Genomic DNA, 72,089 nt, shown 5'->3' with positions numbered 1-72,089 from the left:
CCCAAACTTTTCGATCAACCTTTTCATTTTAATAAAGACCAAAAAAATGGTCATTTTTGAAATTATAAGCATTAGCAGGTTGTTAGAAACTGAAATCAAACAGTTTTCAACTCAAAACTTTATTCTAGGTGATGTTACATTTTCACATAGGACCCCTTGTTCGAAAGGAGCTTCTGAACTCTCTCGTCCATTGAATTTGTCAGGTTTTGGATGGTTTCTGCTTCAATTGTTTTGCATGAGGACAGAATACCCTCCCAGAGCTGTTGCTTAGATGTGAACTGCCTCCCGCCATCATAGACACTCCTTTTAATGATGCTCCAAAGGTTCTGAATGGGGTAGAGGTCAGGGGAGCATGGGGGTCACACCATAAGTTTGTCCCCTTTTATGCCCATATCAGCCAGAGATGCAGATGTTTTATGTGCAGCATGAGATGGTGCATTATCATGCAGAAAAATGATCTTGCTGTGAAATACACGGTTCTTCTTCTTGAACCATGGCAGGAAGTGCTGTTTGAGAAAATCCACATACATTATGGAGTTCATCTTTAGCGTCTTCAGGGATCCTAAAGGGGCCGACAATCTCTCTCCCCATGATTCCAGCCCAAAACATTACTCCACCTCCTCCTTGTTGGCGCTGTAGCCGTGTTTGCGTGGGGTGTCCATCAACCAGCCATCCTCCACTCCATTCATCTGGACCATCGAGCGCTGCACGGCACTCATCCGTGAACAAAACAGTTTTGAAATCAGTCTTCATGTAATGTTTGGCCCACTGGAGCCGTTTCTGCTTGTGTGAAGTGGATAGAGGAGGTCGACAGGATGGCGTATGCACAGCTGCAAACCTCTGAAGGACCCTGCATCTTGTTGTTCGGGGGACGTTGGAGGCACAAGCAGCTTCAAAAACTTGTCTGCTGCTATGACAAGGCTTTTTTGCCGCTGCTCTTTCAACCTGACGTAATTGCCTGTAGGAAAGAGTCCTCAATTTGCCCTTATCAGCACGCACACGTGTGTACTGTGAATCAGCTACATACTTCTTGATTGCCAAGACACTTCATCCTGATCATCGCACAATGTTGATTGTAGTCATGCCTTGACCTAAACACTCCACAATTTGTTGCTTCTCAGCAGCCGACACATCCTTTTTCTTTGCCATTTTGGCAGAAAATGTAGGCTGCTTAATAATGTGAGAGAGCCTTCTTAAGTAGTCTTGCCTTTCATTGGACACACCTGCCAAACTAATTAGCACAGGTGTCTGCAATTGCTTACAGTGATATAAAGAGCCCTGACACACATCACCATCAATGAGTTTAACTGACAAACAAACAAATTCTTCCCTTATCACTCCTAAACACTTTTTGCATAATAATTTGGAACGCGGTGTACATGTGCTTTTCCACAAAACACCAGTGGTTCACGTAGTGAATCTTACAGTTCTAACTTGCCAACCGTGGTCTGTATGGAATTGTTCAATAAAGGGCCCAAAATTAAGATAACATAGATGGGAGAGGTCTCTATGAATAGGAATTCCTAAGTATTTGATACCCTGTGAGGGCCAGGCAAAGGGAAAGTTGGACTGGATGGAATCCTATATGGATTTAGGGAGGGAGACATCGAGGGCCTCAGACTTCGCTGCATTGATTTTAAAATTTTACCATGTAACAAAGTGATCTATTTCAGCCATAACAGCAGGGATGGATATATGTGATTGAGTGATATATACTAGGACATCATCAGCAAATAGAGAGCACTTGTACTCGGTGCCTCCCACCTCAATCCACCTAATATTGGGGTTATGGCGAATTGATGAGAGCAGGTGCTCCGTCACTAGGATGTATAAGAGAGGGGACAGAGGACATCCCTGCCTTGTCCCATTGGTGATTGTGAAAGGTGATGAAATTGTTCTGACGCACCCCCTGGGCCTTGGGACACCCGGAGCCGGACCCTTTTTGGTGGATGCTGGTGGTTGTAGTCTTCGTGGCGGCGATCCGGTTCCGTGGCTCAGGGCGGTCAAACCAGTGGCGGAACTATTTATGTGGTTTTGATGTTTAAATGTCCGACTACGCCACCCGTGGATTGCGGTCAGAGTGAACTGCCGCTACAGGGCAGACCGCTAAGGCTGGTGTTGTGGGTGCAGCAGAGCGTAGCATAACTCCCCACGGGAGGAGTATAGCCTCAGGGCAGTGTATGCGGAGGATGGGGGTGATGGTGCAGGGCAGCAGCAGTAACGACACGGAGTCAGTGATGCAGTTCAGGGCCTTTACTCACAGTTCTTATTATCCAGACCACGTCTGCAGGTAACGGCTGCCCACGTCGTACTGTGCTCACCAGGTGAGGGGCTCAGACAACTCCCAGATAACTTTGGAGCGCTTCACAGGACCCCCTTTGTGTGTCCTTTGTCTGGCCTTTCTTACCAACACTTCTGTCCGGCTGCCTCGGGCCTCCTCTTGGTAAACTTGGCGCCAGTTTCCCTGACCCTATGTGGTGCCTTCCTAGCGGGTGGAGCAAGGGGCTGCGCCACATAAAATGTCAGAGCCTCCGGTTTCTAGCTGAGGGTCGTTTCCTGCCTCCACTAGTTCGGGGACCGGTCTCCCCCTTTGGCCTGACCCCTCCACGCAGGTGGATTCGGGCGTGCGGTGGCGACTCGCCCGTCTGCACCCCTGGGATCCCTTCATTCCTCGTTCCTGGAGCCTTCTCCGCTCCTCTTCCTTCCTTCTCCCTCTTGCAGGCCTGGGCCTCTGTTACTAGGCCCGCCTCCGGAGCAGAGCTCATGCAGAGCCCCTGCTCCCTGCCACTTCTGCTCAGACTTCTCTGCACTGAACTAAGATGGTGCCCACCTTTTATACTCCCTTCTCAATGCACCCAGGAACTGCTTCCTCCCTGCTCCTGCACTGCAGGGTTCCCCTTCCTCAGTGTTCCCTCCCCCCACTCCAGCCAGGGACAGGGACTGTCGTGCCCATCTCAGGGGCATATTGGTCGCCCTGCCCCACGGCAATGTGGTGTAATGCATGCAGGTGTCGGGTCCTGATCCACACTCCATCCTTATCTGAGAGTGAGATATCACACCTCTGGGTGAGGTGCAATACGTCTGTAGCAACCGAGCCCTCGGTGCTACAGTTCCATTTATCTTCAGCCTAGGTGACGTATTGTGATACAGGGCCGTGATTTTGGCTATAAAAGGGTACCCTAGACCCCTACCCCAAGCTTTTTAAGAGAATCATATATGGCGTGCCAGGAGACTCTATGGAATGCTTTCTCAGCATCCAACGAGAGTATCTACTTACAAATTTTTAACTGCATCTAGCCCAGGAAATACTTTGTGCCTAGTAGCAGTGTCTGCTAGTCAGCGGATTATCCCGGCTGTTAAGCAAGCTACACCACCTGTAGTTTGGACACTTAATTTTTTCAAAGGAAATGCTTCGGGACCACGGGATACTTAGTGAAGAGCATCAGGAGGCACCCCAAGGCATAGGGGCTGGGACTGGCACTAGGATGCCTTGCGGTGGACAGCCGAGCTCGATCCTTATAAAAGCTTTTTAACTGCAGCAGCTTTAGTGGACGCTACTGGAGCTGGAATTACGCGGCTGCTGGCATGAGACTTGCCCTCCAATAGATCCTTGTAAATGGATTTAAAGTGTATTCATTCAAATTAGAGGGACAATTTAAATTAAAAAGCTTAGAGCTGCCTCCACCACAGGGGGGCTCTCTCGACCCACCAGCGGACAGGCACCAGTATTGGGAGAGGGGGGCTGGCCGTCAGGGTTCACCGCGGCTCTGGCACAAACCCGGCGACACGGAGGTGGCACGGGCAGGAGCGGACTGGCCGTCTCGGCTTCTCACTTTTTGGATTTTAGAAGGGCATGACATGCCTATATCTGTGTCTCCCCCTCCTTTTACTCCTCCACCTCTTTTCTTTTCGCATGACTATATGTACTTGTCACTTTTCCATGTGTTAGTTGTGTCTTCTGAGCAGTTTGTCAGCTTTTGGACACCTTTGAAGGTGTTTTCTATGTGTTTCTATGTGTTTTTGTTTGCCTGCCATTGGTTTTAACGGTGTTCGAAGGTGTTCGACGAACCGAACCGCACTCGATAGGTAGCAGGGCCGTATCATTCATAACGGAAGCCCATGCGGCCGCTATGGTGCCCATGACTCAGCACCGAGCACACTCTCCTTACCCATCATCACAATTTCAGTGATATCCACGTTCCTATGACTGTGATACCAGTGAATAGAATAGTGAATCTGAGTCGAAAGCTCACTGATCCCCCATTCAGCCTTCACCTGTGAGTCTGAGACTCCGTGCACTGCAGGCACAATGGCGTCACTACATCACACCTGTAGTATGGAGCCTCAGTACTCACACTGCACAGACCGGAGCAGCGCATCTCAGGAACGGAGTTGGTTGAGTAGTGTGTGTGTTTTTTTTTTTTTTTAGATCAGTAATTGTGGGGGAAATCATACTGTCTGGGAGCCCTCTCTCTGAGCTATATGGGCACACAGGAGAACAATTTCCTAGTTATGAGTCAGAGAGGGATAAGTAAGTGAGAAATACAGACATTCAGTCCATCTGGTTGCAGACTTGAATTGATATGGTGGTGTGTGTAGGAGGGAGACATCAAATAGTACATTCTGAAGGAAAGCAAAGATATAATGGCAGTGTGAATCTGGATTTCAGACAGGAAGCATAGTAGAGACAAAGAGCAGGGCGAGGTCCTTAGCTCAGGCCAGGAGGCTTGCTTAGATGGTACAGAACTTTGCCCTGAGTGGCCAGAGATCTAATTAAAGGAGATTAACACCATTACTTTCAATGACAGGGATAGCCCATCATGGCCAGGTGCTAGTTCGCGCACGAGGATGGGTTATCCCCTCACAGCATGGTCTCAGAAGTATTCTACAAAGGTATAATGTACTGCAATGCTAGTGCATTGCAATATATTATACCTGTGAAAAAAGTGAAAGTACCATATCAGGACTAAGTAAAAAAAATTGTAAAAAAATGTTAAATAATAGTAAAATATATTACACTAATAAATACACATTTTTATGTTAAAAGTAAACATATTTGGTATCGCCGTGTCCAGAATGACCCGTGTCACACTAGTTAACCCCTTCAGTGAATGGCGTAAAAGCCTTTTCATCCTACAGCTGGAAAAAAGTGGAATAAAACGCAATCAAAAAGACATATGTAAATAAAAATGGTATTGCTGAAAACGTCTTCTTGTCCCGTAAAAATCAAGCTGCCATACAGCTCCATCAGCCGAAAAATTAAAAAGTTACAGCTCTCAGCACACAGCGGTGTCAAGATAAAAACTTTTATAGAAAAAATAATTATGTAAAAGCGCAAAAACATAAAAAAAATTACATAAATGTGGTATCGCTATAATCATACTGACCCGAAGAATAAAGCTGCCTTCTCAGTTTTACCACACAAGTAACGACAAAAAAAAAACAATTCCTGAATTGCTGGTTTTAGTTCATTCTGCCTCCCCAAAAATCAGAATAGAAAGCAATCAAAAAATGTAATTTTCCCGAAAATTGTACCAATAAAAACGTCAACTTGTCCCTCAGAAAACAAGCCCCAACACGACTCTGTCGGCAGAAATCTGGAAAAATTTTAGCTCTCAAAATATGGCAATGCAAAGACTAGTTTTTGCAAAAAAAAAAACATTTTTCTAGTGTGTGACAGCAGCCAATCATAAAACCCAATAGAAGTCTGGTATCACTGTAATCGCACCAACCAAAGAATAAAGTCGCCTACTTACAGTGCACAAGGAACAGCGTAAAAAATAAATAAAACCAATTATTCACCTGCTGTTGATTTGTTCATTCTGCCTCCCAAAGATCGCAGTAAGGCTCAGTCACACATTTATCCTGCGCTCTGCGCTGAGCGCTTACACCGGGGTTTCCGTGTAAATCTCTGAAATAAATGATTAAGACTAGCGTTGAGCGAGTATGTTCTATTAACCCTTTCTCCGAGTATGCTCGGGCCGAGCTCCGAGTATTTACAGCTGCTCGGTGATATGGTTGAATCGCTCCCGTGTGCATGATTTGCAACTGTTTGATAGTTTTAGTACATGTAAGGAATGTCTATTTCTTACACATTCCTCACATGTAATAAAGCTGTCAAACAGTTGCAAATCAGGCACACGGGAGCGATTTAACCTTATCACCGAGCAGCTGTAAATACTCGGAGCTCGGCCCGAACATACTTGGACCAGAACATACTCGCTCAACACTAATTAAGACAGAACCCCCAGTGGAAGATTCCCTATAATGAGGCAGATGGCGGCACTGTGGACGGCATCTGACCTATGATTCGGTGGTGTCCTTCTTTTTAGCCGTAGATAAAAGCACGGTCAGCCACAGTTTTGTGCACCTCTGAAAAGAAGGACAATGCTGAATAGAAAAAAAATACAGTAATTCCCCAGACGGAGTCCAGAGTAACTCTGCTGCCTCATCTCATTATAGTAAATGGATCTCTCGGGGATTTCATCTGAATCACATCATTCTGAGATTTAGATGGAAACCCCAAAGTAAGTGCTCAGCGTAGAGCGCTGGATAAATGTGATCCAAAATGTTATGTAAAATATTCCCAATTAAAGCTTCACATAAAAAGCCCCCACTCAGGTATGTCATGTGTTAATGGAATTATAGGGAGCTTCCACGGTACTGGTAGTACAAAGGCTCTGGAGAAGCAAAATGGCTTCTCGCCCCTCTCCCCTCGCCAAAAGAAATTCAGCAAATTCTGCGCTCCCAAATCCCACCTCCCTTCTGAGCACCACAGTGTGTCTTAACCTCATTTAGCGTCCCCATGTTTGGCAGGGGTATGATTTCCAAAATGGGGTCACTTGAGGGGGGATTCTGCCCTTCTAGCACTTAGTTTGCGGACTCCATATACAGAGCCCCTATTTTAGGACAATCTGCCCTCCAGCAGGCAAATAGCTCTCTGTCCCTCCCGAGTCTCACTGTGTGGCTAAGCAGTACTGTACAGCCACATATGAGGTATTGCCACGTTCAGCAGAAATTGTGTGACACATTTTGGTGCCATTTTTTTTTTTCCAATTTCCCCATGCGAAAATGTAAAATCTGGGGCTAAAACAAAATATTTGTGGTAAAAATGTAATTATTTTTTCCTTCACTGCCCACTGGTATAAAATTCTGTGATATACCTGTGGTATCAATATGATAACTGCACCCTTAGATAAATTGAGAGGTGTAGTTTGTAAAATGGGGTCACTTATGGGGGATTCTGCTGTTTTGGCACCTCAGGGGCTCTGCCAATGTGACATGGCATACTCAAACCATTCCAGCAAAATTTGAACTCCAAAATGGCGCTTCTTCCCTTCTGAGTTTTGCACTGTGCCTCAAAGGTAGTTTTCGACCACGCATTGTATATTGGTGAACTCAGGAGAAATTGCACAACAACTTTTGAGGTCCATTTTTTCATGTTACCCTTGTGATAATAAAAAATTTGGGACTAAAAGATAATTTTTGTAGAAAAAAAATAGACATTTCATTTTCACAGCTCTACGTTATAAACTTCTGTGAAGCACCTGGGGGTTCAAGGTGTTCACCACACATCTAAATATTCCTTGAGCGGTCTTGTTTCCAAGATGGTGTCACTTGTGGTATGTTTCCACTGTTTAGGCACCTCTTTTAGAACTTTTGTTTTAACCCCTTAATGAACGCCAATACGCATTAAAACGGCTGTCGTTAAGGGGCTTTATCCCCTCATTGCCTTTTTAAAACTGCAATTGGGAATAAAGGAATATTGCCACCCGGCGGTGGCAATTCGCGTGGGTGTCAGCTGTATGTGACAGCTGGCACCCTGCAGTATCGGCCCAGGACGGTTTTGCAACCGATCAGGGCCGATTAAACCCTTAAATACAGCTGTCAATTGTGACAGCAGTATTTAAGTTGTTACAAGGGGGTCACAAGACCCCCTTTGTAACCATGAGACCCCCGTGATGAAAATTGCCGATCACGATGGTTACAATGGTACCCTGAGGTCATGTGATGACCCCAGAGTACGGTGGCCTTTGAGATCCAGCTATAAGCTGACTACACTACATGAGTACTGCAGTGTATGAGACCAGTGATAAAAATAAATATTATACATGTCCCAGAGTGAAAAAAGAAAAAAACGCACATGTCACAAAAAGCTGTTTCGCCATTCAAAACACAGCGTTTGTGATAAAACAAAAATAAACAAAAAAGTACACATAAAATTGGTATCGGCGCGTCCGGAACGGCCCGCTCTATAAAACTGGCACATTATTTATTCCGTTTGGCAAACACCATAAAAAAAAGCCAAAAACGTTGCTTTTTCATCATACTGACTCACAAAAAAGTGAATTAAAAGCAATCAAAAAGTTATGTAAAAAAAAATGGTAAAAGTGAAAACGCCAAACTGCAAAAAACTAGCCCTAAAATAGCTAATTCGGCAAAAAAGTAAAATTTACAGCTCTCAGAATATAGCTGTAACATCCCTGGCGGCATGCTTGCATGGTACACCACCTCCCACCATGCAAGACCGCAATCTTACCCTTCAGTCCAGCCTGCAAACCATGTTCCAGATCATGCTGTGTGCTTTCCTCTTGACTGTCTGCTTAGGGCAGCAGCCCCCCGGTTACTTCCTGATTCGTATAGCTGCTGTGGGCACACCCCTAATGGGTCTCCAGCCTATTGCTGTCAGTCACTGGATATTTAAACCCCCTCTACCCAGAAGGAGGTGCCTGAGCAACACCTTCACTCAGTTTGTCTTTGCATACTGTATTGCCAGGTCCTGTCCCGTCCCCTCTGTTTTCGCTACTCTGGGAGCTGTACTCCCAGACTCGCTCCTGTATCTCTTGCAGTAGCAGTTCCTGTCTGAACTGTACTCTAGCCTGTTTGTCCGCCATTCTGGGGGCCGTATACCCAGACTCGCTCCTGTATCTCTTGCAGTAGCAGTTCCTGTCTGAACTGTACCCTAGCCTGTTTGTCCGCCATTCTGGGGGCCGTATACCCAGACTCGCTCCTGTATCTCTTGCAGTAGCAGTTCCTGTCTGAACTGTACCTTAGCCTGTTATCTGTTTTTCTCTATGTCCGTACCTTCCCTTTTCCTGCATTGTCTGACCCTACACCTAACTCCTACTCGTTGTCTCTGTACTTCTGTTTGTGAGTTTTGTGTCCACTCGCTACTTCCTAGCAAGTACCTTGTGTGTATCTGGTTCTGCTTGTCCCTTTTCCCTTCCTCCGTATCTTCCTGTATTTTCCAGTCTGTTCCATGTGAACAGAGCCCTGTCCTCTCTGCCTTGTCCACCGCTCCGGCGGTTTCCCTCTGCTCTGACTTGCCCACCGCTCCGGCGGTTTCCCTCTGCTCTGACTTGCCCACCGCTCCGGCGGTTTCCCTCTGCTCTGACTTGCCCACCGCTCCGGCGGTTTCTCTCTGCTCTGACTTGCCCACCGCTCCGGCGGTTTCTCTCTGCTCTGACTTGCCCACCGCTCCGGCGGTTTCTCTCTGCTCTGACTTGCCCACCGCTCTGCCGGTTTCTCTCTGCTCTGACTTGCCCACCGCTCTGCCGGTTTCTCTCTGCTCTGACTTGCCCACCGCTCTGCCGGTTTCTCTCTGCTCTGACTTGCCCACCGCTCTGCCGGTTTCTCTCTGCTCTGACTTGCCCACCGCTCTGCCGGTTTCTCTCTGCTCTGACTTGCCCACCGCTCTGCCGGTTTCTCTCTGCTCTGACTTGCCCACCGCTCTGCCGGTTTCTCTCTGCTCTGACTTGCCCACCGCTCTGGCGGCTTCTCTATGCTCTGACTTGCCCGCCGCTCTGGCGGCTTCTCTCTGCTCTGACTTGCCCGCCGCTCCGGCGGCTTCTCTCTGCTCTGACTTGCCCACCGCTCTGGCGACTTCTCTCTGCTCTGACTTGCCCGCCGCTCCGGAGGCTTCTCTCTGCTCTGATTTACCCACCGCTCCGGCGGTCCCTCTCTGCTCTGCCTTGTTCACCGCACCTGCTGTTTCGCTCTGCTCTGCCTAGCTCACCGCTCCGGCGGTTCCTCTCCGCTCTGCCTAGCCCACCGCTTCGGCAGTTCCTCTCTGCTCTACCTGTCTACCGCAACTGTGGCTCTGCTCAATCTCCCAGTCTGTACTGGCCTCTATCCAGCCTGGGCTCCAACCTGCTAGTGCCCCCCTGTCTGCACTCAAGCCGTGCTCGCCAGTACCCCCCTGTCTGCATACCAGCTGTGCTTGCCAGTATCTTCCAGTCAGCCCTCCAGCCGTGCCTGCCAGTGCCCACCTGTCTGCATGCCAGCCTAACCTGCCCATTCCTGCATTCCCCGGTGTGGGTCAACAGCTGTGATCGGGGTCTGTCCTAGAGTCGCACCTGGTCCCTCTGCTCGGTTCCTCCTTGGTTCACAGAGTCGTTAGTCGCCGTGCGACCTTGGTCGGATCGGGTTGATACTTAGTTACGGCTCTCCAGGCACTCCTCGGTTCATGGTACAGTGGGATCACGCATAACATAGCGACAAAAAAACCTAGTATTTTATAAAAAAAAACAAAACATTTTTACTGTGTGATGGCAGCAAAAGCTTAAACAGTATACAGTATATATACAGTATATATAAATCTGGTATCGCTGTAATTGCACCGACCCGAAGAATAATCTGGCTTATCACTTTTACCACACGGAAAACGGCGAAAAAATAAAAATAAGGACTATTCTTGTACTGCTGTCTATTTGTTCATTCTGCCTTACAAAAATCGGAATAAAGCTTAACTCACATTTATCCTGCGCTCTCCACTGAGAGCTTACGTCTAGGTTTCCGTGTTAATTCCCCAATACCGTGATTCAGACAAAACCCCAGACGGACCCACTTACTTATGAGGCTGATGGAGTCACTTTGGACTGGTCTCTGATCCAGGGTGTCCCATTATTTAGGACGTCTTTTTAGCTCACAAGTGTGGGCAACCCCAGGTCTTTGCACGCCTAAAAAGATGGAGACCACCGGAGCAGATGCCAAACGTAGCCCAAAGTGTCTCCATCTGCGTCGTTATGGTGGGTGGGTCTATTGGGGGTTTCGCCTGTATCGCATTTTTGTGGAATTTACACGGAAAACCTGCGGTAAGTGCTCAGCGTTGAACACAAGAATGTGATCCCAGCCTTATTCTGGAAGCGATCAAAAGATATTATGCGTCCCAAAATGTTACCAATAAAACCCCCTAATTTATCCCCAACAAAACCAGACTCAGGTCCGTCATCTGTCACTGAAACTATATGGGGTTCCCACGTTACTGGTAGAACAAACTGAAAAGCGACATGTCTCTCTTCCCCCTCGAATTAAATCCAGTGAATTCTGCTCTCCCAAATCCAAATGTCCCTCCTTCTGAACCCCACTGTGCCTAAACCACTATAAGCAGCCATATGTTTGGCATTGTTTTAGTGGGAAGAGAGCACTTGACAGTTTACGGGCTGCGTATCGCCAGAAGCACAAGCTGGGAACAATGTATGGGGGCGCTACAATATATGGGGGCACTACACTGTATGTGGGCACAATGTGTGGGCACTAATCTGGCAGTTTTGCAATTCTCCAGAAAAAAAGCCTGGCATGGATGTTACAAAATAGTCACTGCAGCCGTAGATGAATTCATTGAGAGGTGCAATTTCTACAGTGGGGTTACTTTTGGGGTTTTTCTGCTGTTCTAACACCTTCAGAGCTCCAAAAATGTCGCCCGTAAACTATTCTAGCAAAATCTGTGCTCCAAAAGCCAAATAGCGCTCCTTCCTTCTCAGCCCTGGCGTGTGGCCTAAAAGTAATTTCTGACGACATATAGGGCATCACCGCGTTCGGAGGAAAGTGTGCAATAAATTATGGGGTCCAGTTTCACCTATTAACCCTTGTGTACCTGAAAATTTGCAGCAAATACACTAATTATATTTTTACCACTAAAACGTCACATTTCCATGTTTCAGTGTTATAAAATTCTGTGAGGCACCTATGAGTTCAAAATACTCACTACTCCCCTAGATGAATTCCTTAGGCAGTGCTTCAAATATGGGGTCACCTGGGGGGGTGTTTCTGCTGTTTTCGCATGTCAGGTGCTTTCCAAATGCCACATTCACAATTTATTCCAGACAAATAGTTCTCTTTCCTTTCCTAACCCTGTCATGTGCCCAGACAGAAATTTTTGACCACATATGCAGTATCATCGCGTTCGGGAGAAATTGCCTAACAAATTATGGTGTCCATTTTACCTATTATCCATTGTGAAAATTACAAATTTAGGGCTAAAACAATATTTCCGTGAAAAAAAAATTAAAATTTTCCATATGACGACCTAATGTTCCTTCCCTTCCAAGCCCTGCCGTGTGCCTAGACAGTGGTTTTCCCCCACATATGGGATATCGGCATCCTCAGAAGAAATTGCACCACAAATTTTGTGGTCCATTTTCTATTATTACCCTTGTGAAAATAAAAAAATTTGGGTCTGAAGTTTCATTTATGTGAAAAAAGTTAAATGTTTATTTTTTCCTTCCATGTTGCTTCAGTTCCTGTGAAGCATGTGACATAACTCTGATTTAAGGGCATAAGAATTCAAAGTTTGAAAATTGCAAAATTTTCGCCAAATTTCCATTTTTTTTTTCACAAATAAATTTAAGTCATATTGAATAAATTTTACCACTATCGTGAAGTACAATATGTCGCTAAAAACAATCTTTGAATTAGTAGGATCCGTTGAAGCGTTCCAGAGATATTGCCTCATAAAGTGACACTGGTCAGAATTGTAAAATTTGGCTTGATCATTAAGATCAAAATTGGCTCCGTCACTAAGGAGTTTAACAACTCTCCTTTGTGCGATCATACAACATACAAGCCTCTGATTGCTCAGATGATGCACTGTACTTCTGTAGTGCCGTGTATTATCACTGCTTGTCATGTAATACTAACGGCCCCATACACATGAGATAAATGTTGGCTGAACGGTCATTTGGCAGACGGTTATCTTTCCCGACTCCCCCATACACACAAATATTCCAGCTTTCCTGTGGTCTGTATGAGAGAGTCGCCTCCAGACTACTCTAGCGGAGGAATATCTACAGGAAGAACAAATTGATTTAGCCTCTGAAATTCAGGATGCCAAATCCTTTTCTGCCCTGACATCATCTGCCAGGAGGCTCCCAAATACATTATATAGTCAACCAAACCCCCGAAATCAGTGCTTGCATGCAACTTTAGTCTAATGTGCTTATATTTGACCACATACCGGTACATTAAATGGGTACTGCAAATTACAGACATCCAAAAAGACAGAGATGATATAAATCCAATAGAGTAAAACGTAAATGTTTATGAATCGAACTTTACAAAGACAAAAATATATTAAAATTCAAGAGGAGATACAAGAGAGAGTCACTCCTCACCCAGTATAAATTAGAAATTGTACCCCTGAGTATGTCACAATTACAAAAATTAATGTGATATAAAAATAATAAATAATTATAGTGTAGCCACCAAGTGGATAGTATATAACATGTGGTTCTATTACAACATATTCCTAGTGCAATTAAATATCTAAAAATTAATCAGACCAACAATGGTACCAGTTCAATAGATCATGCACTACTAGAGTAGTTTAACAAAAAAACAGAATTAAATCTATAAGGAATATGTATATATTAATAAGTAAATGCTTATAATACAGCATATTATTATTATTTATTATTATAGCGCCATTTATTCCATGGCGCTTTACATGTGATAGGGATATTCATAGCAAAAACATTTACATAATCTTAACAAAACGAGTCAGCGACTGGTACAGGAGGAGCGAGGACCCTGCCCGCGAGGGCTCACAGTCTACAAGGGATGGGTGAGGATACAGTAGGTGGGGGTAGAGGAGGTCATGCAGTAATGTGGTGGAGCGGTGGTTACTGCAGTTTGTAGGCTTGTCGGAAGAGATAGGCATATAAATAAATACATAAAGTGCCTTGCGTGCAATAGACTTACCAGCTAAAAAGTTGAAGGGGTTAAAAAACTACCATATAAATCTATAAGAGCATAGATATATGTATAGGAATAGTACCTAGGATAGTCGCAGCCACTGGGTAGGCGGAAGCCCCGACGCGCGTTTCGCACCTGCTTCTTCCTGGCAGCGTGTGTTTTAGTCCAATGTGTATGGAGGCGTTAAAAAGTAACTTATTGGACGTTGCTTAATAGACTTTCTTACATTCCAGGCCCAGACACCATTATTAGGCATTTAAATATTGTAGTAACTAGGCAGCCCCATACTATTGAGCACTTGGGGAGGAGGGGCATTGAGCCGAACTCTGTCAAACATTCTTAGATGCCATGTTTGCATTTGACAGCAGCAAGTAGTTAAACTGCCTGGGTTCGTGTAGCAGCCGTACCTGTGCCAACCCTGCGGTCTACATCTGTTCTGGTGCTCAAAAGAGTTACTTTTTAACATGTTAAACATTTGTTTTAACCACTTTACCCCCGAGGGTGGTTTGCACGTTAATGACCGGCCCAATTTTTACAATTCTGACCACTGTCACTTTATGAGGTAATTACTCTGCAACGCTTCAATGGATCCCCCTGATTCTGAGGTTTTTTTTTCATGACATATTGTACTTCATGATTGAGGTAAAATTTCTTCGATATCACTTCGATATCTGTAAGAAACAAATAAGAATAGCAAAAGAGGAGACAGAGAGACTAATTGCCAAGGAAAGTAAAACGAATCCCAAACTGTTCTTTAACTATATAAACAGTAAAAGGATTAAAACTGATGGCGTTGGCCCATTGAAAAATAACCTGGGTAAAATCATAGAGGGCGATGAGGGTAAAGCAAACCTACTCAATAGCTTCTTCTCCACTGTTTTCACAAAAGAAAACAATTTATCGGAGGAAATGCAGAGTGATAAAGTAAACCCTCCGCTAAATATCACCCACCTAACCCAGGAGGAAGTTCAGAAACGCCTAAATAATATCAAAATAGACAAGTCACCCGGCCCAGATGACATACACCCCCGGGTACTAAAAGAATTAAGTAATGTGATAGACAGACCGCTGTATCTTATATTCAAGCACTCTTTATGGACAGGGACTGTCCCACTAGACTGGCGCCAAGCAAATGTGGTACCAATATTCAAAAAGGGGTCTAAAAGTGACCCTGGGAACTATAGACCAGTCAGCTTAACGTCTGTTGTGGGTAAATTGTTTGAAGGATTTCTTAGAGATGCTATTGTAGAATATCTTAATGATAATAACTGTCTAACTCCATATCAACATGGATTCATGAGGGATCGCTCCTGCCAAACAAACCTGATCGCCTTCTACGAGGAGATGAGCTCACAGCTGGACCGGGGAGAGTCAGTGGATGTTGTATACCTTGACTTCTCCAAAGCGTTTGATACCGTGCCACACAAAAGGTTGGTATATAAAATGAGAATGTTTGGTCTGGGGGATAATGTGTGCAAGTGGGTAAATAGCTGGCAGAGTGATAGAAAGCAGAGGGTGGTTATCAATGGAGTAAGCTCAGGGTGTGTCAGGGTTACTAGCGGGGTGCCTCAAGGGTCTGTCTTGGGCCCTATATTATTTAATATATTTATTAATGATCTAGTGGAAGGGTTGCATAGTAAAATAGCAATATTTGCAGATGATACTAAACTTTGTAAAGTAGTTAATACAGATGAGGACAGGGCACAGCTACAGGAGGATTTAGATAAATTGGGGAGTTGGGCCAAAAAATGGCAAATGGGGTTCAATGCCGATAAATGTAAGGTCATGCACATGGGAAAGAAAAACAGCAGTCACCCATACATATTAAATGGGAAACCGTTGGGGAAATCTGACATGGAGAAGGACCTGGGCGTCTTGGTTAACAGCAAATTAAATTGGAGTGCCCAGTGTCAGGCAGCAGCTGCGAAGGCAAATAGAGTCATGGCATGCATCAGAAGAGGAATAGGGGCATAGGATGAGAACATTGTTCTTCCTCTGTATAAAGCGCTGGTAAGGCCGCACTTAGAATATTGTGCACAGTTCTGGGCTCCGGTGCTCAGGAAAGACATATTGGAGCTAGAGAGGGTACAAAGGAGGGCGACTAAGGTAATAAAGGGAATGGAGGGACTAGAATACCCAGAGAGGTTGTCAAAATTAGGCCTATTTACATTGGAAAAGAGAAGGCTTAGGGGAGACCTCATAAACATGTATAAATACATCAGGGGGCAGTACAGAGATCTCTCCCATGACCTGTTTATACCAAGGATGGTGACAAAGACGAGAGGGCACACTATGCGTCTGGAGGAAAGGAGGTTCCTGCACCAGCATAGAAGGGGATTCTTTACGGTCAGAGCCTTGAGACTCTGGAACTCTCTGGGAGAGGAAGTGGTGATGTCCAACTCACTTAAAGAGTTCAAGAGAGGCCTGGACGCCTTTCTTGAGAACAATAAAATTACATCTTATGCTTAGTTAATTAATCCAGGGATTTAATCTTACTGCCAGATTGGTGTCGGGAAGTGAATTTTTCCTCAGTGATGTAAATTGGCCTATACCTCATGGTTTTTTGTTGCCTTCCCCTGGATCAACGCTGCGGAATAGCTGCAGTGCACAAGAAATAGGCTGAACTGGATGGACGCTTGTCTTTTTTCGGCCTTATAAACTATGTAACTTGCGTTTATTTGTGAAAAAAATGGAAATTTGGCGAAAATTTTGCAATTTTCAAAATTTTTATTTTTATGGCCTTAAATCAGAGAGATATGTCACACAAAATTGTTAATAAATAACATTTCCCACATGTCTACTTTACATCAGCACAATTTTGGAACCAAATTTTTTTTTTCATTAGGGAGCTATAGGGGTTAAAAGTTGACCAGCGATTTCTCATTTTTCCAGCAAAATTTACAAAACCATTTTTTTAGGGACCACATCACATTTGAAGTCACTTTGAGAGGCCTTTATAACAGAAAATACCCAAAAGTGACACCATTCTAAAAACTGCACCCCTCAAGGTGCTCAAAACATCATTCAAGAACTTTATTAACCCTTCAGGTGCTTCACAGGAATTTTTGGAATGTGGAAGAAAAAAAATGAACATTTAACTTTTTTCACAAAAATGTTACTTTAGACCCAATTTTTTTTATTTTTTGCAGGGGTAATAGGAAAAAATGGACCCCAAAATTTGTCATGCTATTTCCCCTGAGCACGCAGATACCCCATACGTGGGGAAAAAACACTGTTTGGGCGCACGGCAGGGTTCGAAAGGGAAGGAGCGCCATTTGACTTTTTTATTGTAAAATTTGCTTGAATAATTAGCGGACTCCATGTTGCGTTTAGAGAGCACCTGATGCGCCTAAACTGTGGAAACCCTCCACAAGTGACACCATTTCAAAAACTAGACCCCTCAGGGAACTTATCTAGATGTGTGGTGAGCACCTTGAACCCCCAGGTGCTTCACAGAAGTTTAGAACATTGAGCCGTAAAAATAAAATTTTCACATTTTTGCAACAAAAATGTTTTTCAGCCTCCAATTTTGCATTTTCAAGACGGTAACAGAAGAAATTGCAGCATGCAATTTGTTGAGCAATTCTTCCTGAGCACGCCGATACCCCATATGTGGGGGAAAACCACTGTTTGGGCGCACGGCAGGGCTCGGAAGAGAAGGAGCGCCATTTGACTGTTTGAATGTAAAATTTGCTTGAATAATTAGCGGACGCCATGTTGCGTTTGGAGAGCCCCTGATGTGCCTAAACAGTGGAAACCCCCCACAAGTGACACCATTTTGGAAACTAGACCCCTCAGGGAACTTATCTAGATGTGTGGTGAGCACCCTGAACCCCCAATTGCTTTACAGAAGTTTATAACATGGAGCCGTGAAAATAAAAAAAAATCACATTTTTTCCACAAAAATGATGTTTTAGCCCCAATTTTTTTATTTTCACCAATGTAAGAGGAGAAAATGGACCCCAAAAGTTGTTGTGCAATTTCTCCTAAGTACGCCAATACCCCATATGTGGGGAAAATGCAGTGTTTGGGCGCACGGCAGAGTTCAGAAGGGAAGGAGCACTGTGTGACTTTTTGAATGTAAAATTGGCTGGAATTGAGAGTGGACGCCATGTCGTGTTTGGAGAGCCCTTGATGTGCCTAAATAGTGGAAAACCCCCACAACTGACCCCATTTTGGAAACTAAACCCCTCAAGGCTTTTATCAAGAGGTATAGTGAACATTTTGAACCCAGAGGTACGACACAGAATTTGATGACATTAGGTCATCAAATTGAATAAGTTGTCATTAGTCTTGAGTGCAAGTGCTCGCTACTTGAGTTTGCATCGAGTACTCAGGTATTCACCATGTATCACGGGTGCTCGAGTGACATGCTCGAGTCCCCTCGCGCATGTTTCCACGGTTATTAGACACCCCAAAAAAATATGCAGGGATTGCTCGTGCAAGGCAGGCAATCCCCGCAAGTTTTTTTTGGCCACGAAACATATGGGGCGGAGACTCGAGCATGTCACTCGAGCACCCGCGATACTCAGTGCATACCCGAGCACCCGATGCAAACTCAAGTAGCAAGCACTTGCGCTCCACACTAGTCGACATATCGTCATCTTCTTTTTTTTTTTACTTTTGAAGAAAATCCCAAGCCCAACCATAACCCTAGCCTAACCCCAACCTTAATCACAACCCTAACCCTAGAGTTTATTTTTTACGCCGTTTCTCGTGCGGTATAGGCGATTAGACGACTTTTTATTCTTCGGGTCGGTGCGATTACAGCGATACCAGAATCATATCGGGTTTTTATTATTGACAGCTGTCACACACTAAAAGACGCATTTTTTTGTAAAATCCAGTTTTTGCAGCACCATATTTTGAGAGCTATCATTTTTCCATATTTTGGCCCGACAGAGTTATGTGATGGCTTGTTTTTTGCGGCACAAGTTGACGTTTTTATTGGTGCCATTTTCAGGCACTTGACATTTTTTGATCGCTTTCTATTCCGATTCTTGGGAGGCAGAATAAACAAAAACCAGCAATTCCGGAATTATTTTTATGTTTTTTTTTTATGCTGTTCCGCATGTGGTAAAATTGATAAGGTAGCTTTATTCTTCGGGTCAGTACGGTTACAGCGATATCACATTTATATAGTTTTTTTATGTTTTGGCTCTTTTACACAATGAAAGCTATTTTAAAAGAAAAAAACTTTTTTGCATCGCTTTATTCTGAGAGCTAGAACTTTTTTATTTTTCAGCTGATGGAGCTGTATGGCAGCTTGTTTTTTGCGGGACAAGATGACCTTTTCAGCGGTACCATTTTTATTTATATTCGTCTTTTTGATCGCGTGTTATTCCATTTTTTGTTTGGCGGTATGATGATAAAGCATTGTTTTTTGCTTCATTTTTTTTTTTTTTTTTTTTTACCGTGTTCACTAAAGGGGTTAACTAGTGGGACAGTTTTATAGGTCAGGTCGTTCCGGACGCGGCGATACCAAATATGTGTACTTTTATTGATTTTTTTTTTTTATTATCCATAATATTTATTGATGGGTACATTATATTTTTGCATTTTCTTATTGAGGGAGTTAATGTGCCGGGAGCGGTGTGGGACCTTTGGGGTGTGGTGCATGTGACGGGGTATGCGGCAGAGCAAGAAGAGACCACCGGACTAAGAATGATCCAATGGGATTTATTAAGGCAGGCAGCATACCAAATCAAAAATCCATGTTATTCCTAAGGTTCATAATAAGTCCACAATCACCGACGGGCATGAGGTCTTGCCGCAGCTAAGAGCCCCCACACTTCTTCCTCCAGAGATCTCCCAACACAACACTGGTCACGCATAAGTCCATTGTCTTGGGCTACCGGGAACAGCGCAAGGGTAGGGGAGCAGAGGTTTCCCCCCTTCTAGTCGATGGTTTAGTCCATGGCATGGCTCCGATGTGTCTATAAAGATGTGTACTGAGAGTTCTCTCCCTGCTTAAGAGACAATGGGGAGTCCTCTAGCGGTGTTGACACAAGCCCAAGTTAAATTATGGTTGAGGAACAAATATCTGGGAAAGAGCATGGGTATTTACATCACATCATGACATTTTATACAGAAATGCAGGACAGGGAAAACGATGTACCATGACAATTCCTTCCCCTGCAATTTTGTGTACGTACGAGGGACCTCTACAGGTCACTTGTTAAGTACACACAGGCAGGGCTGACCGGACTCAGGGCTCCTCCTGCCTGGACAGTCCATCTGCATTTTGGTGTTGGCTGCCTCTTCTATACTGTACTGTAAAGTTATAGGGTTGCAGAGCCAGGCTCCATCGTAGTAAGTGTCCATTGTCCCCAGAGGCTCTGTTCAGCCAAGTGAGGGGATTGTGATCAGTAACCACAGTGAATTCTCGTCCATACAGATACGGCTTTAGTTTCCGGAGGGCCCACACTATAGCCAGACATTCTTTTTCTACAGTTGCATAGGCCACTTCTCGGTCCAGCAGTTTCCTGCTGAGGTAGGCGACGGGGTGCTCGTCCCCCGCTGCATTCACCTGGCTGACTACAGCTCCCAATCCATAAGCAGAGGCGTCCGTCTGCACAATGAATCGCCTCTTGTAGTCCGGAGCAGCCAGAACAGGGTCACAGACCAGGGCGTCCTTCAGCCGGTTAAAAGCCTCCTCACAGGCTGGAGTCCAGATTACCAGCCTGGGCATCATTTTCTTGGTCAGGTCTGTAAGAGGCTTGGCCACAGTGCTAAAATGAGAAACAAATTTTCGGTAGTAGCTAGCAGTGCCCAAAAAAGCCATAACTTGTTTCTTAGTTTGGGGTACAGGCCAGTCTCTAATAGCCTGGATTTTTGCAGGTTCTGGACGGAGCTTCCCTCCCCCTACTCTATGCCCTAGGTACTGGACTTCACCCATCCCCAATTGACATTTATCAGGTCGAATGGTTAGGCCGACTGCAAGAATCAGGTCAAGAATAACGGCTACTTGATTCAGATATTCCTCCCACGTCTGGCTGAAGACGGCGATATCATCTAAGTAGGCACAAGCAAAGTTTCCACATCCCCGGAGGATGATCTACCATTCTCTGGAAGGTTGCCGGGGCATTTTTCATTCCAAAAGGCATGCTTAGAAATTCATACAGACCAAAGGGGGTTATAAAAGCGGACCGTCCTCTCCCTTCCTCCGTCAGAGGAATTTGCCAGTATCCCTTACTGAGATCTAAGGTAGTGACATATCGGGATCCAGCCATTCGGTCTAGAAGTTCGTCAATACGGGGCATTGGGTAAGGATCACTGACAGTATGGTCATTAAGTCGTCTGTAGTCCACACAAAATCGAGTACTCCCATCCTTCTTTGGTACTAACACCACAGGAGAGGCCCAAGGGCTATGAGAGGCCTGGATTACTCCCAGCTGTAACATCTCCTCTAGTTCGTGCTGCATGGTGTTTCGAACTGATTCAGGTACCCGGTAAGGAGCCTGTTGTATGGGACGGATACCCTGAGTGTCTACATGATGTTGGGTGATGGTGGTTCGACCTGGTTGAGATGAGAAAGCAGCCTGTCTCTGTTGAAGCACTCCCAGCATCTGGTCTTTCTGTAAGGGGTCCAGGTGATCTCCCAGAGGAACCTGTTCCACAATGGACGGGGCTCTCATGGCTTCCACGAGATCTGGTAGGGAGTCCTCTTCCTCGGGACCGTCTTCTGAAGCTAGCCGACAGCTTGCGATCATTGGAAGGTTCTGGTCGTGGTATTCCTTAATCATATTCACATGGACAGTCTTTTGTCTTAGTCCCTGATCATCTAGAGCAAGAAGGTAATTGGTGTCATTTAGTTTCTTGAGAACCCGGAAGGGACCCTCCCACATGGTCTGCAGTTTATTTTGTGGATGGGGAATAATCATGAAGACCGGTTGTCCTTCTACAAACTCCCAATAGCGTGCTTTACGGTCATACCAGGTCTTCTGTCGGGTTTGAGCCATATGCACATGACTCTGTGCGAAACTAGCAAGTTGAGCCAGGGTTTCTCGCAGCTTTAGGACATAAGGGACAACATGGGCTCCTGTATCTTCAACTTGCCCCGCCCAGTATTCATTGAGCAGAGTTAAGGGTCCTCGGACCTTTCTTCCATAGAGGAGTTCAAAGGAGGAAAACCCGGTGGACTCCTGAGGAACTTCCCGATAGGCAAACAAGAGATGGGGTAGGTACTTCTCCCAGTCTGAATCTCTGTCCGTGAAGGCCCTCAGCATATTCTTCAGAGTGCCGTTAAATCGTTCGCAAAGTCCATTTGTTTGTGGATGATACGGTGTCGTTCGAATCGCTCGTACTCCACAGGTGCGCCACAGACACTGGACTAGTTCTGACATGAACTGGGAGCCTTGGTCCGACAAGATCTCACTGGGAAATCCTACTCTGGTGAAAATGGTAACCAGGGCCTCGGCCTCCTTGGCTGCAGAAATACTGGACAAGGCCACAGCTTCCGGATATCGGGTGGCGTAGTCCACAACAGTGAGAATGTACTGCTTTCCTGATCTACTTGGCTTAGCTAGAGGCCCAATGATATCGACAGCTACACTTTGAAATGGCTCTTCTATGATAGGGAGTGGTTGCAGAGGGGCCTTTGGGTGATCTCCGGGTCGCCCTCTACCCTGACAGATATCGCAAGTTCGGCAGAAATGCGCCACTGCCTGAGAAATCCCTGGCCAATAGAAGGTTTGAGTCAATCGTCTCTCGGTGCGGGTTTTGCCTTGATGGCCAGCAGTAGGGATATCATGAGCAAGGTGTAGTAGGGGAATCCTGTATTTCTGAGGAACAATCATCTGTTTGTTACAAGTCCAGGGCTTATCTGGGGAGGCAGCATTGGTAACCTATACAAAAGTCCATTTTCTCGGATAATCCTTTCCCTGTTCTCCCCTAACTGCCCTGTCTCAGCTCGTGCTCTAAAACTAGCTAGGGTGGGGTCAGTATCGACCTCTTGTCGAAACTGAACTCTATCCCAGGTATCACTCACATTGTCCCCACAAGAAGAATCACTCACCGGCGGTGTCAGCGGTTCTGGTGGCCTCATTTCCATGGATGAGTTGTATGCGTCCCCATCTGCTGCTCTCTTGGCTTGACTTCTGGTTACCGCACCGACGAAGTGGCAATGCAGATGTCCCACATCATTTCCTAAAAGAACGTCTGCGGGGAGGCCGCTCATCACACCGACCACGCATTGTTTGGCCCCAAAGCCATAATCCAGGGTCACCCTCGCTCTTGGAATATATCTCTGGGTGCCTCCAGCCAATTCAATGGCAATTCCTGGTCCCTTTTGAATTGCTTCTGGCTGAAGTATGCGGGGATCGGCTATGGTGAGAAAAGCCCCAGTGTCACGGAAGCCGACAACCTTTTGGCCATCCAGCACGACCTCCTGTAGATGTTTGTGCTGACGGTCAGAAGAACAGGTGGCTGGGGCTCGCACCCCATAGACTCCCGGTATGGGAGCCAGAGTATCTGAGTCACTTGGCAAGTCGTCAGGGACTGAATCCAGCTCTTCTCCTGGTGAGGGTGTCTGTAGATAATGAACCGGCAAAGGCGGTCTGTAGCTGTCCTGCCTCCGAACACCTGGACATTGGAATTGCAGATGCCCAGGCTGCCCACATCTATAACATCTGTGCTCTGGGACTCTTCCTCCACGTCGTAGTCCCGAAGGCGGAGCGGGAGTAATGCGAGGCCCAGTCACACGAAGGTCACCATGAGTGGATGGTCTATTGGGATGGTGAGTATGGGAGGCCGAAGGACCATGGGCCGCCATCGTCAGGGGGCTGGTAGTTCTTTTCTCACTGAGTAGTAATTTTTTCCATTGAGGCTTGATGGTGAGAGCCTCATCCGCTAGAGCTGCAGCTTCCTCCACCGTGGCTGGTCTCCTTTCACGCACCCATTCTCGGATCTCAGCGGGACACTTGAAGTAAAACTGCTCTTTCAAGATGACCTGGAGGAAGGCTCCCCAAGTTAAGGCCTCCTCTCCCTCCAGCCAGCGATGACATATTTGTTTGAGTCTGTGGGCATACATCTTGAAGGACACCTCCTCATCACAGGCCAAAGTATGAAACTGGGTCCTATAAGTGTCTGGGGTCACAGCGTAGTGTTCCAGAATAGTCCGTTTAATGTCTGCATACTCACCGTCCCCCTGAGGGTCCATAGCTCTATAGGCTGCGGCAGCTCCACCCTCTAAGAGCCCCACCAGATGTCAGATTCGTTCCCTTTCTGGGACTTCCATTAATCGACACTGAAGCTCAAAGTCCTGGAAGAAGCCCTCAATGTCACCTGCAGCCTCCTGGAACGGCTTGAAATCTTTGCGGGACACTCTGGGGAGTTCCCTCATGGTGGGTGCTGGGGTTACAGTCTGTCTGGCGCTTCTAGCTGCTTCCAAAGCTATCTGCCTCTCCAGCAATGCCATCTCCTTAGCTCCTCGCATGACCTCCATCTTATAGTCTATGGAGACCTCCTCTCCCATCATTGCCATCTCCTCCTCGTACCACACAGCCCACTGACTTTTTTGGGTATTTACCTCTGCCTGTCGCCTTTCCTCCATTGGCTGTGGAGGTGCTTCCTCAGCGTCCTCTTGCAGGCGAACTCCTTCCAAAGCCTCAGTTAGCTGCTCCTTTGAGAGTCCCTTGTAGCTGACCCCCAGTTCACGGGCCTTTGTTTGTAAGCTCACCACAGTCCAGTTCTTGTACTCTGAGGCTCTGGTTCCAGCAGTTGATGGGCCGTTGTCCTCCATTCCTTCTGCTCTGATCCCACCGCTGCCAACCAGTTTGTGACGGGGTATGCAGCAGAGCAAGAAGAGACCACCGGACTTAGAACGATCCAACGGGATTTATTAAGGCAGGCAGCATACCAAATCAAAAATCCATGTTAGTCCTAAGGTTCATAATAAGTCCACAATCACCGACGGGCGTGAGGTCTTGCCGCAGCTAAGAGCCCCCACACTTCTTCCTCCAGAGATCACCCAACACAACACTGGTCACGCATAAGTCCATTGTCTTGGGCTACCGGGAACAGCCCAAGGGTAGGGGAGGAGAGGTTTCCCCCCTCCTAGTCGATGGTTTAGTCCATGGCATGGCTCCGATGTGTCTATAAAGATGTGTACTGAGAGTTCTCCCCCTGCTTAAGAGACAATGGGGAGTCCTCTAGCGGTGTTGACACAAGCCCAAGTTAAATTATGGTTGAGGAACAAATATCTGGGAAAGAGCATGGGTATTTACATCACATCATGACATTTTATACAGAAATGCAGGACAGGGAAAACGATGTACCATGACAGTGCAGTCTCAGTCTCGCTCGTATCCAGCCAGGGCAGCCTGGTTCATGAATCGGAAAATAGGAGGAACGATCCATCGTATCAGGGTTTGAACTTGAATAAAACATAGCTTTTATTGAGCCATTAAAAAATGCTGCTACCACCATAATAAGTCTTAGTGCACGCAAGGATCACAGCTGTCTCAACCTGCGCTTTTCGATGTGCTGTCTTAATCATGGTCTGTCTGAACTGTGGACTAGTGAGCATATAAAGGTAGGTTGTAATTAAAGATAATAGTTATCATGTGCTCACTAGTCTCTTTGGTCAGTATGATTAGCATAGACAAAAGTAAAATAAAAACGTTAGTGACACATATTATTACCCTCTAAAATTAATATCGTTGACATGTAGAAAAAATAAAAATATTTGTGAAACAAATATAGAATAAATATAAAAACTAGCGATATACCATGTCCAAGGTGTAAAGAAAACTGTCATTAATATTGTAGTATTAGATCCTGCCTGAGATTTAAAAATCTCAAGAATTAAAAATCTGCTGGGATTTTACAACTCTGGAAATGTATGTGAAAAAGGAGATGATACCAAGGGGATTAAGGCTAAAAAAAAGTGGCCACAGCCCTGTATGATGAGACATTTCAAACAGAGTGGAACTGCATCCTTAGCGATTGTTCATTGACGTTGATGGGATTACCGTATTTTTCGGACCATAAGACGCACCGGACCATAAGACGCACCTAGGTTTTAGAGGAGGAAAATAATAAAAAAATTAAGCAAAAAATGTGTTCATGATGCACTTTTAAGGGGGAGGGGGTCTTCTGCTGACACTGGTATAGGGGTAATGTCCCCCAATTCTAACAATATCCCCCATCCTGGTATATATGCCCCCCCTTCCTTTTATACGTGGTCCCCATACCCATCCTTGTATGCCTGGCGTCCCTCCATCCTGGTATGCCTGGCATCCCTCCATCCCGGTATGCCTGGCGTCCCTCCATCCTGGTATGCCTGGCGTCCCTCCATCCTGGTATGCCTGGCGTCCCTCCATCCTGGTATGCCTGGCGTCCCTCCATCCTGGTATGCCTGGCGTCCCTCCATCCTGGTATGCCTGGCGTCCCTCCATCCTGTTATGCCTGGCGTCCCTCCACCCTGGTATGCCTGGCGTCCCTCCATCCTGGTATGCCTGGCTCCCCTCATCCTTATCCTTGTATGCGTGGCACCCCTCATCCTTATCCTGGTATGCATGGCACCCCTCATCCTTGTCCTGGTATGCATGGCACCCCTTATCCCTGTCCTGGTATGCATGGCACCCCTCATCCCTGTCCTGGTATGCATGGCACCACTCATCCCTGTCCTCGTATGCATGGCACCCCTCATCCTTATCCTGGTATGCATGGCACCCCTCATCCTTATCCTGGTATGCATGGCACCCCTCATCCTTATCCTGGTATGCATGGCACCCCTCATCCCTATCCTGGTATGCATGGCACCCCTAATCCCCGTCCTGGCATGCATGGCACCCCTAATCCCCATCCTGGTATGCATGGCACCCCTAATCCCCATCCTGGTATGCATGGCACCCCTCATCCTTATCCTAGTATGCATGTTCCCCCTAATCCGCATCATGCTGCACATAAAAAAATAAATAAACACTCCTACTCACCTCTCTTCTTACCTCCAGCGCTGCGTCCTGTCTGCCCGCACTGATCTCTCCATGTGAGCCATGTGAGCCGTGCATGGCGTCAATACCATGCGCGGCTCACAAGGAGAGATCAGCTGACGGAAGTCACTGCTCCCTGTGCGGGGAGCAGTGACTTCACTCTCCTTCATAGCCGGCACACAGCATAGCAGCGCTGCGGCTCCTGCTGCTGCTGGGCTATCGCGTGTGCCCGCTTATTAAAGGGCATGAATATTCACCCCCTCCCCACGCCCATGGGCGTGGAGAAAGGTTGAATATTCATGCCCTTTAACAGCGGGCACAGGCGATTCCGGCAGGAGCCGCAGTGCGGCTACGCTGTGTACCGCTATTAAGAAGCTTGAACATTCAGTGCTCTCCACCGCTGCATATCAAGCGCAGTATTCCATATGGGGAATTAATTAGGGCGAAACAAAATTGTATGGATAATACTTCTTTTGATATGGAAGCCAGTGAAGTTTGTGACAGATTGGCAAAAAGAGGTTATCCTGATTGGAATCTTATAAAATCATACAAAATGGTATCGAGCCTAGAACGTAAGGATCTTCTCAAAAATAAGGAGCGAAAAAAAGATTTGGGATGTGAAACTTCCAGTGTAACATTCCCTACAACTTATAGTCCGCAGTATAACAAAGTGGTGTCCATTATAAAGAAATACATACCAATGTTACACCAGGATCCGGGACTTAATACAATTCTTACCAAGGATATTCGGTTTGTGGCTGTGGTACCATCCTGTCCCCCAGTCTTTTCCTGAGTGAAGAGCATAGACATTCTCAATCTACTACCTGGTTAAACCTTAGTGTTTTTTTCAAATGCGGAGCGAGCCGCTGTAAAGCGTGTTCACACACAGTGAAAAAGGATACGTTTACCTCACTGCATAATAATCGTATACACAAAACACATGACTTTATTAATTGCAGCACACCCTGGCTTATATACCTTGTTGAATATATTACATGTAAGATCCAATACATTGATTGTACTACCGGCCCTTTAATACTACGGATTAGAGGACACATATCTGATGCGGTTAATCCTTTGGCCACAAATATTTCAGCAGCGTCAACACACTTCCCAACGTTCCATAAATGAGAAGTTTCAGCACTGAAATTTCAAGGCATAGAAAGAGTGTATAGACCTATCCGGGGGGAGACCATAGACGCAAACTGCTAAATAGGGAACCATATTGGATTTTTATGTTAGAAACCCGAGTACCCTTTGGATTGAATCTCAGGCAGGATCTAATGCTACAATATTAATGACAGTTTTGTTCACACCTTGGAAATGGTATAGCGCTAGTTTTTATATTTATTCTATATTTGAATCACAAATATTTTTATTTTTTCTACAAGTCAATGATATTAATTTTAGAGGGTAATATGTGTCACTAACATTTTTATTTCATTTTTGTCTATGCTAATCATACTGACCTCAGAGACTAGTGAGCACATGATAACTATTATCTTTAATTACAACCTACCTTTATATGCTCACTAGTCCACAGTTCAGACAGACCATGATTAAGACTGCACGTCGAAACGCATAGGTCGAGACAGCTGTGATCCTTGTGTGCACTAAGACTTATTATGGTGGTAGCAGCATTTTTTAATGGCTCAATAAAAGCTCTGTTTTATTCAAGTTTATATCCTGATACGCTGGGTCATTCCTCCTATTTTCTGATTTTAATATCTGCTTTTTTTTATGGAGTTTTTCTTGTATTATAGGAAAGCCTAAGGCCAGAAATAAACCCCATAAAACACTGTGCATGGAGATTTTGGTATCAAATAACTCCTGTCTTTGTGTTCTTACAAACAAGCTTTTATTAATGCCTCAAACTTCTGGGTGTGAATCAGACCTGAGATCTAACGTGATAGAAGATGACAGTCCGGTAAAGACGGGAAACATATAGACTTCCGGTGGAGATGTAGTCAGTGACGGACTCTGGCCAAATATGTTTATAGAGCAGTAGTAGAAGATGAAGATTTCATCCTCATCATGAAGTAGTTATTTCTCATGTCACGTGTAATGAATATCTCCTGCAGTATTGCTAATGCCTATTCCAGTGTCGGAAAATGAGATGAGAATTAGCTTTATGGAAGGTGAGTCTATGAGAAAGGTATTCACTTGCAGATTCTGAGGAAGAAACTGCTTGTTGTCTGTGGCCTAAAATGTATAGGTTTTATTACTAGATGTAAAGAAGAAAACTAGATACTGTAAAACATAAATCTCCTCAAATGTTTCCCTTATGTCCAGTAATTGTATTATTACACAGGATTTTTATGATGTTACATAGGCTCATCATCTTCTCATTCAGGTCTCTACAATATCAGATCCTCTCAGTGAATTTCTTCTATATAAGAGAATTTTCCTGATTTACCCATCAAAGATGGATATGGACAGAGACAAGATGGCGGAGAGGATATTACACCTCACCCTAGAGATCCTCTTCCGGGTTACTGGAGAGGTGAGAGATTCTGATGACGTCACATTACATCATTCTTATATATGGGAATAACAGATGGACAGAACTGGAGAGGTGAGGACTCTGGAAATGTCTGTAGTGAGATTTATTAAGGTGTTTCTCCATTATCAGGATTACACAGTAGTGAAGAAGACCTCTAGTGAGCGGCGTCAGCACCCTGTGTCTGAGGGATGGGAAAGACCCCTGAGCCCAATCACGGGGCCTCCACCTCACCCTCTGATATATGAGGACATCAATGACCAGAAGATCCTAAATCTCTCCTACAAGATGATTGAGCTGCTGACTGGAGAGGTGACACTGCTGGGAATGCTGGGACATTATACAGTAACACTATGAAGGGATCAGGGGGATGACTGTATCATTGTATGTGTCAGGTTCCTATAAAATGTCAGGATGTCGCTGTCTATTTCTCCATGGAGGAGTGGGAGTATTTAGAAGGACACAAAGATCTGTACAAGGACGTCATGATGGAGGTTCCCCAGCCCCTCACATCACCAGGTAATAGACAGGACTGAATACACATGGCCTATAATTGTCTATATGTAAAGAATGAATTCAGTCCCTGTATTTGCTTCCTCTAGATCTATCCAGTAAGAGGACAACACCAGAAAGATGTCCACGTCCTCTTCTTCCACAGGACTGTAAACAAGAACATCCCAATATTCCTCAGGATCATCAGGTAGATGAGAGAAGGTGTCATGAGATCTCCCCTATGATGTGTAGACGGCTGTGAAGGTCTTGTGTTCAGTCTTGATTTATCCACCAGAATTATATGGTTTATACTTGTATAATGAGAATGGTGAAGATGGCTGGATTAGAGCTGATCGTTAGTGATGAGCGAGTGTATTCGTTACTATTCGCTATACGCACGGATAGTACGGTATTTGGGTTGCTAGTTATATTGCGAGTATTTGTGTACTCGCCTCGCTATATTCGGTTGTCCCGCCCTGCAGTATTGGCGCCTCCTTTGCAGCCACTAAACATGCTGGGCTTCTTAACCAATCACAGTAATGCCGCAGACATCTTGGTTGTGACATTACTGTGATTGGCTGGCCACCCAGAGTCATAGGGTCTATTTAAGCCCTGCTGCCGCCGCCCTTTTGTGCACATTGCGTCTGGAGCCTGCATTCTATAAGCATAGGGAGAGATTGCTGAGCTGCTAGGGAGAGTGTTTAGGCCTCTTGATAAAACAAAAGCCCTTTTAAGGGCTACCTGCAATGTATACTAGTTCTGTGTTTAAAGGAGCCGCTCACTAGCTCCATAATACCACCAAAAAATAGCTCTTTTCAGAGCTGAAGACACACAACAAAGTCAGAGTACAAGGAGGGAGAGATTGTGTGTTCTTCCAGTGTCAATTTTAAAACAGCTCTTGTCAGAGGCAAAGCAATATTTTTCCAGCACACACAGAAGGAGCATTTTGTGCTGCCCTTTTTTTAGCACTGATCTTTTTTCCCTGCTGTTTTCAGGGGTCAGTGCCTACCTTTTGTCCATATTAGTCCACTTAAAAAAGCGTTTTGTGCCCTACACAAAGCAGTAGTCCAAACATTTCCTACTGCCTGCTACAAAGCATGCACCAGGCCATTTTAACCACTATTTTGGGGTGTCAGCCTGCCTTCTGTCCATGTTAGTCCACTTAAAAAATCATTGAATCATTGAGTGCCCTACACAAAGCAGTAGTCCAAACATTTCCTAATGCCTGCTACAAAGCATGCACCAGGCCATTTTAACCACTATTTTGGCTGTGACAGCTAGCTTGGATTGTGCCATCAACATCTGAAAATCTGTCAACAAAACCCAAAATGCCAAAAAAGCCTGTTGTTAAGGGACGTGGACGTGGTGCGCGAGAAGGCACTCTGTCTGTGTCAGGTTAGAAGAAGTTTGATGCATCCACTATGTTCCTGGAAAAATTTCCCGGTCTGGATTTTAAACGTGTGTGGAAGCCAGAAGAGCGAGAGCAGATTCTGTCTTGGATAGCAGACAAGGCCTCTACGCATTTGTCAAGCAGCAACAAATCTTCCACGACCACACAGTCTACTGTGGATACACAGAAGACTGGCCCATCCAATCCTGAAGCTGGTTCTCCTTCCTCCAACCATTATCAGTCACAGGAGACATATGACCCCAAGCTTAGCCACTCCGAGGATCTGTTTGGTACGTATGCTTTGGTTGGCTTTGGACTATCACCGTGCAGCATTGAAGAGGGACAAGAGAAGGTGGCGTGCGTTGATGCTCAAATATTTGAGGATCTACGGCCAGAAGAAAGCCACTTGGCGGAACGTCATTTTTTGTCTCCAGAGGTGGAGGCTAATGATGAGACACAGTTGCTATCAAGTCAGCCTACAATGTCAACTGGGAAGAAGGATTATATGGAAGACGAGGTAGTCGATGATGAGTCCACTGATCCGACCTGGACCGTTGGCATGCATAGCCATGACAGCAACACAGAGGAAGATGGATATGTAGCACCAACTCAGGCACCAAGGGGTCGTGATTTGCCCAGAGTGAGAACTGGGTCAACTGTTCCCTAGAGCACCCTCACTGTGCGCCAAGTCAGGGCAAGGGGGCGTTCAGCTGCTGTATGGAATTTTTTTTCAGAAAGTCCTTCAGAGAAAAACATTGTAGTCTGTAGCATCTGGCATACCAAGTTGAGCAGAAGCCAGGGCAAAGGCAACCTACATGCTCACCATCCAAGGCTCAAGTTCGATGCTTGAAAACCTTCTATTCAGGAGACATAAATACAAAACAAAAATCTAGGGTGGGAAGACATCAGCCCACCACCAGGATATAGCAGTACTACCGGACTAAGGTACCCTGAAGGAAAAGCCCCTCCAGAGATGGGCCGCCTTCCGGGCACCCAGTCTTTCATACTCCAGAAAACGTACCTTCACCAGGTCACCTACGATGTTCCTCCAAACTTCATCTACACTGAGGATTTTACTCTGCATCGAAACTAAAACTTGTGCGTTCCACGTGAAATACCTCACCACTACACTTACTATGAATGAAATGGTTCGGTCCCTTCTCCCAAGGTCTCCGAACGCTCCATAGGCCCACTTGGCATAGGACAGAGTAGCCAGCCGCGGCCAACCAATGGAAACTCCCACCCTGTTGTACACCTCTGTATTAAAGGGGCAATGAAGTATGAAGTGATTCATGCTTTCCAGTATGTTAGCACAAGCCTCATGGGGGCAGCGCTAAGTCAAGTCCCAGTACTTCTTGGGGATCCTGCTAGAATTTAACAAACTCATCCCAACCTCCAGATCCCGACTTGGGCAGTCCTTGAGTACCAATGGACTATGAAAATGAGAAAGCAAGACCCTCCTACCAAGGAGTTTCCTCGGGAGGGCCCTCACTTCCTACATTCCCAGACCCCACCGGTGGATCAATTTCAGAGCCGGGGTAACATAAGCAGGGAGATGCCCATGCAGTGTGCGAAGATCCATCAATCTTCCCCCTGTCTCCCATTCCTGGAAGAAAGGCTGAAACCATCCTTTGCAGGATAATACCCACGGAGGAGCCCTCTTCTTCCAGAGGTTTGCCACGTTAACTTTCAAGAAGGTGTTCACTAGGAACACCACGGAGCTCACCATATCCAACCACCCTAGTCTCCTTGTGCGGTAAGTGACCTCCCGCTTGACTAGGTTCAGTCTATTCCCCCATAACATCTGGAAGAACAGACTGTAGACCCGTGTCCAAAGAGGCTCTGGCAAGACACAGATGCTGCCTAGGTAGATTAGCAAGGGGAGCAGGAAAGCTTTGCACAGGCCAACCCTTTCCCTTAGGGTCAGACCAACCCTTCCATTGGTCCACTCTTTGGGCGACATCTTTTGATTCTGCCTTCCCAGTTTTTCATGGGGTAATCACCCTGGCTGAATTCGGTGCCCAGAACTTTGGCGTGTTCTTGGTGTTTGGGGAGGGTGTCCGGAAGATCAAACCCCGGATATCCGCCTCCCAGTCAGAGACTTTCACACTTATCCTGGTTGACCTTGGACCCGGATGCCTCCGAGTAGCGCTCCACTTCTGACATCACCACTATTGCCTCCTCTTGCGAAGAAACAAAGACGGTGACATCGTCCGCGTAGGCCACCCCTCAGGATAGACTCCGGCACCGCCCTGCCCATCCGCACCCCTGCCAACGATCCACAATCGATCCTTCTGAGAATGGGATCAACTGCAAAGGCGTAAAGCAAAGGGCTAAGAGGACAGCCCTGACGGACACCAGATCCTACCCTGAAAGTTTGTCCAATCCACACATTTACCAGAGGGAAAGTCTCAGCCCCTGCATACAAGGTCTTAAGCCAGTCCACAAACCCTCCAGGCAGACCATACCTCAAGAGTGAACCAGAGGTACTCATGGTTAACCCTATCAAAGGCTTTTGCCTCATCCAGGGTCAGCAAGAACCCCTACCAAAGGCCTGCCCTGCCTTGCTCCATGGCCTCTTGGACAACAAGAACAGCAGTAAAAGTTCTACGGCCAGGAACGCAACAGTGCTGAGCCTTCGAAAGGAGCCAAGTTGCAAACTTCACCAGCCTGTTGAAAAGTATCTTAGCCAAAATCTTCCTGTTCACATTGAGAAGTGCTATGGGATGCCAATTATCAATGCGTGACGGATCCTTAGCCTTCGACAAAATGATCAAAGCTGACCTCCTTAATGATCTCGGCAGAGTGCCCGAGGAGAGACACTCATTAAACACCTGAGTCAAGAGAGGGACTAAATAGTCCCTAAAGGTCCTAAAGTACTCGGATGTTAAGCCATCTTGACCTGGTGACTTTTTGGGTCTAAGCCCATCGATCGCCAGTCTCGTTTCCGCTTCAACTTTGAGTACTGCACACACCTCGTGAACAGTGATCAGGCTATTATCAGCATAACCATCCCGCATCTGTGTCTCTTGAAACAATCACTGCATAATCTCAAAGAGGAAGCTTTGAGTGCCCAGCATGTTGGTATGGAGCCAGATTTCCCAATGGGTGTTACTACCCAGCCCACTCAATATTCTGAGGCAACAATGGGTGATGAGGAGGAAGATGAGGAGGGAGAGGACTTGTTTTTCTGTGCTACCGAGGGGACTTGTAATGCTACAGAGTGGACACCCAACACAAGGTTCATGTCTGTCCAGGCTGGATGGGCTGGAGAGGAGAACGAGGAGGTGGAGGAGAAGGCGAGTCAGCATGAGGAGAGGATGGGTACTTTTGGGGACACAGAGCATTTACCTTTTTGCAGCTTGGCCCACATGGCACAGTTCATGTGTAAGTGTCTGTGGCAAGACCCTCACGTGATTCACATTTTATCCAACAACCTATACTGCTTGGCCGCCTTTCTCGATCCACGGTACAAGGAGAAATTTCCTTCTCTCCTTTTGGAGTCACCAAAGAGTTTTACAATGGAATCGTTCAAGAGGGCCGTTGTAGATCAGTTGCTGAAAACGTCACCCTCATACAATGCTGGTGACAGAGGTACCAGCTCTTTTCTACACCAAGGGATAATGGGGAGAGACACGAACATCAGCTCCAATGGAGGTGGAGGAAAATGTGCACAAATTGGGCTATTTTCAGTAAATCAGCACAACAGCAAGGGCTATTTGTGCCTGTAACAATGCCAAGGAGGGATAAGTTGCAGAAGATGCTCAAGGGTTACTTAAGTGACCATACGTGTGTCCTTTCTGACGCTTCAGTTCCCTTTAATTATTGGGTGTCTAAACTGAACACTTGGCTCGACCTCTCCTTATATGCCTTGGAGGTGTTGGCCTGCCCGGCTGCTAGTGTGGTGTCTGAGCCTGTTTTCAGTTCCGCTGGGGCAATCATCACTGATAGGCGCACACGCCTCTCCACGGAAAATGCAGAGTGGATTTACTCTTGCCTAGGATGACCTCTCCGAGCGGTCCTAGACGCTGGAGTTTCCCGCCTTCACCGGACAGGAACGAATCAGATGCTCCTTACTACCACAGTAAAAACAACTCCCCTCGGCTCGGCGTGCTTCTTGGCGAGACTTGACCATCTTGGTCTGGTCGATCTGCATGGGTTCGGGCGAGCGTGCCCGGGGAGTTGCTGGTTGGGAGGCAGGTTTCTGGAAAACAGAAGCAAGATGGGGAAATCTTCTCTCCCGGGTAGTCTCCTTAGCTCGTTCCAGGAAACGGATGTCAATCCAGGTAGCTTGTGACACCAGGTCATGCAGGGTGGTAGGAATGTCCCGGCCAGCTAGCTCGTCCTTCCTCCGTCCGGAAAGACCCTCCCAGAAGGTGGACACCAGGGCCTAGTTGTTCCAGGCAAGCTCAGATGTGAGGGTACGGAACTGTATGGCACACTGGCCCACGGTGAGACTCCCTTGGCGGAGACAGAGCAATGAGGAGGCAGTAGAAGTCCTTCGTCCAGGCTCATCGAAGACCTTCCGGAAGGTAGTGAGGAAAGCCGGAAGATCTGACACCAGGGGATCCCCTCTCTCCCATAAAGGGTTTAGCCATGCCAATGCTTCCCCGGTGAGGTGAGACATGATGAACGCCACCTTGGCCCAGTCGGAGGGAAACTGATGTGCCAGGAGTTTAAAGTGCAGCGTGCACTGGTTCAGAAAACCCCGACATAAGACGGGGTCACCCCCAAAACGAGCCGCAGAGAGCCGGGGTCCAGAGCTGGATGCCATGGCACCAGTAGGCTGAGGCGCCGCCAGAGCGGGTGCCGCTCGGCTCGAGGCGGACACAGGTGGGACGGACAGCATGTCCAGGCGGGAGTTGACAGACCGCAGGTAGGTCAGGATGGTTTCCTGTTGGGATCTCTGATGAGAAACCTCCTGGTACAGGTCAGCAAGCGAAGGAGCCTGGGGGCCACCGGGTTCCATGGCCCGTGCAAACCCGGGAGTGAGCGTGCGCGGGCGCCCTAAGCACAGAGCCAGGGAAGCTGCGTGCACCAGCAGCAGCTGCAGAGAGGCCGGAAGACGGAGCAGGACCGCGGCGGTAAGGGGGACGGCGTCTCTGCCTGGCAGGGGGCAGAGACTCCGATGCTACAATATATGGGGGCACTACACTGTATGGGGGCACAATGTGTGGGCATTAAACTGGCAGATTTGCAATTCTCCAGAAAAAGCCTGAAGTGGATGTTACAAAATAGTCACTGTAGCTGTAGATGAATTCATTGAGAGGTGCAATTTCTACAATGGGGTTACTTTTGGGGTTTTTCTGCTGTTCTGACACATTCAGGGCTCCGCAAATGTCGCCCGCAAACTATTCTAGCAAAATCTGTGCTCCAAAAGCCAAATAGCTCTCCTTTCTTCTCAGCCCTGACGTGTGGCCTAAAAACAATTTCTGATGACATATGGGGCTCACCGTGTTCGGAAGAAATTGTGCGATAAATTATGGGGTCCATTTTCACCTATTAACCCTTGTGTACATGAAAATTTGCAGCAAATACAATAATTATATTTTTACCACTAAAATGTCATATTTCCATGTTTCAGTGTTATAAAATTCTGTGAGGCACCTATGAGTTCAAAACACTCACTATACCCCTAGATTAATTCCTTAGGCAGTAAATTTTCAAATATGTAGTCACCTCAGGGGGTTTCTGCTGCTTTCGCATGTCAGGGGCTCTCCAAATGCGACGTGGCATTCACAATTTATTCCAGATAAATAGCACTTTTTCCTTTCCTAGCCCTGCCATGTGCCCAAACAGAAGTTTTTGACCACATATACGGTATCATCACGTTCAGAATAAATTATGTAACAAATTATGGGATCCATTTTCAACTATTATCCATCGTGAAAATTACAGATTTGGGGCTAAAACAATATTTTCGTGAAAAAAATTAAAATTTTCCATATGACGACCTAATGTTATCAAATTATGTGTAGTACCTGTGTGTTCAAAATGCTCACTGTACCCATGGATAAAATCCTTGAGGGGTGTAGTTTCCAAAATGGGGTCACTTGTTGGGCTTTTCCACTGTTTAGGCACATCAGGGGCTCTCCAAACGTAAAATGACACCCGCAGACTATTCCATCAAAGTCTGCATTCCAAAACGTCACTCCTTCCTTTCTGAGCCCTGCCATGCGCCCAAACAATTAGTTTTCCTCTATATATGGGGTATCAGCGTACTTGAGAGATTGAACAACAAATTTTGGGCTTCAATTTCTTCTGTTACCTTTGTGAAAACAAAGAAATTTGGGGCTAAAATTACATTTTTGTTGAAAAAGTTGAATTTTTTATCTTCACTGCACTACGCTCTAAACTTCTGTGAAGCACCTGGGGGTTCAATGTGATCAACACATATCTAGATGCATTCCATGAGGGGTGTAGTTTCCAAAATGGGGGGACTTATGGGGGGTTTCAACTATTTTTAGACACATCACAGGCTCTCCAAACGCAACATGGTGTCCGGTCTTATTTCCAGCCATTTTTGCTTTCAAAAAGTCAAACAATGCTCCTTCCCATCCGAACCCTGCCGTGTGCTTAAACAGTGGTTTTCCCCCACATATAACATATCTGCATGCTCAGCAGAAATTGCACAACACATTTTGTGGTCCATTTTCTATTATTAGCCTTGTGAAAATAAAAAAAATTTGGGTCTGAAGTAAAATTTATGTGAAAAAAGTTAAATGTTTACTTTTTCCTTCCATGTTGCTTCAGTTCCTGTGAAGCATGTGACATAACTCTGATTTAAGGGCATAAGAATTCAAAGTTTGAAAATTGCTTAATTTTTGCCAAATTTCCATTTTTTTACAAATAAATGTAAGTCATATCAAATAAATTTTACCACTATCGTGAAGTACAATATGTCACTAAAAACAATCTTTGAATTAGTAAGATCCATTGAAGTGTTCCAGGGATATTGCCTCATAAAGTGACACTGGTCAGAATTGTAAACTTTGGCTTGGTCAATAAGGTCAAAATTGTCTCTAAGGGGTTAAACAACTCTCTTTAGTGCGATCATACAACATACAAGCCTCTGATTGCTCAGGTAATGCACTGTACTACTGTAGTGCTGTGTATCATCACTGCCTGACATGTAATACTAACAGCCCCATACACGAGATAAGTGTTGGCTGAACGGTCATTTGGCCGACGGCTATCTCTCCCAACTCCCCCATACACACAAATATTCCAGCTTTTTTGTGATCTGTATGAGGGTCGCCTCAAGACTCCTCTAGTGGAGGATTTTCTACAGGAAGAACAAACAGATTAACATGTGAAATTCAGGATGCCAGATCCTTCTCTGCCCTGACATCATCTGCCAGGAGGCCCCCAAATACATTATATAGTCAACCAAACCCCCCGAAATCAGTGCTTTCATTCAACTTCAGTCTAATGTGCTTATATTTGACCACATAGCGGTACATTAAATGGGTACTGCCAAATTACATAGACATTCAAAAAGACATTATTTATTAATAGAACTTTACAAAGACAAAAATATATTAAAATTCAAGAGGAGGGGATACAAGACAGTGTGACACCTCACCCAGTATAAATTAGAAATGGTACCCCTGAGTATGTCACAATTGCAAAAATTTATGTGATATAAAAATAATAAATAATTTATATCGTAGCCACCAAGTGGATAGTATATAACATGTGGTTCTATTACAACATATTCCTAGTGCAATGAAATATATAAAAATTAATCAGACCCACAATGGTACCAGTTCAATAGATCATGCACTACTAAAGTAGTTTAAGGAACAAAAAAAACAGAATTAAATCTATAAGGAATATGTATATATTAATAAGTAAATGCTTATAATACAGCATATAAATAAATGCATAAAGTGCCTTGCGTGCAATAGACATACCAGCTAAAAAGCTGAAGGGGTTAAAAGAACTACCATATAGAAATATAAGAGCATAGATACTTGTATAGGATTAGTACCTAGGATAGTAGCAGCCACTGGGTAGGCGGAAGCCCCGACGCACGTTTTGCACCTGCTTCTTCCTGGGGGCGTGTGTTTTAGTCTAATGTGTTTGGAGGCGTGTTAATGTGTTAATAGACTTTCGTATATTGCAGGCCCAGACACCATTATTAGGCATTTAAGTATCGTAGTAACTAGGCAGCCCTATACTATTGAGTACTTAGGGAGGAGGGGCACTGAGCCGAACTCTGTCAAACCTTCTTAGATGCCATGTTTGCATTTTACAGCAGCAAGTGGTTAGACTGCCAAGGTTGGTGTAGCAGCCGCACCTGTGCCATCCCTGCGGTGTACATCTGTTCTGGTGCTCAAAAGACTTAATTTCTTTTAAAACAAATGTTTAACATGTGTCTCGTGCTTTTTTGCATGTTTTTTTCTTATTACAAGAATTGGAAATGTATGTGAAAAAGGAGATAATACCAAGGGGATTAAGGCTAAAAAAAATGGCCACAGCCCTGTATGATGAGACATTTCACACAGAGTGGAACTGCATCCTTAGTGATTGTTCATTGAAGTTGATGGGTTAATCCTGAAATATGAGGAGCTGGAACTTACTTTTTATTTCTGTTTTTGTATCCAATCCTCATTGGAAACATTTGTGCACAACAAGGATTTCACTAGCCATAATGAGAAACTGAAAGCTAACTTAGGGAAGATGGAAGATTTTATTCTGAACATCCACAAAATACATCTACTAGCATGCCAAAAAACAGAGGAAGGGGGGCCACAAACACAAGCGGAAACAGATATACCACCCGGAACAGAAACCGCCGCTATTAGAGCTATCGATTTTGGAATTTGACCAGTTTTGTGTTATCAGAGGAACAATTATCACTTTTAGCGAAAAGCCTAAGTTTTGCCCCTACCAACGAGTTTGCTGTATTTAGAGCAATTTTGGATGTTAATATACTGGCGCGGACCCTTACTGTGAAATGTCATTTTGATAGCTCTGATAATGATGTTGAAAATATTACTGATGTTGTAACAGTTAGTTCTGATATTACTCCTAACAAATCTTTTCCAGAACAAAAGGTTTTATTACAATTGAAATCATTGGAGAGGGAATCTATGAAATCTGATACCTCTCTGAATGGTCTGTTTCATAGGGGAAATCCATCCTTTAAGCCACTTCAATCACGTTCCATCTTTTTAGACCAGTTTCAGGATCTTATTGAAAAGGATTTGGTTTCTCTAAACAAATGAAATCACTCATAAAGGAAATAAAAATAACAAAGTAACTAGAAAAGAAAAAATTGCCCTGAGGGAACTCAAAACTAATATGAATTTGACAGTGCGACAAGCAGACAAGTGGGGCACAATAGTGGAATTACATTCTATTTAGCTCAAGCTCAATTTGATGGATTTAAGAAACAAGAAACACGGATGTGTATTTGGAACTAACCTGAGACCCCACCAATTATTTCAATATGGAATTATATATATTGCTACAAAAAGGTTTGAGTACAGGAGCCTTGGATAAAAAAAACTGGCAGAACAGCTCTATGTGGAACATCCTTTCATACCTACAGTACAGACCAAAAGTTTGGACACACCTCATTTAAAGATTTTTCTGTATTTTCATGACTATGAAAATTGTACATTCACACTGAAGGCATCAAAACTATGAATTAACACATGTGGAATTATATACTTCACAAAAAAGTGTGAAACAACTGAAAATACGTCTTATATTCTAGGTTCTTCAAAGTAGCCGCCTTTTGCTTTGATTGCTTTGCACACTCTTGGCATTCTCTTGATGAGCTTCAAGAGGTAGTCACCGGAAATGGTTTTCACTTCACAGGTGTGCCCTGTCAGGTTTAATAAGTGGGATTTCTTGCCTTATAAATGGGGTTGGGACCATCAGTTGTGTTGTGCAGAAGTCTGGTGGATACACAGCTGATAGTCCTACTGAATAGACTGTTAGAATTTGTATTATGACAAGAAAAAAGCAGCTAAGTAAAGAAAAACGAGTGTCCATCATTACTTTAAGAAATGAAGGTCAGTCAGTCCGAAAAATTGGGCAAACTTTGAATGTGTCCCCAAGTGCAGTTGCAAAAACCATCAAGCGCTACAAAGAAACTGGCTCACATGAGGACCACCCCAGGAAAGGAAGACCAAGAGTCACCTCTACTTCTGAGGATAAGTTTATCCGAGTCACCAGCCTCAGAAATCGCAGGTTAACAGCAGCTCAGATTAGAGACCAGGTCAATGCCACACAGAGTTCTAGCAGCAGACACATCTCTACAACAACTGTTAAGAGGAGACTTTGTGCAGCAGGCCTTCATGGTAAAATAGCTGCTAGGAAACCACTGCTAAGGACAGGCAACAAGCAGAAGAGACTTGTTTGGGCTAAAGAACACATGGAATGCACATTAGACTAGTGGAAATCTGTGCTTTGGTCTGATGAGTCCAAATTTGAGATCTTTGGTTCCAACCACCGTGTCTTTGTGCGACGCAGAAAAGGTGAACGGATGGACTCTACATGCTTGGTTCCCACCGTGAAGCATGGAGGAGGAGGTGTGATGGTGTGGAGGGGCTTTGCTGGTGACACTGTTGGGGATTTATTCAAAATTGAAGGCATACTGAACCAGCATGGCTACCATAGCATCTTGCAGCGGCATGCTATTCCGTCCGGTTTGCGTTTAGTTGGACCATCATTTATTTTTCAACAGCACAATGACCCCCAACACACTCCAGGCTGTGTAAGGGCTATTTGACCAAGAAGGAGAGTGATGGGGTGCTACGCCAGATGACCTGGCCTCCACAGTCACCAGACCTGAACCCAATCGAGATGGTTTGGGGTGAGCTGGACCGCAGAGTGAAGGCAAAAGGGCCAACAAGTGCTAAGCATCTCTGGGAACTCCTTCAAGATTGTTGGAAGACCATTTCCGGTGACTACCTCTTGAAGCTCATCAAGAGAATGCCAAGAGTGTGCAAAGCAGTCATCAAAGCAAAAGGTGGCTACTTTGAAGAACCTAGAATATAAGACATATTTTCAGTTGTTTCACACTTTTTTGTTAAGTATATAATTCCACATGTGTTAATTAATAGTTTTGATGCCTTCAGTGTGAATGTACAATTTTCATAGTCATGAAAATACAGAAAAATCTTTAAATGAGAAGGTGTGTCCAAACTTTTGGTCTGTACTGTATATATCATTAATTTCCTAAGATCCACAAAAACATATTTCCACCACCACTCAGACCAATAGTAGCGGGCTTAGGTTCCATGGGAGAGAGACTGGGTGTGTGGATAGATTTCTATCTTCAACCACTAGTACATGAAATTCCCAGCTACATTAGGGATTCTAAATTTGTGGCTACTGTATTTGAAGATTTTTCTATAGCAAGAAAATTATCACTGGCTATCATGCGATGTTATACACACGTGGTCAAAATTGTTGGTACCCCTCGTTTAATGAAAGAAAAACCCACAATGGTCACAGAAATAACTTGAATTTGACAAAAGTAATAATAAATTAAAAATCTATGAAAATGAAGCCTGGAGGCCTGGACAGAAATGATGGTACCCCTGAAAATAATGTGACAAAAGAGACGTGTTAAATTAAGTTGTGTCCACTAATTAGCATCACAGGTGTCTACAATCTTGTAATCAGTCAGTGGGCCTGTATATAGGGCTACAGATACTCACTGTGCTGCTTGGTGACATGCTGTGCACCACACTCAACATGGACTAGAGAAAGCAAAGGACAGATTTGACAAGCAAAGGAAAATTGATGACAAATCAAAGAGACGGATAATACAAATGGTAACAAAATAGCCCAGGATAACTTTTAAAAAGAGATTAAAGGTGAACTTCAAGCTCAAGGAACATCAGTGTCAGATCGGACCATCCGTCGTTGTTTGATCCAAAGTGGACTTCATGGGAGACAATCAAGGAGGACACCATTGTTGAAAAAGAAAATCACAAAAAAGTCAGACTGGAATTTGCCAAACTACATGTTGACAAGCCACAAAGCCTCTGGGAGAATGTCCTATGGACAGATGAGACAAAAATGGAAGTTTTTGGCAAGGCACATCAGCTCTATGTTCATAGACGGAAAAATGAAGCATATCAAGAAAAGAACACTGTCCCTACTGTGAAACATGAAGGAGGCTCTGTTATGTTCTGGGGCTGCTTTGCTGCATCTGGCACATGGTGTCTTGAATATGTGTAGGGTACAATGAAATCTCAAGACTATCAAGGGATTTTAGAGAGAAATGTGCTGCCCAGTGTCAGAAAGCTTGGTCTCAGTCGCAGGTTATGGGTCTTGCAACAGGATAATGACCCAAAATACACAGCTAAAAGCACCCAAGAATGGCTAAGAGGAAAACATTGGACTGTTCTGAAGTGGCCTTCTATGAGCCCTGACCTAAATCCTATTGAGCATCTTTGGAAAGAGCTGAAACATGCCGTCTGGAAAAGGCAATCTTCATACACGGGACAACTGAAGCAGTTTGCTCATGAGGAGTGGGCCAAAATACCTGTCGAAAGGTGCAGGAGTCTCATTGACAGTTACAGAAATCGTTTGATTGCAGTGATTGCCTCAAAAGGTTCAACAAAATATTAAGTTAAGAAGAAGAACCATCATTTCTGTCCAGGCCGATTTCATAAGTTTAATTTTTTTTTAAATTCTGTGGTAGCAGGGTTGAAAAGCAATGCCTGACTTTCATTTGTTAATTTTCAGAGATTTTTAATTTATTACTTTTGTCAGATTCAAGGTATTTCTGTGACCATTGTGGGTTTTTCTTTCATTAACCCCTTCATGACTGGTCAATATGGCCATGCGAGGGCTTATTTTTTGGGGGACGAGTTGTACTTTTAAACTTCATTACTAGTTTGACCCTATCGTGTACTGGAAAACAGGGAAAAAAATTCCAAGTGCGGTGAAATTGTAAAAAAAATGCAATTCCACAATTATGTTTTGTTTGTTTTTCCACGTTCACTAAATGCTAAAACTGGTCATTATGAGTTTGTAGACACTAAACATTTATAGGTTCTTTTTATTTAAGTGGTGAAAAAAAATTCCCAAAAAAATGGCGTAATTTCTGAGACCCGTAGCATCTCCATTTTTCGGGATCTGGGTCCGGGCGAGGTCTTATTTTTTGCCTGACGTTTTTATTGATACCATTTTGGAGTCGATCTGATGTTTTGATCGCCCATAATTGCATTTTATTGCAATGTTGCAGCGACCAAAAAAAACATAATTCTGGTGTTTGGAATTTTTTTCTTGTTACGCCGTTTACCGATCGGATTAATTATTTGATTATGAACGCGGCGATACCAAATGTGTGTGTGGGGTTTATTTTTTATTATTCTATTTTGAATGGGGCAAAAGGGGGGGTGATTTAAACTTTTATACTTTTAATTTTTTTTATATTTTTAAAAACTTTTTTTTTACACTTTTTGCTTGCTTCTATAGTCTCCATAGGAGACTAGAAGCAGCAACTGTCTGATTACCTCTGCTACATAGAAGCGATGAGCAGATCCCCTCTATGTAGCAGAAATGCTCCTTTGCTATTAGCGCTGACCACTAGGTGGCGCTCATAGCAATATTTTCATGACAACCACTGGGGTCTGCTGCAGACCCCGGGTTGCCATGCCCACCCATCAGTGACCCGCGATCACATGACTGGGTCACTGATGGGCGGGGTGACACACTTCCGGCGCGGCCCTGTGAAATGCCGCTGTCAGAGATTGACAGAGGCGTTTAACTGGTTAACAGCCGCGGGTGGATCGCGATTCCACCCGAGGCTGTTGCAGGCACATGTCAGCCGTATAAATCAGCTGACATGTGCCCGGTTCAGTGTGAGCTCAGCGCCGAAGCCTGTGCTGAACCCGGGGTGATGGCCTGAGGCGTACTAATATGCCCCAGGCCAGTAAGGGGTTAATCGAGGGGTACTAACAATTTTGACCACATGTGTAGCTCTATATTCATCCATACCACACAGTGTAGCATTAACTAGCCTGAGCTATCACTTGGATACCTATAGCACGTATACAGTAGAAATAAAAGATTTCATTATCATGTCAATTAAATTTCTTCTGGGTCATAATTATTTCTGCTTTGACAATCAATTTTTTTTTTTTTACAAAGTAAGGGAGTAAGTATGGGCAGCAAATTTTCATGTCCAATGGGAGGAGCAACACATTTACCATGAGAAAAATATTTATAGCCCAAAAAATCATATCGTAAGGTCGATTTATCGACGACCTCCTCCTGATGTGGGGAGACACACAGGAGGAGGCGTTGAAATTTGCACAAAATCTCAACAACAATGATTTCAATTTGAGATTCACACTTTGTTTTGAAACCCCATAAAGCACTGTACATGGAAATTTTGGTATCAAATAACTCCTGTCTTTGTGGTCTTACAAACAAGCTTTTATAAATGCCTCAAACTTCTAAGTGTGAATCAGACCTGAGCTCTAACGTGATAGAAGATGACAGTCCGGTGAAGACGGGAAACATATAGACGGCCGGTGGTGATGTAGTCAGTGACGGACTCTGGCCAAATACGTTTATAGAGCCGTAGTGGAAGATGAAGATTTCGTCTTCATCATAAAGTAGTTATTTCTCATGTCACGTGTAATGAATATCTCCTGCAGTATTGCTAATGCCGATTCCAGTGTCGGTAAATGAGACGAGAATTAGCTTTATGGAAGATGAGTCTATGAGAAACGTATTCAGCTACAGACTCCAAGGAAGAAACTGCTTGTTGTCTGTGGCCTAAAATGTATAGGTTTTATTAGTAGATGTAAAGAAGAAAACTAGATACTGTAAAACCTAAATCTCCTCATATGTTTCCCTTATTTTCTCCAGTAATTGTATTATTACACAGGATTTTTATGACATTACATCTGCTCAACTTCTCATTCAGGTCTCTACAATATCGAATCCTCTCAGTGAATATCTTCTATATAAGAGAATTTTCCTGAATTACGCATCAAAGATGGATATGGACAGAGACAAGATGGCGGAGAGGATATTACACCTCACCCTAGAGATCCTCTTCCGGCTTACTGGAGAGGTGAGAGATTCTGATGACGTCACATTACATCATTCTTATCTATGGGAATAACAGATGGACAGAACTGGAGAGGTGAGGACTCTGGAAATGTCTGTAGTGAGATTTATGAATGTGTCTCTCCATAATCAGGATTACACAGTAGTGAAGAAGACCTCTAGTGAGCGCTGTCAGGACCCTGTGTCTGAGGGATGGGGAAGAACCCTGAGCCCAATCACGGAGCTTCCACCTCACCCCCTGATGCATGAGGACATCAATGACCAGAAGATCCTAGATCTCACCTACAAGATGATTGAGCTGCTGACTGGAGAGGTGACACTGCTAGGAATGAGGAATGCTGGGTCATTTTATAGTAAAGCTATGAAGGGATCAGGGGGATGACTGTATCATTGTATGTGTCAGGTTCCTATAAGATGTCAGGATGTCGCTGTCTATTTCTCCATGGAGGAGTGGGAGTATTTAGAAGGACACAAAGATCTGTACAAGGACGTCATGATGGAGGTTCCCCAGCCCCTCACATCGCCAGGTAATAGACAGGACTGAATACACATGGCCTATAATTGTCTATATGTAAAGAATGAATTCAGTCCCTGTATGTGCTTCCTCTAGATCTATCCAGTAAGAGGACAACACCAGAGAGATGTCCCCGTCCTCTTCTTCCACTGGACTGTAAACAAGAAGACCCCAATGTTCCTCAGGATCATCAGGTAGATGGAGAGAAGGTGTCATGAGACCTCCCCTATGATGTGTAGATGGCTGTGAAGGTCTTGTGTTCGGTCTTGATTTATCCACCAGAATTATATGGTTTATACTTGTATAATGAGAACGGTGGAGATGGCAGGATTAGAGCTGATCGTTAGTGATGAGCGAGTGTATTCGTTACTATTCGCTATACGCACGGATAGTACGGTATTCGGGTTGCTAGTTATATTGCGAGTATTTGTGTACTCGCTTCGCTATATTCGGTTGTCCCGCCCTGTAGTTTTGGCGCCTCCTTTGCAGCCACTAAACATGCTGGGCTTCATAATAGACATCTTGGTTGTGGCATTACTGTGATTGGCTGGCCACCCAGAGTCATAGGGTCTATTTAAGCCCTGCCGCCGCCCTTTTGTGCACATTGGATCTGGAGCCTGCATTCTATAAGCATAGGGAGAGATTGCTGAGCTGCTGGGGAGAGTGTTTAGGCCTTTTGATAAAACAAAAGCCCTTTTAAGGGCTACCTGCAATGTATACTAGTTCTGTGTTTAAAGGAGCCGCTCACTAGCTCCATAATACCACCAAAAATAGCTCTTTTCAGAGCTGAAGACACACAACAAAGTCAGAGTACAAGGAGGGAGAGATTGTGTGTTCTTCCAGTGTCCATATTAAAACAGCTCTTGTCAGAGGCAAAGCAATATTTTTCCAGCACACACAGAAGTAGCATTTTGTGCTGCCTTTTTTTTTTAGCACCGGTCTATTTTCCCTGCTGTTTTCGGGGGTCAGAGCCTGCCTTTTGTCCATATTAGTCCACTTAAAAAAGCTTTTTGTGCCCTACACAAAGCAGTAGTCCAAACATTTCCTACTGCCTGCTACAAAGCATGCACCAGGCCATTTTAACCACTATTTTGGGGTGTCAGCCTGCCTTCTGTCCATGTTAGTCCACTTAAAAAATCATTGAATCATTGAGTGCCCTACACAAAGCAGTAGTCCAAACATTTCCTAATGCCTGCTACAAAGCATGCACCAGGCCATTTTAACCACTATTTTGGCTGTGACGGCTAGCTTGGATTGTGCCATCAACATCTGAAAATCTGTCAACAAAACCCAAAATGGCAAAATAGCCTGTTGTTAAGGGACGTGGACTTGGTGTTTTCAGTGGTGCGCGAGAAGGCACTCTGTGTTAGGGGTCAGAGCCTACCTTCTGTCCATATTAGTCCACTTAAAGTGTTTTGTGCTCTACACAAAGCAGTAGTCCAAACATTTCCTACTGCCTGCAACAAAGCACGCACCAGGCCATTTTAACACTATTTTTGGGGTGTCAGCCTGCCTTCTGTCCATATTAGTCTGCTTAAAAAATCATTGAGTGCCCTACACAAAGCAGTAGTCCAATCATTTCCTACTGCCTGGTTCAAAGCATGCACCAGGCCATTTTAACTACTATTTTGACTGTGACAGCTAGCTTGACTTGTGCCATCAACATCTGAAATTCTGTCAACAAAACCCAAAATGTCAAAAAAGACTGTTGTTAAGGGACATGTCAGTGGTGCGCGAGAAGGCACTCAGTCTGTGTCAGGTGAGAAGAAGCTTGATGCATCCACTATATTCCTGGAAAAAGTTCCCGGTCTGAAACGTAAACGTGTGTGGAAACCACAAGAGCGAGAGCAGATTCTGTCTTGGATAGCAGACAAGGCCTCTAAGCATTTGTCAAGCAGCAACAAATCTTCCACGACCACACCGTCTACTGTGAATACACAGAAGACTGGCCCATCCAATCCTGAAGCTGGTTCTCCTTCCTCCAACCATTATCAGTCAACATGAGACATATGACCCCAAGCTTGGCCACTCCAAGGATCTGTTTGGTACGTATCCTTTGGTTGGCTCTGGACTATCACTGTGCAGCATTGAAGAGGGACAAGAGGAGGTAGCGTGCATTGATGCTTATGTATTTGAGGACCTATGGCCAGAAGAAAGATGCTTGGCGTAACATCATTTTTTGTCTCCAGAGGTAGAGGCTGATGATGATGAGACACAGTTGCTATCAGTTCAGCCTACAATGTCAACTGGGAAGGAGGATGAGATGGAAGACTAGGTAGTCGATGATGAGTCCACTGATCCGACCTGGACCTTTGGCATGCATAGCTATGACAGCAACTCAGAGGAAGACAGATATGTAGCAGCAACACAGGCACCAAGGAGTTTTGGTTTGCCCAGAGTGAGAACTGGGTCAACAGTTCCCAAGAGCACCCCCGCTGTGCGTCAAGTCAGCGCAAGGGGGCGTTCAGCTGCTGTGTGAAATTTTTTTTTCCTGAAAGTCCTTCAGAGAAAAACATTGTAGGCTGTAGCATCTGCTATACCAAGTTGAGCAGAGGCCAGGGCAAAGGCAACCTACATGCTCACCATCCAAGGCTCAAGTTCGATGCTTGCAAACCTATTCAGGAGACATAAATACAAAACAAAGACATCAGCCCACCACCTGGATATAGGAGTACTACCGGACTAAGGCACCCTGAAGGAAAAGACCCTCCAGAGACGGGCCGTCCTCTGGGCAGCCAGTCTTTCATACTCCAGAGAACGTACCTTCACCAGGCCACCTAAGGATGTTCCTACAAACTTCATCTGCACTTAGGATTTTACTCTGCGTCGAAACTAAAACTTGTGCTTTCCACATGAAATACCTGACCACTACACTTAGTATGAATAAAGTGGTTCGCTCCCTTCTCCCAAGGTCTCCGAACGCCCACCCAGCATAGGACAGAGTAGCCAGCCGTGGCCAACCTTGGAAGCTCCCACCCTATTGTACACCTCTGTATTAAAGGGACAATGAAGCACGAAGTGCTCCATGCTTTCCAGCATGTTAGCACAAGCCTCACGGGGGGCAATTCCTGTCCTCGTAGCTCCTGTACTTCAAATTGCCCCTTACACACAGCTTATCTTGGAAGCAGCGCCAAGTCAAGTCCCTGTACTTCTTGGGGATCCTGCTGGAATTTAACAAACTCAACCCAACCTCCAGATCCCGACTTGGGCAGTTCTTGAGGACCAATGGACTCTGAAAATAATAAGGAAAGACCCTCCTATCCACCGGTGGATCATTTTCAAAACTGGGGTAACATAAGCCGGGAGATGCCCATGCAGTGTGCGAAGATCTTTCAATCTTCCCCCTGAAGATTGATGGCTGAAACCATCCCTTGCTGGATAATACCCATGGAGGAGCCCTCTCCTTCCAGAGGTTTGCCACGTTAACTTTCAACAAGGTGTTCACTAGGAACACGACGGGGTTCACCATATCTAACCACCCTAGTCTCCTCATGCGGTAAGTGACCTCCCGCTTGACTAGGTTCAGTCTATTCCCCCATAACATCTGGAAGAACAGACTGTAGACCCATGTCCAGAGAGGCTCTGACAAGACACAGACGCTGCCCAGGTAGATTAGCAAGGGGAGCAGGAAAGCTTTGCACAGGCCAACCCTCTTCCTCAGTCTCAAAGACCAACCCTTCCATTGGTCCACTCTTTGGGCGACAACTTTGATTCTGCCTTCCCAGTTTTTCATGTGGTAATCACCTTGGCCGAATTCAGTGCCCAGGACTTTGGCGTGTTCTTGGGGTTCGGGGAGGGTGTCCAGAAGATCACCATCATTGCCTCCTCTTGTGAAGAAACAAAGATGGTGACATCGTCGCGTAGGCCACTACCCTGAAGATAGCCTCCAGCGCTGCCCTGCCCATCCGCACCCCTGCCAACGATCCAAAACCGATCCTTCTGAGGAAGGATCAATTGCAAAAGCATAAAGCAAAGGGCTAAGAGGACAGCCCTGACGGACAAGAGATCCTACCCTGAAAGGTTGTCCAAGCCATCCATTTGTTTCAATTGACATCTCTCATGTTGGAGCCATGATTCATGTCAGTCCACTTGGTGCAACAGCTCTCCAAGGTGTGATCACTCCTTTTTAGATGCAGACTAACAAGCATATCTAATTTGATGCAGGTGTTAGTTTTGGAAATTAAAATTTACAGGGTGATTCCATATTTTTTTCCTCAGAATTGAGTGATTCCATAATTTTTTCCCTCTGCTTGGTCTGAAAAAAATTACCCTTACTGAGTACCACATTTTTAATCTTGATTTCTTTTAGTGTTTCTTAAAGCCCTAAAGTTGCAATTTGAAATAACTTTAGTTTTCTGACATGTCTGTGATCTCCTTTTTTTCAACAACATTAAACAACTGAATGAACATCCTCCGAGCCCGGTGATTCCATAATTTTTGCCAGGGGTTGTACAATGGAATCATTTAAGAGGGCCGTTGTAGATCAGTTGCTGAAAACATCACCCTCAGATAATGCTGGTGGCAGAGGTACCAGCTCTTTTCAACACCAAGGGATAATGGGGAGAGACACGAACACCAGCTCCAACGGAGGTGGGGGGGGGGAATGTGCCCAAATTGGGCAATTTTCAATAATCCAGCAAACCAGCAAGGGCTATCTGTGCCTATAAAAATGCCCAGGAGGGATAAGTTGCAGGACATGGTCAAGGGTTACTTTAAGTGACCATACGTGTGTCCTTTCTGACCCTTCAGTTCCCTTTAATTATTGGATGTCTACGCTGAACACTTGGCCCGACCTCTCTTTATATGCCTTGGAGGTACTGGCCTGCCCGGCTGCTAGTGTGGTGTCTGAGCGTGTCTTCAGTTCTGCTGGGGAAATCATCATTGATGGGTGCACACGCCTCTCCACGGAAAATGCAGACCGACTTACTCTGATTAAATTCAACAAGGACTGGATATCTCCACAGTTTGTAATCCCTCCAGATGACTGCAAGCCAACCTAAATTCTCCAAAAATGCAGATTCATGCTACTGCTGTTAACGTCACCCCCTTCTCCTAAAAACAAGATTCCTTCCTTCGTCAACCATGACTCAGCCCATAGGGCTAATTTTTACAAACTATGCACATTTTGCAGTGGACAAACCAGGACAGTATTCCTACTCCCGCCTAACTACTATTTGTGATTGGAGACCCTTGGGATGGTGGCTTCCTGTGTCAACCACGACTCAGCCCATTGGGCTAATTTTTACAAACCCTATGCACATTGTGCAGTGGACAAATCTGGAATGTACAGTGGTCCTACCAAACTAATATTTGTCATTGGAGGTTGGAGGCCCTTGTCACAGGTTGTGCCACATTGTGACTGAGATAGGGAATACATATTCAATAGAAATGTACTGTCAGTCACCCTATTTGGCAAAAAAACATGCCTGGCTTGTGCCACATGGTGACTGAGATAGGGGATACATATTTAATAGAAATTTACACCGACTGTTGATGACCGACTGATGGCCCTCTGAAAATTTGAATTGAGGGCCACAACTACTACAGTACTCCATCGTAGATAATGTTTGACAAGGGAGGCCCTTGTCAAGGAATCTCCCTGCACCTATGACACAGCCGCCAGGAGTAATTTTTGGAAGTACGATGCACATTCTGCACTGGACCAAGTAGTACAATATCAAGAAGTCTTCTCTTCCTATATAATCTGGGGAATATTGACAATCAAAATTTCTGAGCCATTTGGAGAAGCTTCACCAACCCATCCTGGAGGGGATCACCATATATCCTTTGTCCATTGACTTGCGCAAGTGATATATTTGGGCTCGTTATCCAGTTAACTAGTGCAGCTTTATTTTTCCGGTTCACTGAGTTCAGCCATACCTGAGGATCGCAGGCCATACTCACTGCTACGTTCTAGTACTCCATGTCTCTTGGCTTTCTTCTCTGTAGTCTCTGCCCCTAAATGAGTTAAATAATACAGTGAGGGCCCTACAATATGAGTAAATGAGGGAACTCTCAGATGTACATGAGGGACCTCCAAAATCTCTAGAGGAGGGCACTTCAAAATGTATGTTACAGGGCCACACGAGGTCTCTCACAAAACTCCGCTCTCCTGCCTACTGCAAGGCCTCTGAAAATTTGAATTTAGGGCCGCAGTATCACGCGGTGGTGGTGGAGGAGGGTCAAGCCCAATGCTACAATGGGCACATTGTAAACTGCTATTGAATGTCTATTCCACTATCTGAGTGTCAATGATGGAGGGACCGCCCAAATGTCTAAGTAACAGCTGTCCCTCCAAATTGCATGTTACAGAGCCACCTGAGGCCTCTCAGGTCAAAGATCTACATACCTATTGGTGCTTTCTAGCTGTGCTTGTAAAGTGCTGGGGAATAGCGAACTGAAAAATGATTTATGACAGAGGGACCTACAAAATGTATAAGTCAGTGCCCTCCCAATTGTAAAAAGCGAAAAAAAGCCACAGCAGTATTTGTGAACAACGTCTAAAAGGGATATTTCAGCAGCAGAAGGGAAGGAAGGGAGACACAGATCCATTACTAGTGGGTAGGCGGAGCCCCACAGGATAGTTCACCTCAGATTAGAAAAAGTGACGACCGGCCCCTCCAGGTTAGGCTCCTCCTACTCCATGTCCTTCAGTCTAAAATTTGAGGTCGCAGAGGATAGTCGCTGCCTTTGCAGCTCCTCAGAAGAAATTTTTATTTTACATTTCCGGAGACCTGGACCCCCCGTGGTCTAGAGGTTTCAGGGGGTCTCGGCGCTGCTGGGACCCCTGACCCTCCCCTGGCAGATCTGCATACCCCCTAAAGAGGTCCCCGCAGGAGCCTGCCGGCCCCGGGGGATACAGGGCGCTTCCTGACAGAGACGCACACCGTTTCTGGGGGTCCCTGCGTGCTCCGCGGTGGGGGGGAGCAAAGGGCCACGGCGCCACACATCCCTGGGGGTCCCTGTGGCGCTCACCTGGGTAAGTGCTCTCAATGTTTGTTACTATTTTCATGTGGTGACTGCTGTTTTGTCCTTGCAGGACCGCTGCAGGCGTTTGTGTATTTCTCTGCTGGCAGGGGAGCAGGGACGGAGGAGCGCGGCCTCCGTTAGTATGCGGCGGCGGGGGGCGTGGCTTCGCGCCTTTTTGCTGCCTGTCATCCTAGCTCAGACAGGAAGCGCCAGGAAAGCGCTTACTGTAACCTCGGTCACTGTACCCATTGTAAGGGGTTATTACCGCCTTACCCGCGACGCTCGCAACTGTGTGGGGGCATGTTGGATCAGGGACCTGGGGGCGTGGATCTCTCTCCTGGTCCGCTTCAGGATCGGTCACGCGTATCTGATACGCCGGGGTCTTCGACGGCCTCAGGTTCGACACTGGTCGGGGGTCTCAGTGATGTTAAAGTGGAGGCGCTCACTCGCTCCATTGATAGTCTGTCTGACCTCCTGGGTCATTGGATATCAGCTAAGTCCCAACCGACTTCACGAGGCAAGAAGCGCCACAGGCCTGTGGTGGCGCTGTCTCCTCTGCACAGTGCGTCGGAGGCTTCGGAATCACCGACAGACTCTGCTGGTGAGATCTCCGATTCTGATGAAGAGGATCGGCAAGGGCGCTCTGCTTCGCTTTCGAGCCGCGTGGACGCTTTTATTGGGGCTATGCGGGAAGCGTTACAGCTGTCTGAAGAGGTGACGAGGCGCCCCGGCAAGTCGGCCCGGCTGTATCAGGAGTCACGTCGGGCTCGATCGACGTTGCTGGCGCACGATGAACCTAACGAGGCGGTGGAGAAGGAACGCCTGTGTCCGGATAAACGCTTCCAGGGGATGCGGTTTTTTGATGCCCTGTATCCCTGCTCCACGGAGACGATCGCTAATTGGGTCCCCTCTCCTGAAGTGGACGTGCCATTGTCTCAGCTGAGCAAATCCTCTTTGCTTCCTGTTAAAGGGAAGACGAGTCTACAGGAACCGCTGGACAGAAGGACGGAGTTAGCGGCGAAGTCCATCTACGAGGCCGCGGGTCATGGATTCCGAGCGGCCTTGGGGGCCATGTGGGCTGGTGAGGCTTCTCTGCGGTGGTTGGATCAGCTGCGGACGGTGTGGCAAGATGGGACTCCGCTGTCTGAGGTGGAAAGGCTCTTCCAGCTGTTGGAGGAGGCGGCCCGATATGGCAGGGACGCAGTGCTGGATACTACTTTGGTTCTGTCCAGGGCTCAATCCTCGGCCGTCACAGTCAGGAGAGCACTGAGGCTTAAACAGTGGACTGGAGACGCAGTATCCAAACAAGGTTTGCTGAGTCTGGCGTACAAGGGCGGTCAGCTTTTTGGTTCGGACCTCACGGAGCTGATTGCTAAGGCCAAGGCCAAGGATTCGGCCTTGCCGCAGCAGAAAGCAGCGGCTTCTACGTCTGGCAAGTCAAGTGCCGGTAGTGGTCGTCGGTCCTTTCGGCCCAGGGGACGGTTCGGTCAGCCCTCTTGGAGATCGGGTCGTCCCTCGTCTTCCGGAAAAAAGACCACCCAGAAATCCCGTACTCCCTGGAAACAGCATTTCCGTCAGTACAAATGGGAGGTTGACAAAAAACCCACTAAGGCGGATTGACGCCAGGAACCCTCTCGAGGGCTCTCGGGTGGGAGGTCGTCTGCTACAATTCGGGTCATTTTGGGCGTCCCACGTATCGGACGCCTGGGTGACGCGGGTTATGTCGGCAGGCTATTTCATAGAGTTTCATTCTCGACCCCCGGACAGGTTTAGTCAGTCACGCGTCCCGTCCGAGCCCAATATGGCTGCCGCACTGCTGCGGGAGGTCGACTCTCTTCTGCAGCAGGGTGTGGTGGTTCCGGTTCCGCTGGAGGACCGGGGAAGGGGGTTTTATTCCAACCTTTTTGTGATCCCCAAAATGGAGGACAAGTTTCGCCCCATTCTGGACCTCAAAGAATTGAATGTTCATGTCCGGACCCGGAAATTCCGTATGGAGTCTCTTCGCTCTGTCGTAGTGGCCCTGTCGCAGTACGATTTCTTGGTGTCGATTGACATCCGCGACGCCTATTTGCATGTCCCTATCGGCAGGGCTCACCAGCGCTTCCTGCGTTTTGCCATAGGTCAGGCCCATTACCAGTTTGTGGCCCTACCTTTCGGGTTGGCCTCGGCGCCCAGGGTTTTTACAAAGATTCCGGCGCCGCTCATGGCGCTCCTTCGAAGGCAAGGGGTTACGATTCTCCCCTACCTGGACGACCTGTTAATTGTGTCGCCCACAGCGGAGGAGGCGGTGACGGCTCGCGATCTCTCCCTTCAGCACCTGGAGGACTTCGGGTGGCTGGTCAATTGGAAGAAGTCGTCATTGGAGCCATCGCAGTCAATCCTGTTCTTGGGGATGCATTTCGACACGGTACGAGCAGTGGTGTCCCTGCCTCCGGACAAACAAGCGAACCTTCGTCACCATGTCCAGGCTATGAGGTCGGCAATGGCGATGTCCCTTCGGGAGTGTATGCGCCTTCTGGGTCTGATGGTGGCGGCAATGGAAGCGGTACCGTTTGCACAATTTCATTCCCCTGGGTCTCCAAGATCTTATTCTGACCCGTTGGGATCGATCGCCGGCTTCGCTAGATCGCTGTGTCGGTATCTTCCGCAGGATGTGAGAGTCTCTTGAATGCTGGGGAAATCCTTCCTCCTCCCACGGTGGTCGGTCATTACCACCGATGCCAGCCTGTCTGGCTGGGGGGGGTTTGGAACGATCTCTGGGTTCAGGGGGTCTGGTCATCAGAGGAGTCGTCTCTGCCGATCAACATCCTGGAGTTGAGAGCGATATTTCTCTACCTCCGACATTGGACGGTCCCTTTGAGCGGTCTGCTGGTCCGGATTCAGACGGACAATGCGACAGCTGTCCCATATATCAACCATCAGGGCAGGACGAGGAGTTCGACTCATGATGGAGGTCTCTCGGATCCTGGTATGGGTCGAGTCCAGGGTTCCAGCCATCTCCGCGATTCACATCCCAGGAGTGCTGAATATCACGGCGGACTTACTCAGTCGCGAGCAGGTGGATCCCGGAGAATGGAGCCTTCATCCGGAAGTTTTTACACTGCTGTGCTCCCTTTGGGGGACTCCCCAAGTGGACTTGATGGCATCCAAGCTGAACGCCAGGATTCCGACGTTCATGTCCAGGTACAGGGACCCGGAGGCTGTGGCGGTAGATGCTCTAGTGGCCCCGTGGGACCAGTTCGAGCTGATCTACGTGTTTCCGCCGGTATCCTTACTTCCTCTGGTGATCCGGCGGGTCAAACTCGAACGAATTTCGACGATTTTGGTGGCGCCGGATTGGCTGCGGAGGGCGTGGTATTCAATGCTGGTGTCTCTTCTGGCGGCGCCTCCGTTTCCACTGCCTCTTCGTCCGGACCTGTTAACCCAAGGGCCCATTCGCCATCCGGACCTGAAGTCGCTTCGTTTTGACGGCGTGGCACTTGAGACTGAGATCTTGACCTGTCGTGGGTTTTCGGCCGAGGTCATTACCACCTTGCGGGTGCAGAGGTCCAGCTACGACTAGGATTTATCACAGAACTTGGGAGGGCTTCTATTCATGGTGTTCTGGAATGTCAAGGAACCCGAGGGTTTTTTCCATTCCCAACTTCTTGGCTTTTCTGCAATGTGGTTTGGCCAAGGGTCTGGCGGTTGGTACCTTGCAGGGTCAGGTATCTGCGCTATCTGTGCTTTTTCGGAAGGCTATTGCCTCGCGCAAGGATGTGCGTTCGTTTTGTCGTGGGGTTGCACGTCAGTTTCCGCCTTGGAGGGCGTTTGTGGCTCCTCGGCGGCTCAATCTAGTCTTGGAGGCGCTTCAGCATGGGCCGTTTGAGCCTATGGATTCAGCTAATCTTTACTTGCTTTCTTGGAAGGTGGCCTTCCTGGTGGCGGTCACCTCCTTGAGAATGGTTTCTGAGTTGGCGGCACTGTCTTGCTCACCCCCTTTTCTGGAGTTCCACTCGGATTGCGTGGTGCTTCGTACCCGTGGCGATTTTTTGCCTAAGGTGGTGTCGCGTTTCCACGTCAATCAGGATATTTTGTTGCCCTCCCTCTGTCCGAATCCGAAGAGTCCAAAGGAGCGAGCCTTGCACTCGTTGGATTTGGTGCGGGCATTGAAGTTCTACCTTACAATCACGCAAGGGTTTCGGAAGTCGGACTCTCTTTTTGTGATTCCTGCTGGTCGTCGACGTTGTCAGCGGGCTTCCAAGGTCACTATAGCTCGGTGGATACGTTCGGCTATCCTAGAGGCGTACTGGCTCAAGGGCGAGCCTTGTCCGGTTAAGGTTCGAGCTCATTCCACGAGAGCTGTTGGTTCGTCGTGGGCTTTTCGTCAGGGGGCCTCTGCAGCGGAGCTCTGCCGGGCGGCTACCTGGCGCTCCGTTCACACTTTTACAAAATTTTATAAAGTGGACGTGAGTGCTTCCGCCGATGCGGCCTTGGGACACAGGGTCCTGCAGGCGGCGGTGGTTTAGGTTATCTCTTTATCTCGTTTTCGGCGCTTGTTGCGCGCTTGCCTAAGTTGTTGGGGTTTGGCGATTCTGCCACTGTTTCCCACCCTTGAGTTCTGGACTGCTTTGGGACGTTCCACTAGTAATGGATCTGTGTCTCCCTTCCTTCCCTTCTGCTGCTGAAAGACGGATTTTGGTAAGACCTTACCTGTAAAATCCTTTTCAGCGAAGGAAGGAAGGGAGACACAGCACCCTCCCATGGCAGAAGTGTATTATGGTTTCTCTAGATGCGGCGCGACTCCCTCCTGATGGCGGTCATCTGGTCTGGGGTTGGCGCACTAGGGCTCTGTTCCAGCATTGCCAGCTCATCGCAGTTGTCAGGTCCAGTGAGTAGTGTCTGGGACTGTGTGTTTTTTCTGTTTCTGCATAACCTGTTCTCTCGCATTTCTGAATTTTCGGAAGGGGTTGTGTTGTTCCCTTGGTGTTGTCTGCTTTTCCTTAGCTTGTGTACGGACTGAAGGACATGGGAGTAGGAGGAGCCTAAGCTGGAAGGGCCGGTCGTCACTTTTTCTAATCTGAGGTGAACTATCCTGTGGGGCTCCGTCTACCCACTAGTAATGGATCTGTGTCTCCCTTCCTTCCTTCGCTAAAAAGGATTTTACAGGTAAGGTCTTACCAAAATCCGTCTTTTTTTGGCTTCTCTGGTTTATTTAGCTTTATATACAAGTGATTGTGCAGGAAAAACGGTTTCTTAACCTTTTTGGCCTGTTAAATGCAATTTAGGTTAGATTTGGTAGTTGTTCTTGTGTGTCTGTAAAAGTGGCGTAACACTGCGACAAACTTATTCCCAGAAACCATATGTGAGTCAGAAATGCATGCAGGCTCATTCTCCAGGCTCTTCCCACTCTGTTTCATCACTTTCCCATCCATTTCAGCCTTTTCCTCAGACCCCCAGACCTCTTTTTAGGGTCTAGCAGAAAATTACTCGCATTTCCCATTGACTTACATTGTACTCGCTATTCGGAACGAATACGCGATTATTACAAAGTACTCGTTACTAGTATAGCGATTACGAATATTACGGTACTCGCTCATCACTACTGATCATAGATGTGACTTCTCCATCTGTCTGTGACTTGTACAATATTTGTTTCAGGGTGAAGATCTGACCCATATTAATACTACAGAGACATATGTGAGGGGTGATGAGCGGTGTAAAGATGAGATTCCTACAGATAACCGTCCAGGTGAGTAGTAACCACTAAATGCAGAGAAGTCACAGATTCTTCTCAGTCACAGGCTGTGGCTGGTTTACCGGTCATTTAGTCCAGCTGTATCACGATCGTGTGATAACCATTTTGCATCTAGACCAAAACATTGTCCTCCACCAAAAACTGTTCAATGAACTTACAACCTGGAAGATCCACCTACCAACTGAAATTAGAAGATCCTGACTCTTACCTGCCCAGATCTGTAAACTACCAATCCAAATGACAGCATATGTAGAAAGTGCTGACAAGTTAGAAAATCACTTGAAGAAAAATATTATGATGGGCCTGTAAGAGAAAGCGGAGGGTAATGATGCTGTTGGCTTCCTAGAACCCTGATATCTTATTGGATGAATCCACCTTCTCTCCCTTCTGTGCTGCTGAATGTGCTCATATGGTCCCTACAAGACCAGGTCCAGTCTTTCTGACCAAACTTCACTTTTATGATCGACAACATTAAATGTGCAGTGAGGCCAAGTGTGAATTTCTGTACAATAACAACAGAGTTTCCCTTTACCCTGACTTTTCAATTTCTTTTTAAACCAAATAACTTCAAATAGATGAAGTATACAAAAAAACATTACACCTGTGCCATGATATATCTCTAAGCTGTGTGCGGCTGATGGCTGTAAAAAAATTTATTCATGCCTGTAGGAGATATGTTGGCATGACTCGAGCCCTGGTTTCATGGATTCACTCGTCATAAATTATATTATCGATCCTAAAGAATTTATATACAATTTATCCTGAAATGGGGACCATTAATACTTTCTCTACTCTTCTGGTCAGGAGTCATAGTAGCTCCAACGGTCCACCATAGATAAGTGCAACTCTGGTTTAGTGTTGGAGTCGTCGCCCCCCCCCCCAAGCATACATTCTTGTTGGGGATGTAACATATTTTTTTATTCCCTTTTTTTTTTATAAAGGTTCATTCTGTATGATAGTTTGATTGTGGTGGGATTGGCCTGCCCCACTTAACTCCGTAATTCCCTGGTAGTCTTTCAAAAAAGGTCTCCATTGTCTCTTCCAAATGCCCGCGTTCTAAATTTGACACCTCAGCTCTGCACTATTATAAAAAGTTCTCATTAAATGTATATTTCTTCTTGAGACTCATTTGACAGAAAATATTGTCCCTTACTATAGTTTAAATTGCAGAAGCTACCAAGAAGCATACTCTAATTACCCCAGAGAGGTTTCACCACTATTTTTTTTTTTTGATCTTTTCATTACATGTGTTATTTTCTATAGTCAAAGTTTTGCCCATCACCCTTTAACCCCTCTATATGGATCTGTACTTACACAAAGACCCCTAGGATTGGACTTAGTGTTGCCTGCTGTTCTGTGGTGTGAGATGACAAGAAGAATAGTCAGGTTACCGGATCAGAGCCAGGAGGGCAGAGAAAATACAAAATCAGAAGACACAATAGTAGTCAGTAAACGGGCTGGGATCACAAGAAGAAACTAAGAAGAAAATACACAACACGGGAGCTGAACACAGAGGACTTAACCAGCAGAGAACAAGGCTGTATCAGGCAGCTTCTGGCAATATGCTTCCAGCTTTAGTAGGGTGTAGTGCTTTCCATTTGAGTTAAGCAGGGAGCATATTTGACTTTGGAAGAGCGGATATTGCTGGATTGGTTTATGGAAGCCATGTTGCTTTTCAAGAGTTTTTGAGCCACTAATGATGTGGAAGCCTCTGTTTTTCCATTGACACATGATGGACCTGAGTGGAGGCTTGTTTTTGTGAGATTAGTAGAATTTTTTATTGGTATCATTTTCACATATTTCATATTTGGGAGGCAGAATGAACAAACAGTTGGACACCACGCTCTACTGGCTCATGCTATGAGGTTTTCTATTAGACTGTGAACTGTCATTGTCTTGGTGAATAATTCAATATTTTTACATAACTTGCCATTTGTACCAACAGTTTAAGTAGAAATGTTCAAAAATATAAATTTCAAGAATATTTTATTCAAATGTAATATTTTTTTTACTTAGCAGATGACTGTACTAGGAGATCAGAGGGACAGCTGACATCTTCAATTTTCAAATCAGATGAGCTTGAGATCTCACAGGATACAATTGAAGAGAATGCTATTACTCCAGATATACCATCATCCCTTCACAGCAAAGATCTGTCATCTGATCCTTTGAAACAGGTCCTATCTTCTGGTTCATTACCGACTACTATGGAAAATCAAAGTCACAAAATAAGTATTAAAAAAGTAATTGCTCCTAAAGCAAAGAAGCCATTTGCACGGTCAGAATATAGAAATATTTTTCCCCTCAAAAAGTTTTTTCTTAAACATCAAAAAATTCACACAGCAAAGAATAGATTTTCTTGTTTCAAGTGTATGAAATGTTTTAACAAGAAAGCAAGTCTTCTTAGTCACCAAAGAACTCACACAGGGGAGAAGCCTTTTTCCTGTTCAGAATGTGGGAAATGTTTTACAGAGAAATCAAATCTTGTTAAGCACCAGAGAACTCACACAGGGGAGAAGCCTTTTTCATGTTCAGAATGTGGAAAATATTTTACAGAGAAATCAAGTCTTATCAAACATCAGAGAATTCACACAGGGGAGAAGCCTTTTTCATGTTCAGAATGTGGAAAATGTTTTAATCGGAAAGCGCATCTTGATAGACATCAGAGAATTCACACAGGAGAGAAGGCTTTTTCCTGTTCAGAATGTGGGAAATGTTTTTTCTGGAAAGAGTATCTTCATAGACATCAGAGAACTCACACAGGGAAGATGCCTTTTTCATGTTCAGAATGTGGGAAATGTTTTACAGGCAAATCAAATCTTGTTAAGCACCAGAAAACTCACACAGGAGAGAAGCCTTTTTCATGTTCAGAATGTGGGAAATATTTTACAGAGAAATCAAGTCTTCTCAAACATCAGAGAATTCACACAGGGGAGAAGCCTTTTTCATGTTCAGAATGTGGGAAATGTTTTACAGGGAAATCAAATCTTGTTATGCACCAGAGAACTCACACAGGAGAGAAGCCTTTTTCATGTTCAGAATGTGGGAAATATTTTACAGAGAAATCAAGTCTTATCAAACATCAGAGAATTCACACAGGGGAGAAGCCTTTTTCATGTTCAGAATGTGGAAAATGTTTTAACCGGAAAGCGCATCTTGATAGACATCGGAGAACTCACACAGGGGAGAAGCCTTTTTCATGTTCAGAATGTGGAAAATGTTTTAACCGGAAATCAGATCTTGTTACACATCAGAGCACTCACACAGGGGAGAAGCCTTTTTCATGTTCAGAATGTGGGAAATGTTTTAACAACAAATCTGCTCTTGTTAGACATCAGATAACTCACACGGGGGAAAAGCCTTTTTCATGTTCAGAATGTGGGAAATGTTTTAACCAGAAATCAAATCTTCTTAGTCACCAGAGAACGCACACAGGGGAGAAGCCTTTTTCCTGTTCAGAATGTGTGAAATTTTTTAACCGGAAAACGCATCTTGATAGACATCAGAGAAGTCACAGAGGGGAGAAGCCTTTTTTATATCCTTAATGCGGAAAATGTTTTACTTGAAAAGACACACTTTTAGCAAGAAAAAATCTTGCTAATAAGTGACTGTGTCCTATAGACTGGAGGTAGCTTCCTGTGACTGAGAAAAATGAGCCAGTGTCCTTCCTGATCAGTGAGAGAACTGCTCTCTCCTCCAGCCCCACACTTATCTGACTGGTGCAGAGGAGGAGAGGAAGGTATACAGAGGCTGCAGTCCTGACTGAGCAGCTGAAGAACCTAGCTCATGGACCTTTCAGATCATGTAACACTGTTTTAAATATTTTTAAAAGTCAGGTTCCATTATGAACTGAGCCATTTCTTAATGAGTTTGACCTCCTGAATTCAAATTGTACAATTGAGTTTTCCTTTTACTGCTACATATAATTAATGATAAAAGTTTCAGTACTTTGAAACATTATTATTTTTGTAAATATACAGATGCAGCATATTTTGTTATGCCAATTTTCTGATATTTAGTTAGAGAAAACTTAGAAACAATTCAAACAATTAAAACCTGTCTAAACCCTATTGCGAATTTTAAACAGTTACTGAAATTGCACCACAAAATTAGTCCTCATTCAGTGACAACTGTTTTTTGCTTGTTTCTTGTTCTCCTGTATCAGATCATCTCTTAAAATTATGCAACAGTAATCTGCAAGCATTGATGGATTTCATTTTCCTTTATATCTTTTCTCCATAGCTGCAATATCTTGGTTACATTTCTCACCATCCTCGTCTCTCACTACTTCACAGTTTGGTGAAAGAAAAGTCTAGATTGTAAGAAATGAATCATTAAGGACATGTTACAGCCAAGATCCTTATATGTTTTGAGGAGAAACAATACCAACTCCTCATAGTTACTGTATCTGCTCGAGTTTCCCAAAAAGTTAGTTACCGCAAATGCAAATGTAAACCATACAGCCTTTTCCTTGCCCTGCAACAAATGAAGAAATTCCTCATGTTGAAGAAGCTTACAAATCTGAAGTCCAATAAAGACTCCTTCTTTTATATTTGCTTCATCTTAACCTTGGAAAGTTATCAATCAGATGCAGGAATGCTTTTACATTTTTATCCATAGCATTTAAAAAGTTCTTCATTAGGCCCAACTTGATAAGATTTTGTTACCACCATTGCCTAGGTGGGTCCTCAACTTCTGGATGCAGGACAGTTAACTCCCTTGCTGAAGTGAATGTCAAAGAGGCCAGTCCTTTTTTTTGGAGCAATATTCTCTTGCATGACTATCCCACTCACACAGAAAGCAGCAGTACTTTTGTGCAACAACCCTGACAACATACAGTACAGTCCAAAAGTTTGGACACACCTTATCATTTAAAGATTTTTCTGTATTTTCATGACTATGAAAATTGTACATTCACACTGAAGGCATCAAAACTATGAATTGACACATGTGGAATTATATACTTAACAAAAAAGTGTGAAACAACTGAAAATATGTCTTATATTCTAGGTTCTTCAAAGTAGCCATCTTTTGCTTTGATGACTGTTTTGCACACTCTTGGCATTCTCTTGATGAGCTTCAAGAGGTAGTCACCGGAAATGGTCTTCCAACAATCTTGAAGGAGTTCCCAGAGATGCTTAGCACTTATTGGCCCTTTTGCCTTCACTCTGCGGTCCAGCTCACCCCAAACCATCTCGATTGGGTTCAGGTCTGGTGACTGTGGAGGCCAGGTCATCTGGCGTAGCACCCCATTACTCTCATTCTTGGTCAAATAGCCCTTACACAGCATGGAGGTGTGTTTGGGGTCATTGTCCTGTTGAAAAATAAATGATGGTCCAACTAAATGCACACCGGATGGAATAGCATGCCGCTGCAAGATGCTGTGGTAGCCATGCTGGTTCAGTATGCCTTCAATTTTGAATAAATCCCCAACAGTGTCACCAGCAAAGCACCCCCACACCATCACACCTCCTCCTCTATGCTTCACGGTGAGAACCAGGCATGTAGAGTCCATCCGTTCACCTTTTCTGCGTCGCACGAAGACACGGTGGTTGGAACCAAAGATCTCAAATTTGGACTCCTCAGACGAAAGCACAGATTTCCACTGGTCTAATGTCCATTCCTTGAGTTCTTTAGCCCAAACAAATCTCTTCTGCTTGTTGCCTGTCCTTAGCAGTGGTTTCCTAGCAGCTATTTTACCATAAAGGCCTGCTGCACAAAGTCTCCTCTTAACAGTTGTTGAAGAGATTTGTCTGCTGCTAGAACTCTGTGTGGCATTGACCTGGTCTCTAATCTGAGCTGCTGTTAACCTGCGATTTCTGAGGCTGGTGACTCAGATAAACTTATCCTCAGAAGTAGAGGTGACTCTTGGTCTTCCTTTCCTGGGGCGGTCCTCATGTGAGCCAGTTTCTTTGTAGCGCTTGATGGTTTTGCAATTGCACTTGGGGACACTTTCAAAGTTTGCCCAATTTTTCACACTGACTGGCCTTCATTTCTTAAAGTAATGATGGCCACTTGTTTTTCTTTACTTAGCTGCTTTTTTCTTGCCATAATACAAATTCTAACAGTCTAGTCAGTAGGACTATCAGCTGTGTATCCACCAGACTTCTGCACAACACAACTGATGATCCCAACCCCATTTATAAGGCCACTTACTAAACCTGACAGGGCACACCTGTGAAGTGAAAACCATTTCCAGTGACTACGTCTTGAAGCTCATCAAGAGAATGCCAAGAGTGTGCAAAGCAGTCATCAAAGCAAAAGGTGACTACTTTGAAGAACCTAGAACATAAGACATATTTTCAGTTGTTTTACACTTTTTTGTTAAGTATATAATTCCACATGTGTTAATTCATAGTTTTGATGCCTTCAGTGTGAATGTGCAATTTTCATATTCATGAAAATACAGAAAAATCTTTACATGAGAAGGTGTGTCCAAACTTTTGGTCTGTACTGTATGTGAACAGTAGATGTAGGAGCTCCTGTCGAGCATCTAGCTCTTTATCCGATATAGGACCTGACGACCATCCTGAAAATCGTCATACATCTACCAGTTAACTTTCTGAGTGTGGCGGTACTTTGTTCCAGGGGAAAAAATGACCAGGAAAAGTCACATAAAGACGGCGGGAGAAGCAGGCTCTCAGCTCCAAGATGACACCACGGTCATCATGCTGGAGACAGATTGAGCAGGGGAGACGAGGAGGAGGGAAGTGGTGGCCAGGCTGTAGCAATTTGCCTGCACAAAAACACAGGTCTCAGCAGGTGCCAGTTGCCTTCTTATAGCAGCTACCCCACACCTGTGCACGGGCTCCAAGTGGAGGAGTTGGGTGAGGCAGCCGCGTTGAAGGGGATGAAAAGACCACAAAATTGCATGTGGCACAATACTCACTGCCCCACGGCCTAATCTGCACCAATGGGACATACTGGTACCTGAGGTACCTACTTTAAAAGACGTTTTCATTGCAGTGGTACATTGTAAATTCTCTCCATCTGCTTTCAATGTACATTTTGGTGGACTTAAAGATGAGATAACAGGTATACGACACAAACTGCTGAAAATAGAGCAGGGGCAGTGGAAGGCAGAGTCAGCGCCATTGAGGACCAGATAGCCGATACAAGCAATGAGAACAGGCTTGCTGAACAGCAAATATCAGCACTGCTGGCGGAAACAGATGATCTTGATAATAGGTCAAGGCTCAATGATATGCCACTTATTGGTGTGCCTGAAATAATAGAAGGCTCCTTTCCTACTGAATTCTTTGAAAACTGGCTGAAATTAATTATCAGGCTTAAAACCTTAACCCTCCTATAATCTGTAGAATGAGCTCATAGGGTGCTCATCTTCCTCCTGGGCTTCCACAAAGACCTGTGCTGGCTAAAGTTTTACACTACCAGGGCAGAGATATTATCCTGCAACAGCCAAGGGATCACCCAGATGTAATAATCAATGGGTTCAAAATCTAGATCTTTCCAGATTATTCTATAGAAGTGCAGAAACAAAGAGCCAGATTCATTGATATAAAAAAAAGATCTGAGAGATCTGCACGTTCCATATTCAATTATTATATTTAATAAACCTTTCTGAATTGACGTCTTCAATAAACCAGCAGCACGGGAATTATCCACAAATTTCTCCAGATCCTGATATTAATCGGTTTTGACAAACCCATGGATCCGCAGCAACTGAACATCAAACTTAAAACGCCAAAGAAAAGAATACGGATCAGGTTAGCACAATCTGATACAAATACTCTTAAATATTTGTTGGGTTAGGCCCTATTTGCGCTACTTTCTCCCTAGTGTTTTTTCTTGGATACAGTAGCAGTACATTGGAATCGGCTCCCGGTCTGGCAATTTTCAAAGGAGAGCCTGGCTGCAGAGGGAATTATCTATATAGCTACATCATGGAATACTTTTACAATTGACTATCATCAAGGGAACGGCTCATGTTACAAACTATTAGACAAACCGGAGGATCAATTATGGACAGGGACAGTTCTACAAACATTTCCTAATGACAATACGTTTACACTTGAATTGGACTCTAATTTAAATAATTGTCTGCACATTATGTTAACATGTTTACATAAAAAGAGAACACAATTGTGTGAAACTGCAGCTGAAAAAGTTCTATCTTTAGCTAAAGACTGTGAAGACCTGGGGTCTTCCGTTGGCATACTACTCAGACAACACAGTGTGAGAGTAAAGCAGTGTGGCAATATTTTATTGAACCACCAAACGGACATTAAACAGAACAGTCCCATCAAACACCCAAGATGGTACAACATTACATAGTCTTGTCCTTCCGCTGACCTGCCAGAGATAGAACTGTGATTTTGGGACTTCCAGGGCCAACTACCTCAACCAGTGGCCCCCGCTTTTGGCGGGCACCAATAGAGAGGAGGTAGCAGCAAGCTTTGGAAGCTGACAGTACATCGAGGTACAAGGTCAGAAGACCCAAGGGTCCCACTCTGGCCTCGCCAAGAGTTTCTATGAGTTCCAGGTGACCAGAGGGTCCCACCTGGCAACCCCAAACAACATATCCATGGGGCCAGGTGACTTCATCGTCCCAACCTGGTCTCCCCCAATGGAGCAGATCCGTATCCTTCCAGTCAGGGCCGTACATACTTAGGCTGGAATCATGTATAATCTAAATCTGTGTCTCTCTGGATTGAGCCATGCTACCAAGCTGATGCCCTGCAGACTCTGACTGATTTTTGATTCTCTCTTTCAATTCTCACTGCTACAGAGGCATATGTCCCTTAAATAGTTACAGTTGTCCTATCATGTACACATCCACAGGTCAAGGATTAGGGAGGGTATTATTCCACAGGGCTCATGTCTCATTGTTTGAGCATTTAATCAATTTATATAGTTGGTATAGCAGGGGGCTCTTGTAAATCAACATGTAGATGACTTTAGTACAATATGCAATTAGCATAGTAACAAACATCATTGTTTAAAAACCAAGAGATGTCAACATTCAGCTTTATACAAATAATCGTATGCCCTTCTTGACCAGCCACAGAAATACACATACATTCACAAGTCAACACAAACAGAATAGTGGCTTTCTCTTGGCTTAACAAAAGTAGACTTCTGGCTGATTAAGATAAAAAGCTGTTTTGTCAAAAGGACCTATTAAGGTTTGAATCTCATCCATAATATAAAAAAAAAATTCTAACACTATCACATCCATATTACAATTGGAACATGAGCCAATAATGAATAAATCGAAAAAAACTGCAACGAGACAGGGATGATTATCATATTATAAAAAAGAAAGAAACACAAAGTGTTCCCTGAGTGATCGAACAAAAATCTAAAATTTCTCTTCCTAAAGGACAAGGCTAATGAATGTATTGATACAGATAAAAAAAATAGTGAAAAAATGAAAATAATAAGATCGAACCGAAGATAACAAATAAAAATATAATTGAGAAAGTCCTACCAAATAGAATTGAACCTTTATCAATTGCAACAGTTGAATCTACAAAAAGCACTGTGAGCAGGAGATCAAATTTGACAAACTCTCCTCCTATGCAAAATTCAAATACAATACTTCCATCTTCTGAATGGAAAACCTCTACCTTCATTTTGGTTCTTAATGCAAAACAAACATCTAGACAACATTAGACTACAAATAGAATAAATGAAGAAAGGGAAAGTGCTTGTGTAAGTAAAAATAAAACTGAGACAACTAGTAGCAATAAATTAAATGTCTAATTCCACCTAATGAAATTGAATCTCTTGCTCTAATCAAATTCTCAGATCCCATTTCTACTCCACTACTGGACCTCTCAATATATGACACTACATCAGACATTGTTTCCTCTACTAAAAAAAACAGGTTATGATTAGATTTCCGAATGGTCATTTCATAGTCCGGCAGATATGTTTGTCATACAATGCACCTTACGGCGGTAATATGAATCACTAAGTATATGGACATACATTACATGTGTATTCTAGAAATTACTCTAAAAAAAACAAGCAATACTATTATAGTGGGCAATACTGGTACTAAAGGTCTGGTACCTTTTTACCCTGGGCTGTGTTTCCCAAGAAAGGGCAATTAACCAATACTTCTCCCCCAAACCAGGGGAAAGAAAAGACCTACTAGAGGAATGCGAAAGAAAAAGAAAAGAGGGAAAATAAACCTACCACAAGCCCCAAACAATAATACCCACAAATATTTTTAATCTGTCGGACAACCTTTTATCAAATGATGAGAAATGAATGTTATCAAAATGACTTTCCTTTTGTCCCACAAACAAACCCAAAGACTTTGATCTTTTTTTAAATCTTCAGGTATTTACGAGGGAAATGACTGATTCAAAAAAACATTTTACAATAAATAAAGTGAGAGAACAGCCTATTTTATCTTCATCACAAACTGATTTACAATTTCATGTGAATGTAAAAACAAAATCCCATTTTTATCCGATCGAGAGTAAGGGACATCACATTAGCACCTTCCATGATATAGTTCTTGATAAATTGAAAGAACTTACAATTAAAGGAGGCCCACCACAAAAAATAAAAATAATCTTTCAATATCTGAGAAAAAAAACCTACAATCCTTATGTAATAATGAGAACTTAGTCATTAGAGCTGCTGATAAAGGGGGGTATAGTAATACAAAACTGCACAGATTATTGCAGAGAAGCATACAGGATAATATCAGACGTGGAATACTATCAGACAATTCCTTCAGACCCTTTACCTAAAGTGATGCTAATAAATAATAGTTTGATCAACAGAGCAATAGAGGAAAATATATTAAATCTAAAAGAAAAAAAGTTTCTCTTAATCAAAAATCCCACTATTTCCTTCTTTTATCACCTTCCAAAAATCCATAATAGTCTTACTAATCCCCCTGGAAGACCTATAATATCAGGCATTGGATCTCTGACTAGCAATCTGTCAGAATATATTGACAAAATAATGCAGGATCATGTGTCAAAATTACCGAACGATCTATAAGATTCTACACATCTAATTCCACTTCTACAAGAGATACAATGGGAGCCGAATTATGGTTTTCTCACATTAGATGTATCAACTTTATATTCAAATATATTAAAGGATATCGGATTGACATGTTTCAAAAAATATTTGACGGATGTCAGATTGTCCAGTAGACAAATCCTTCATTTACACAGGGCTATCCTTTATTTAAAAAAATAGTTATTTTACATTTGAAGGTGAACATTACCATCAGACGCGAGGCACTGCGATGGGTTCAAAGGTCGCACCAACCTACGCAAATCTATTCATAGGGGTATTTGAGGAGATTTTTATTCAAAATAATAAATGGAAAAAGTAGATAAGATAAGATATACTTTATTTATCCCGGAGGAAATTGCGGTATCACATATAACTTTATATAAAAGGTTCATTGATGACCCGTTCTTTATATGGGACAATTGTAACAATAACATGCAATCCTTTATTAGCTACATAAATTCTAATAATTGGGGTATTTCCTTCTCACCCCTATATGATTTTGTAAATATTATTTTTTTGGATATAAATGTGTTTATTAAGGAATATTCCATATGTACGAAAACCTTTTTTTAAAAAGTTGACACAAACAGTTATATCCATTATAAAAGCAGACATTATGTGAAGTGGCTGTGAATTGTAGGGTTGACATTGATTTTATCCATACACTAGCAAAATCTGTTCAGAGGTCAGCTTAGGGTTCACTTAATACACACACAGATTGCCAAAGGCCAATAGAGATCCCGAATATAGACCTAAAGATAAAACAGAACTTTTATTTCACTTATTAGATATAACGGAAGGACACACACACTTTAAAAACACACAGTGCTGGATAGTGGAATTCTTTCAGCGAAGGGTTAAATAACCCATAACTACTAAAGTGCTTGTGCTTCTATATTGATGGTTGTATATCAATTATTACTTATAATTCTTGGGGACCAGTCCTCAGTCCAATCTTATTCCGTGCGTTCTGATCATTCAGTATTGAGATTTTTATTTGTCCTAGACTAGGATATAGGGGATTATGCTGTACATAACTAGGATATAGGGACTAGGATATAGGGAATAATGCTGTACATAACTGGGATATAGGGACTAGGATATAGGGAATTATGCTGTACATAACTGGGATATAGGGACTAGGATATAGGGAATTATGCAGTACATAACTAGGATATAGGGACTAGGATATAGGGAATAATGCTGTACATAACTGGGATATAGGGACTAGGATATAGGGAATTATGCAGTACATAACTGGGATATAGGGACTAGGATATAGGGAATTATGCAGTACATAACTAGGATATAGGGACTAGGATATAGGGAATTATGCTGTACATAACTAGGATATAGGGACTAGGATATAGGGAATTATGCTGTACATAACTGGGATATAGGGACTAGGATATAGGGAATTATGCTGCACATAACTGGGAAATAGGGACTAGGATATAGGGAATAATGCTGTACATAACTGGGATATAGGGACTAGGATATAGGGAATTATGCTG

The 72,089-nt window shown here is 44.7% G+C and overlaps 1 protein-coding gene across 1 annotated transcript; it reads left to right on the top strand.

Annotated features, from left to right (window-relative positions):
- Positions 1-27,459: 27,459 nt before the first annotated feature.
- On the top strand, positions 27,460-64,354 carry LOC141176206 (uncharacterized). The gene is made up of 10 exons (XM_073660192.1): positions 27,460-27,669; positions 29,260-29,409; positions 29,539-29,718; positions 29,802-29,925; positions 30,009-30,106; positions 46,200-46,349; positions 46,749-46,872; positions 46,956-47,053; positions 59,469-59,559; positions 61,585-64,354. The coding sequence occupies exons 1-10, from the start codon at positions 27,460-27,462 to the stop codon at positions 63,108-63,110; spliced, it is 2,751 nt and encodes a 916-aa protein (XP_073516293.1). The 3' UTR covers positions 63,111-64,354.
- The last annotated feature ends 7,735 nt before the right edge of the window (positions 64,355-72,089 follow it).

The sequence above is a fragment of the Phyllobates terribilis genome, unplaced genomic scaffold, assembly GCF_046119375.1.
Source record: "Phyllobates terribilis strain yellow unplaced genomic scaffold, ASM4611937v1 Scaffold_17__1_contigs__length_24005725, whole genome shotgun sequence".
In the NCBI taxonomy this organism is placed as follows: Eukaryota; Metazoa; Chordata; class Amphibia; order Anura; family Dendrobatidae; genus Phyllobates; species Phyllobates terribilis.
The sequence above is the reverse complement of the archived record's forward strand: the minus strand, read 5'-3'. Positions and strand labels throughout refer to the sequence as shown.

What these genes read in the sequence shown, in the direction of transcription:
- LOC141176206 (XM_073660192.1), top strand. Translation starts at nt 27,460, where the DNA reads ATGGTATCGAGCCTAGAACGTAAGGATCTTCTCAAAAATAAGGAGCGA. An exon ending in TCTTCCGGGTTACTGGAGAG is followed by an intron (nt 29,410 to 29,538) that starts GTGAGAGATTCT and finishes CTCCATTATCAG; the next exon opens with GATTACACAGTAGTGAAGAA. An exon ending in TCCTACAGATAACCGTCCAG is followed by an intron (nt 59,560 to 61,584) that starts GTGAGTAGTAAC and finishes TTTACTTAGCAG; the next exon opens with ATGACTGTACTAGGAGATCA.